We start from the raw sequence: 72,089 nt of genomic DNA on the forward strand, positions 1-72,089 counted from the left end.
TAATCTTCAGTACCCTTTACATACGTCATGATTCTTTTTATTGTCATCATATGATTTTCTTTTGGATTAGCAAAGAATCTTGCCACCATTCCAATTGCTAATGCTATATCAAGTCTTGTGTGAACCATATACTGAAGTTTTCCAATCATTGACCTATATGTAGTCTGATCTACATCCTTGGAATCATCATCTTTGGAAAGCTTATGTCCAATAGACATAGGTGTTCCAACTGGTCTAGAATCCTCCATTCCAAACTTCTTCAGTATCTCCTTGATGTACTTAGATTGAATAATGTAGATACCATATTACTTCTGTTGAATTTGCAAGCCAACAAAGAATTTGATCTCTCCAAACATTAACATTTCAAATTCCTTACTCATTTCCTCAGAAAAGGATTTGCACAAATCATCATTTCCAATAAATAATGTATCATCCACAAAGATTTTTGCCAACATAATCTTTTTATTTGGTCCTTCTTTGATGAATAGGTTGTCTTTTATTAGATCTTTGAAAACTAATCTTTATGAGATAATTATGTAGCCTTTCATACTGGGCTCTAGGGGCTTGTTTGAGACCATACAAAGCTTTGTGTAATCTGCAAACCATGTCCCTTTTGCTAGAATCAATGAAACCTTCTGGTTGCTCTATGTAGACTTCCTCTTCTAAGATTTCATTTAGAAATGTTGATTTCACATCCATCTGATATACTTTGAATCCTTTGTGTGTTGCATATGCAAGGAGTGCTCTAACACCTTCTAGTCTAGTAAGAGGGGAAAAATTTTCTCCATAGTCAATACCTTCCTCTTGAGCATAACCCTTGCAAACTAGCCTTGCTTTGTTTCTTGAAACTTCTCCATTCTCATTCAACTTATTTCTAAATACCCATTTTGTGTCAATTACATTCTTATCCTTGGGTCTAGGAACAAGAGTCCAAGTCTTATTCCTTGTCAATGTGATCAATTTCTTCATTCATTCCTCCAATCCAACTTTCATTTTCTAATGCATCTTTTAGAGATCTAGGTTCAAATTCAGTAAGTAAACACGTACCTTTTAATTTTTTCCTTCTCATTGTACCAACTGATTGATCTCCAATGATTTTCTTAGGTGCATGATGTCTTCTAACATATTCGGCAAGTGGAGGCACCTTCTTTCTGAAATCACTAATTTCACTGTGATCTTCTAGATCATGCTCGGGTCCCACTGATTGTGACTTGGTTCCTTTAGACTATGACTTGATTTCCACTTGCTGAAACTTGGGTCCTTTTTTATGACTCGGGTTGCACTGGCTACAACTCAGGGTGAATTGGGGATTTTGGGGACTCAGGTGGTGAAGACTGCTGACTTTTCTATAACATCAAAGACAATATACAATTGAACAATTGTTTTCAACAAAGGAAACTATATTTCAACTAGATATAGCCCTTAAATGCATTTGGAAAGATGCCAAATTAGTCTTTAGTAATCATAACAAGGGAAAAAGAGGAATTGATATACTAATTAGTCCTAAATGGAAGAACAAAATTATTGAATGAGGATCTTCTCCTTGCAATAGATCAGTATGGATTATCCTAAAATTTAATAACTAAGATATAGGGATTTTCTCAGTGTATGCATCCAATGACCACTATAGTAGAATCCCTTTGTGGAATTGCATGTGCCAATTAAAAGACATCCCCTGGGTGGTTGCTAGAGATTTCAACATGATTGAGAGACAACAAGATTGAAAGGAAAGGGGAAGAAAGATTTTATTAGTACAAGTTTTTTGATGAATTTAATCCATATGATCCATTGGTAGGAGGTAAGAATTACTATAATGGAATTTGATTTACATGGTCTAACTTCTAAAATGTTGCCAAGAGAATTCTTAGTAGGTTGGACATATTTTATGCCATGAAGGAAAAATTTTGGCTTTAGTAAGAGTTGGGAGGGATCAAGGGTGCTAGTGCTTCCTTAAACCCTCTCGGACCATCACCCCATCATTGCCAACACTTTCATGCCTAAGCTTGTCAACTACTCTAGAATTAGATCCTTGGGCTTCTCACTAAATACCTCTCTCCTCAAGCATTGAGATCTTAACTCTTCTACACTTTTTATTAGATGGTACAATCACAAGATTTCCAATCATCCTAATGCCATTATGAGATGGAACATTATGATTGAAAGATAGAAAAAATAGTGTCAAACTGTTGGGAAAAGGAGAGCCAAAGATGCTAGGAGGAAAGAGTGAATTGTATATCAACCTTTGTTGTCGGTAAATTCTATATTGTAGCCAATGGGTAGAATAATTTCCGAATAGGTGCATGACAGTTGAGTCACCCCTTTAGGAAAGTATATGTACATCATTCGGTTTAGACTTTGGAGAATCATTATAATGAGCATAATCATATTGTAAGAATTGAAGTACATATTTTTTATGTGAATACATTATATGTCCTATGCTATATCTTGCTATACTACATGTGATAAGTATCCTTTTACCCTGTATAGTAAATATTTGGCACCGTACTGGGTGACATGGAAAGCCAGAGGGAGAGATTGTATAACTTGAATAAACTTGATGAGCGACTATTGTAGGCACAATGGGCCACAAAGGTTACATAGAACAAGTATAAGGCACAGCATAACAAGCACTTGAAGTTGAACAGATTTCAACTAGGCTAGTTAGTTTTGAAGTATAATGGGCAGAATGAGATCAGATCAAGAAAGTTCAAAGTTAAAAGGGTCGGACCATACAAGATACAAGAAGTTGACGATAATGGGGCCATCAAGTTATGGATGCTAGACAAGAAGGAAGTACCCAACATAGTGAATGGGTTGGAGTTAAAAGTCTATCATGAAAGAAATGTTCCTTCACCGAAAAACAACTGAGAGAAAATAACAATAGTAAATAATGTATATATGTAACATAAGTAAATGTAGATAAACTATAAAACTAAGTATAATTTATGAGTACAGACCTGGAAGTATTAAAGTAATAAAGAATAGGATTAATAAATAAAAGAAGTATTAAATTTAAGGACCGTACGGCCTTGGAGATCCTTACAGTAGCAAAAAAAAAGGTGACAGATTGGGAATGGTACGATCACTAGTGGAAGGAAAAGCAACCACCATATGGTCCCAAAAGCCTAGGAAAGTGGTCATACAGACATGAGAAAGTAATAAAGTCATCACACGAACAAGTGTACAATAAATTCTGACCACATGGTCATGTGTGGAGGAAAGTAGAAGGGAATATAGTCACTATAAAACAAAGTCGTAAGACCTAGCAGGGGATAAATTACTGAAGAAATCATTGTATGGTACATGAGAATAGTATCTAGAGGAAATTCAATTTGTATGATGAGCAAGAGGGCAGTAAGGAAAGAAACAAAACATTGTACCAGCCAGTGAATTGGGTCGTACAGATGTATGGACTCAAGAAGAGTGCAAGTCAAGGATTGTATGATCTTGAGGAAGACACACAAACCATATGACCTTGCAAGGGTTGTCAATCAATCCACTATATGGTATGCCTAATCAAAGAGTGGAAAGCATGTAGACAACACACCAATATACCATACGGTAAGGGAAACAGAGAAGAAGGGATGTAAAGCAAGTATAGAAAGTAGGAATACATAAGGGGGAGATATCATACAGCACTCAAAAATGACCTAGGAGAAGAGAGTAATCATTGTATGGCACATAAGAACTGGCAAAGACACCATACAAAAACCTTGGAGAATATCGTATAGCAATGATAGAATATTGTGTGGCCCACGTAGATCATTGTATGGCCAGTTAAGGTGTTGTAATATATTAAAATCTTGTATGGCTAAGGAGAAAACTTAGTAAAGACAAGTTGGGGACCAGTCATACCTAACCTGGGAGAACATTAATTCATTCATACGGCCATAGATAGAAGATTGTAGCCATACAAAAAATAGAGCTAGCACGGAAGAAGCCATACACATAACATAGAGTAAGAGTTGTACGGTTTTGTATGGATGCCAAAGATAGGAGAACTTGAAATAAAATTGTATGGAAGGAAGTAACTAACCTAATGAATTTTGTTTTATTCGAGAAAAATGAAAAAAAAGGTGGCAACTATGCATTCAACCAACAAGAGAGCCTGGAAAAAGAAATTAGAGGACTCAATGACGACTATAGCCATGAACAGGAATCTGAAGGCATTGCCATCTATAGTCCGTGTGGTAGGAGGAACCAGTACAAGACCAAGCAAAAAGAAAGTGAACAAACCAACGACCCCCTTCGATACGTGAGTATAGGAGATTATATTCTGCGTGGCCCTGTGAGGAGCCAAGTTGCTGAATATTTCTTTGATGTTTGTCTCAGTGATGGCCATCAAAAAATTTCTTTCACAGCTCCACCAAGTATCTCCTTTTTTGCCAAAATGGAAAACTTGGGTGATCAAAGTCTTGATTCAAATCAGGATCACCTTGATGAATGGATAGAAAAAAAATGGGAGAGGAAAACTTCTTTAGGCGAAGAGCTTGAAAATAGGGTGAGAGCTCTAAGCAATGGATCTCCTATTGTCAAAATTCTTGAAAAGAGAATCAGATTTAAAAAAACAAAAGATAAAAAGCGTCTTTCAGAAGTTGATGATCCTTTACTTATTTGCAGGCCCAAATCGAATCCCAAACCTATCTTATCCTCTTCTCATTTGTCATGCAGTAAATTATTCTATTATTTGAATATAAAGAAATAAGTCTTAATTAGCGGGGAGTTCCCGTTTCAAATTAATGAAAAATTTTGCATTTATTGTGGAAGTGGAAATGAAGGATTCTTTGCTTGGCTTCCTCCATTTACTCAGGATAAAATGAGGGTGAGGGAGCTAAAAAAAAAAACACACACAATGTTACAAAGAATGTAATGTAACATACTAGAATTTATTTACTGTTATCAAATAAGGCAAAGTTAAACTCAAAATTAGATCAAACGAATAATAAGTTCGAAAGATAAAAAATAAAGAAAAGGAGATCAAAAGATGAAAATAGCAGTTTATGGAAAAGGCGGAATCGGTAAATCAACCACTAGTTGTAATATTTCAATTGCCCTAGCTAGACATGGGGAAAAAGTGTTACAGATTGGATGTGATCCCAAACATGATAGTACTTTTACTCTTACAGGATTTTTGATACCTACAATTATAGATACTTTGCAGTCCAAAGATTATCATTATGAGGATATTTGGTCCGAAGATGTCATTCATAAAGGTTATGGAGGGGTAGATTGTGTGGAAGCTGGGGGGCCGCCCGCAGGTGCTGGATGCGGGGGATATGTGGTAGGAGAGACTGTGAAATTGTTAAAAGAATTAAATGCATTTTACGAATATGATATAATATTATTTGATGTATTGGGTGACGTGGTTTGCGGAGGTTTTGCTGCTCCGTTGAACTATGCAGATTACTGTCTCATTATTACAGATAATGGATTTGATGCATTATTTGCAGCTAATCGTATTACTGCTTCTATAAGGGAAAAAGCTCATACACATCCACTCCGATTAGCAGGTTTGGTTGGAAATCGCACATCTAAAAGAGATCTTATCAATAAATATGTAGAGGCCTGTCCAATGCCCGTAATAGAAGTGTTACCTCTTATTGAAGATATTCGAATTTCGAGGGTCAAGGGGAAAACTTTATTTGAAATGGTTGGATCCGAACCATCTCTTAACTATGTATGTGAATATTATTTAAACATAGCGGATCAAATATTTTCCCAACCAGAAGGTATTGTGCCAAAGGAGATTCCAGATCGGGAATTATTCAATCTACTCTCTGACCTTTATCTCAATCCTATTGATGAGGGGAAACATCAAAATAATAAGGAAAATTTACTTGGGTTTACGACGATTTAATCCACATAGTTATAATAATTTATGTCAGTGAAAATTGATGAAACTCTCATTGTCGAATTTGAGACAGGTAATTATCATACTTTTTGTCCAATTAGCTGTGTATCTTGGTTATATCAAAAAATTGAAGATAGTTTCTTTTTAGTTGTGGGTACAAAGACATGCGGTTATTTTCTGCAGAATGCACTTGGAATAAGAAATTTGATCTGTTCTACCGAGAAGGTCTACGGTTCGAGCCCGTATAGCCCTATACAATGAAAAAACTCTTCTATGTTTTCTCGCTCATATTGTCCCTACGATCCGATGCTAGTTTGAAATGAAAAGAAAAAAAAAAGCATCCAATTTATTTGCTATTTAAAGGAACTGACGACTTATACAGAAGATCATTAAAGAAAAAGTAAAGAGGAAATACGAAAATAAAAAAATTTGGAATTATTCATAATAGAATAAATAGTCTTTCGACTGCAATCCAGAGCAGACTCTTATTCTTCAATATCTCTGTTATAAAGAAGAACAGATCGGACATCGTGTCAAACTAAATATGGGCACATCCACTTTTATTTTGTTTATGAAAGATTTTATATATTCCACGGGTGGATCGGTACCTATCGATTAGAATCAATATTCTAATCGAACTCGGTTGTCTTTTTAATTTGTTAGCACATCTCACATCGTTAGAAACAACAACCCTGAAAGCTCCCTTATTTCAATAGATAAAATTCCCTTACATCAAACCATATTAACACGTTACAACACGAACCAACATGAAGTCTGCCGAATTGCACGGGTTCGAACCATTTCCTAATTTTTTTGTATTAAATAAAAAATATTCTTTTATTCATTTCCGTGTTAAGTCACAGACGAAACATTGAATTAATATACAAAAATGATAATGAATCATTCGGGAGGGGAGAGAAGCGATTAATAAATGGACAATACAACAAATAAAAGAATTTGATTTATTTAAACAAAACAGGAATCATCTATTTATGTTTTTATTTTCTGAATATGATACTTTTTGTATATATTTATTCATATCCAGTCTTATTTCGATTCTGGCATTCTCAATTTCAAGAAGTTTGGCTCCAATAAATAAAGGGCCGGAGAAAGCCACTAGTTACGAATCAGGTATAGAACCAATGGGGGATACTTGGATCCAATTTAGAATTCGCTATTATATGTTTGCTTTAGTTTTCGTTGTTTTTGATGTGGAAACAGTCTTTCTCTATCCGTGGGCTATGAGTTTTGATATTTTGGGTCTATTTACATTTATAGAAGGGCAATTCTTCCTTTTTTTTACACCTAGTGAAAATTATATTACAAAAAATATCAATCTCTAAAATAATGTATCCTGGGCAATTGCAACAATTGGATTCATTATTATTCCCAATAAAGTAGATGCTATTACAGATATAATCATACTAACTTCGATATAATTTTTTGAGATTGAAGAAGATAATCTATAATTTTGCACGTAGGGAGTTATTTCTTTGTGGATAACCATCCGGTAAAGGCTACCATTCAAAAGGTATAGGTCGAATGGGTGATACAAATTCTTGTATTCGGTATCAAATATTATGAAGAGTTTCTATGCATCGTGATAGAAATGTATAATAGGTTCTCTCGAACCAATATGTTTGAGTACCTTGGTTGCAACTCGGTGGTATCATTCAAACTGGCCAACTTCACATGGGTATTCAAGATACCTAGATGCACAGGGGTGAAGGAAGACAGATAGCAAACCTAAAAGTTGATTCAAGAAGTAAAAACACAGTTGATACAACTCGTATGTGGGGATCTGATGCAAGTGGAATAGGAAGCTCTCACGAACACATTAAGGGGTAGAGGGTTGAAGAAATACAACATGCAGAAAGGTCACTGGCATTGTCTAATGGACGTGGTGAAGAGTTGCCTCACAAGATCTAGTCACACCTCAGACATTTCCTTTACACATGTAGTGATGATGAATGGGATTCTGCACGATAAGGTGTATGACTAGGTTGCATTTTTGGTTGAACAGATGTATGAATTCATGACATTATAGCACAAGACATTCTACATGCCACATTATGCCATCAGCCTATTCTTGGAGGCAACAATGTGAATGATCCCTAACGATGCACTGGAGGCCAAACCAAGACCACTCGTGCCAGGTGAACCCATGGTTATGAAGTGGAGACATCTGGATACATTGGGCACCAAGATCATGGTCAGACAGAAACAACTAAGACCAGATGGTTAAAATACTAATAGTGGTCGAGAGGACACTTCTTCTGAGGAAAGTGGGATCAATGACGAAGAGGAAGAGCATGAGGAAGTAGAAGTAATTACAGCTACATTTTTTAGATTCTCACGGCCTACACTTTCAACAATGGCACACTTGGCTCCTATTGGTATACATGGCATTCTGAGTTTTGGTCAGATCAGGCAGCCAGTAGTGATGATGTCAGCTTCAATTGCGATTCAGCCCACCACAGAGACATGAGTTATTCCTAAGACACTAATAGAGGCACATTCGCCCCCAACAGAGACAATTGTTTTAGAGTTAATGATAGAGCCTGCTCGTGAGACTTTATGAGAGGTTGGGGCTAATGTACTTGTACCTAATACAGAGATGGACACTGAGGTAGGAGTAATGGAGATACCAACAAGCCAGGGTTTGAGAATGTTGGGTGTCCAATTGGATGTAGTGGGTTTAGATGTAGTGGTTACGATGGATATGGCATTTTTAGCATCACCTAAGTGAGACAGAGAGCATAACCCAGAAGTTGAGCATGCACCTGAGTACACAGTTCCACCGTACCCTAGTGCCTCGAGTGGCTTACCTACATACACCTATGTGAGAAGTAATTTTGGAGGGAAACCCTTTGTAGGCACAAGTAGAGGAGCTGACACAATATGAGGGAGTATCAGATAGTGTTGTTGAGCAAATGGCGGAAGTAGTAGAAAGGGTTACAGGTGTACAACAGCATCCAGTAGCACTAGAATCAGGGATGAGAGGCATTCTTAGTTGATGTAGTAGCTCTAGTGACTCAGGCTCCCAAGGTAGTCGCTTCTGCAGAGATACAAGCTTTAGACTCAATAGTAAAGGAGCTGAAGAGAGTACTATCCTTCATGAAATTAAGATGCCCCACTGCCTTTACAGTCTATTTTGAGGAACAAGGATGATGAAGTGTGGAGACTATAGAGATGCGACAAGGTTGGACCGCGACGAGAGGTCCTAGTATGGAGAGCTGAGTAGAGGCCTTGACTTAGGTTATAGTGGAGATATACAGGGAGGCATATTACACCCTTCGGAGGAGCCAAGAAGATCAAGTAGCAGTTGAGAGGCCTCAGAAGGAGTCAACTGCTAGGCTAGCCACGAAGAGGGCAGCTTGGGAATCTGAGAGGGCAGCCTTGTTAGCCAAATAGAAGCAACTATAGAAATTGGCAGCAGAGAAGGAATAGTTAGTAGATGAGAAGGAGAAAGAGCTAGGAGAAATTTTTGGGATGATGTAGTCAGCTTTAGAGCTTCAAATGGAGGTGGAAGAAGAATTGAGAATTCGGAAGGAGCAAGTCTACAAGCTACGGGTAGAGCTGAATGAACTGAGGGCATGGACAACCACATGTCGGGCATGCATCCCTCTGCTTAGTATCTATACATTGATGTAATTAGTTGTTTATTTTTGAGTTTTTTTGTATTGTCATCCAGAGATGACTTTACTTTTTGGGGGGGATGATGTTGTCAATAAATTCTATATTGTAGCCAACATGTAGAATAATATCTGAATTGGTGCATGATGGTTGAGTCACCCCTTTGGGAAAGTATATGTAGACCATCTGGAAGGGACTTTGGAGAATCATTGTAATTAGCATAATCATATTGTAAGCATTGAAGTACATATTGTGTATATGAATAAAGTATATGTTTTGTGTTATATCTTGATATACCACATGCGATAAGTATCCTTTTACCCTATATGGTAAACAACCTTGTGTTGGTAAAGAAAACTATACAGGAGAACCCAACTAATGAACCGTCATTAGAAACCTTAGCCCTGGCAAGAGATTCATTAAGGAAGCTTCAAAATGAAAAGGTCAGAGCTAGGCTCAATTGGCTTGAGCACGGAGACAAAAGCTCCAAGTATTGTTTTTAGTTTCTTAAAAGAAGGGAAGCTAAGGAAAAGATAGAGGAAATTTTTGAAGAAGGTAAACAACTAATAGAACAAGGAGACATTCTTAATGTCTTTACCTCATTCTACTCCAAACGTTTCCCTTCAAAAGAACAAGGGTCTACAATGGAGGAAGGAAGTGATAGGATAGGGGATCTCATCCCTTCCAAGGTATCTACAGAAGATAGCCTCAAACTTGACCTACCTACTCACAAAGATGAAATCATTAAGGGCATCAACCAAATGAACAATGACAGAGCCCCTGGCCCTAATGGCATTCTAGTTGAGCTCTATAAAACACATGTAGATTGGATATGGAAAGACCTATTGGAAGTGTATGAGAATGAAATCAACATTGGCTCCTTAGGCTCATATATAAACTCAGTTATAATCAAGCTTAATCCTAAGGAAGGGGATAAATCCTTGCTAAAAAATAGGAGACCTATCACCCTAGTCAATATCTCTAATAAGATGTTAGTTAAAGTCCTAGCCCTTGAGTTGAAAGACATTCTTCCTAAAGTTATCTACCATACTCAAATAGGATTTGTAAAAGGCAGATATATCCTAGAAAACCTTGTTACCTGCTAGGAAGCAATGGAATGGGCAAGGTATTCAAGGCAACAATTGGCTATGCTCCTTATTGATTACGAGAAGGCATACGATAGGATAGAGTAGAACTCATTGGAATGATGTTGGAGAGCTTAGGCTTCCCAAAAAAATTCAATAAAATGGTGCTCTTCTTAATGATTGATGCAACAATTGCGTAGAAATCAAGGGCTCTAGATCTAAGTCATTCACACTATCTAGATCTATTAGATAAGGTTGTCCCGTAGTCCTAGCATTGTTTGTCATTACAGTTGACTATCTACATTACATCCTAAGATATCATACTCTCTCCCCTGGTGTCAAAGGCATTACTCCACCAAGTAATGAAGACATCTCTAACATACACTTTGTTGATGGAACTTCTCTACTTATAGAGCTAGTTGAAGATAATATGATCAACCTCATGTATAAGTTCGAAGTTTTCTACACCACATTAGGAAGTAAAATCTCAAATTTCCAAATCCTTAATGTTGGGGTGGGAAGATCACCCTTCGAATTGGTTCAATCGATATGGAATTACATGGGAGGCCCCAATCACTTAGTGAGGTATCTAGGTATTCCCTTCTCTATCTCCCCTAATATCAATTCTATATGGTTGTGGGTTAAGGGAAAAATAGAGGGAAAAAAACTTTCCAAGTGGAATGCAAGGTACCTATCATTAGTAGGTAGAGCACAAGAATGTCAAAAGATTATGTCTGCATACACCATATACTACTCTTTAGCATAGCTCTTCCACCAAATTCAGTTTAACTATGTCAAGAAGATCATTCAAGATTTCTTATGTTCAAATAGAAAAGGTAATAAGAAAAGACACTTAGTGAAGTAGGAATGGTGTGTGATAATGAAAGAAATTGGGGATTAGGATCTTAAGTGACAAGGTAAAGCATTGGCAGTAAAATGGGTAGCAAAAGTGACCCAAGGGGAGGAACCATGGAAAATCCTAATCAAAAATAATATCGCAAGAGGTGTTCCACAAGCAGGTAAATCTTGGAAGGGTTGCTCTCAAGTAAATGAAGAATTAAGGTGAAGGGATCCCCTATATTTAAGCAAACATGGAAAGGGTGGGGAAGCAAGTGAGACACTGGGTGTCAGGGAATGGAGTGGTGGACAAATCCTTTAATTTGTGTGGGGAGAAGTCTCTATGGTGAAATCTAGAGAGGAATTAAAATCCTTTAGCACTTCTCCAAGGATGTTCGGCTAAGCATTGGTGTAGAGCAGTTATCTCCAGTTTTAAAGAAATCAAAAGGGATAGAAACTTGATAGAATGGCATGAGATCTCCTCCTTGTTCTCCCTCCCTCCCTCACAAAAAAGGACTTTCTCCATGGTGAGAGAAGCTTGGAACCTCCTTAGAATTCCCTTGAACTGTGGTGATCTTGTTCACAAGCTCCCCTTGTTGAAATGGCATGATGGTTCTCCCCTACATTCTACCAAAGACAAGTATATTTACAACCTCTTTCAAATTCAATAGAGATTATTGATCACCTTAACTCAAGATGGCTCTCCAATCATGATCCTCAATTTTGGGCCAAAGGTCTTTCCTCATAGCACTGGCCTATGGAACCAAAGGTCTAGTGTTTTTTATGGAAAGCCCTTGTGCAAAAACTCCCTTTGAGTGGCCTGGATAAATCTCCTTACCCTTGCTCAATTTTCCAACAACCAAAGTCTATCTCTCATATCTTTATAGAAGTCCTGTTTCCAAAGGGGTTTGGGATATCTTTGGGTTGTCTACTAATGTTTCTCCTCCCTTACTTCTTGTTGTCACCGATTCCATCCCTTTTCTCCCTAAGTTCCTCAATCTTTTCTAGACTATTTTCTTCTCACAATTGCTTTGGCATATTTGGATCAGTAGGAATGAGGACATTTTCAAAGGTAGGAAGAGGTTTCTTACTAGGTCTCTATAGAGGCTCATCCATAATCATGTTTCCTTACAGGTTTCTTTGTGGTTTCAGGTTAAAGAGCACAAGTTTCTCAAAGTGGTCAGCGAGTGCACAAACATTCTTAAGTGAGAAAACATACCCTATGACATAAGTCAAAAGACATGAAGGAATTTGACTTTGACTATACTCTCAAGGACTTCCTAGAACACAGTACTAAATTGAAGAGTGCAATAGAACCACATGTTGATCCAGTAACTATTTCTCTTGAAGCATCCAAGCCAAGTGATCTTACAACCCCAGTTACCATTATTGAGACATTCTCCCAGCAACCTGTTGCAATTCAGAATAACCAATCCTTGGCTAATGCTCCAAGAAACACTACTAGTAGATAAGGGGATATAGGTAAAGGAAAAAGGATCCCAAGCAACAACTCTATGAGAGAGGCACTTGACAAAATATTTCCAAACAGTGGACTGGAAAATGGCATAGTAGTCATGCAAACATGATAGAAATCAAGGCTGGTAGACCTCCACTCATCACAATCAATGTCTTTCCTCATCCACTGACCATCCCCATGGAAGTATTCTTGAACAACCCACACAATATTATCAAAGACAATGGAATGAGATTCAGATGGGCAAATAGCCCTCTGCGATGGATGGCTTGGATGAAGGATAACTAAGTCTATGTTAGATATAGTCTTTCATTTTATTTTTTTTGAATTGCATGGCTTGATATTTAAGTTGGCTAATTTGAATAGGCCATAGATCTCTATTTAGTTTTTCTAGTTTGTCACTCAATAAACTTGCTATTGTCATGGTATAAACTTTTTGACATGTATTAGATTGCTTTACTTATAATTTATAGAAAAAATAAATGCATCCATAATTTACTAAGGGATATGTCTTGACTAACACCACCACCTCAACATGATGTGCACCTTTTATTTTTAAGCCAAATAAATTATCAATTATTATGAATCGCACCTCTTTATGATTCAATTGCACTTATACTTTGTCTAATAATAATGAGACTTTTATCACCACAAATTAATCTTACTCTTTAGTCATTTCCATCAAGTTTCAATTTTGAGCATTAATTTAATACTATTCCTTTCTCAAAGACCAATCTTTGATTACATATAATAATCATTCTCTTTTTATATTAATCTTCTTTATTCTAGTTGACTATGTTGAATTATGAAGATGTAATTGTTATCTAAATTCTCTATTTTCATCATTTTGAAAATATAGTCATCAATGTCTTCATTATCAACCACTTCTCTTTTGTTTATGCTTTGTTGTTGTATATACTAACTTCTACCAATATACTTTACCGCAACATATATTTATTTCTCTTGTATAATTATTGCTTTCATTTATCATCGTCACATATAAACTCACCATTTTTCCATTTTGTGATTGTTATTCATACTAGTTTGTAAAATGTTGTGCTTTGTTAGCATGCAGGATTTTAGCTAACCTTCAAACATTAGATCTAGCTAGAAAAGACAAAACAAACATGTATAAAAGAAGAAAAAATTGAAGAAGAATAAGAACAATAAACTCTTTCTTAATAATCTACATATTAGTAGAATTACAATATATAGACTTCCTCAAAGCAAAAAGCAAAGAAAAATAGAATAAATCTGAAAAATCAGAAATGTTCCTTAACGTAAAAATTAAGCAACATCAACTTTATCTAAATAATCAAGGATTGAACAAGTTACAAAAACAACTACCATTGAAAGTAGAGATAAATAAGCAAAGTCTATTAATTTGATTGCATTAACAATCCCCCCTTAAACATAGCTAAGGAGAAAAGGATACAATGGGTTGATATTCTACCAACAAAGCTAAATAGCATAAGTATTGTTGTATTTCATCTTGTCTCCATATATATTCATTGTGTTCATCGAGCTTTGTCAAATATAATCGTGATACTCAAAATTACTCATTTTGAGACATAGAATGATTTTATCAATTTAAGGATCATCATGTTAAGAATTTTCATTATCTGATTTCTCTCCATTAATATGTGTTGTTATCCTTGCTTTATCACTAATATACATGGATGTATTATTGTTCTTCTATATCTATATGGTTGTGTATTACAATTGGTTTTATATATATTTCTTAGTCTATCTTGAAGGCACTTCTTCACATAACTATGTTATATCTTATAGCTTAACTTTTGCCTTGACTTGTCAAAACATAATTTCTTGCACTTTGTATCATTGTTTTGTGTTTCATCCATTGTCTAGATAGATTTACTATATATGATTTTCATTCAAAACACATTAATCATTTTTTACATTAATTTTCTCTTAATTTTTTAATTTGTTCTCTCTTCTTTTGTTACTTTATATCTATTCATTTTGTCTTGTATTATTTAGCTCAATTAGCTGTCATTGCTACCTTTAATATATAAGGTTCACAAATCTTTGACATCAATTATCATTTCTTGACAAAGCCTTTCTTGAAATCAATGAGGAAATCTAACAACCCTTGACATCAATGACAATATTTCCAACATATTTTATTTATTCTAAAAGAAATACTTTATTTAATTTATCTTATCGTATTTTCCCTCCAAAAAGCAAGTTGATATTATAATTTAAAGTTGGCATTATAATAAAGTCACTTTATTAATTCAAAGTCCCTTTTTCATGATGTCGTCTTAGGTAGATGATTAGTTATGACTTTAAATGGACCCAACAAATAATTAATTATAATTAAATCACTTTAAAAAGAATTCTTCTTATATTCAAATTTCAAGTCTTCCCACCTCAAGCAATCACCAAAAGAAAATTTGATCAAGATTACGTACACCATTTAAGTTATGGATCCCAAAGAAGCCTCAATCTATCAGCTTCGAATCTCCATTGCTCTAAGCTTTGTAAACATGACAAGACCAAAACTATTAAGCATATTGCCAAAATCTCAATGTAGGATTGCCTTAAACCAAACCACACACCATAGACACCTATAAGTACTATAGTGGGCAAAGAATTTGGTCAAGAGAATAAAATCACTTTTCTATGTCAGATCATTGTTCATATACAACCCCACCAATGTCATTGAGCATACTGACTACACCAAGGTCTTATTCTAGGGGTGAATCAACTAAAGTTGTAAAATGATGATGTACTTCTTTTGCTTCCAAGTTATTTTTTGAGTGTATACCTATATCAAGTCTCATTGTCAAGCATGAAGCATCTTCTTATAATATATTATATCATCGCTAATAGCCTATATCAAAGTTGTCGTGTAGAAAGGATATGGAGATATTTTGTTGATGTCATTAATGGAATAATATGAATAATCAGCTTACAACCAATTGGTGTGTCCATTATCAAGGTAAGTTCCCATACTCTTTGCCACCACAACTTGTAGTTTAACACTTTTGGTAAGTCAACCCAATTTGTTTACCTTTGTAAGTAAACTCAAGATCTGTGTAGTTGAAATCTTAGATGTCTTGTAAGAGACTTCAACATCAGTACTCCTACAACTATTTCAGCCCCACCATACCAACATAGAATTTGACATCAAATACATCATCCTCTAATTGTATACTCAACCTTGGTAATCTTCTTGTGCAACTAATTTTGGATGTATTTGCTAAAATGGCATTGAATCCAAAAAAAATCATCTGCTTGAAGTCCTTCCCTAACTATTAAGTCCTCATTAATAAAGTTGTGCACCATCTTTGTCCACCATAGGCATAATTTGTCCCTTGGCAATCTCTTTTAACATAAGATCTCTAGAATCAATGGATAGGGAAGCAATAGTACCATGTGCTTCATCATCATGCTCACTATTTGTATTGATGTTTACATTAAGTATAAGAGATCAGTATTCATCATTGGTGACCATAATAAGTGACAAGTGAATCATCTACCTCAACTTCAAGAATTTATGCTTCTATAGTTTGTATTGGCAAAAATGTAGGACAAAAGGGTCGATTGAATCATGTGCTCGATGTCCTCATAGCATTAGAGATCATTCTACCATGATTTTCATGGCCAACATCACTTTTGTTGTGCTCACTACTTGATCTTCTCGATCTTGCATGATCCACTCTCACTTAACCCATGGTTGTAAGCATTTAATCCTATAGCATTTGTTGCTATTGTGCAAAGGTAGTCAAGAAATTATGTCATTTAGATCCCTATATGAATTTTTCTTGTCTCAATCGTCGCTACTTTAGCTGGATTAATTTTAACTCATTGATATCTTAATTGGCTTAGGTTTGTGTGGCCCTGCCTCTCTAGGGTACAAGAATCAATTCAAACTAACATGGAATGACTCACTTTCACAAACTAATCAAAAGTAACATGCAACCATCCCATCCACCAAACTAACATGCAATGTGAATCTGCTAATAACTAGGACTACTCATAAATAACATGTAATGATTAACCCCCTTCAAAAGTTGCTCCCAAACTGGCATGCAACCATTTAGATATTCACAAATGGTCATGCAATGCCATCTAACACAGGCAATTGCAAAATCTAACCTGAATAGTTATAACCCAAACATGCTGACAAGATCACCAGCTCTCGTACCACTAGAACATGTTGCAATCATCTCAAATCTGATTTTGGGTTCTCAATTTTTGACATGTAATGCTTCTCTTCATTGTAAAAAAAAAAAATGCAAAAAGGAAAGGATATCTCTCTACATTAGCTAGGTAAATTCAGCTCCTTGATATCCTAGTCGACTTTGGTTCGTATGGCCCTACTTCACTGGGGTGTATATAATCATTTCAAACTAACATACACTGGCTCACTTTCACAATCTGATAAAAAGTAACTTTAAACGATCTTGGTGTCCACCAAACTAATATGCAGCACAAATCCACTACGACTACTCATAAATACTTTATTATGGCAACCCTCTTCAGAAACTACTCCCAAATTAGTATGCGATTATCTAGGTATTCACACAATTATCACACAAAAACTTCTAACAAATACAACTGCAAAATCTAACATGCACTGCCATAACCAAAAGAGGTTGGCAAGATCACCGTTTTAAGTACACCAAGGCGACAAGATCACCGTTTTAAGTACACCAAGGCAATTGAAACGCCCGCTACTGAAATGTTGTATTATACGCTGATGCTCGTTTCAAATGATTATTTTTAAAACTTGTATTGGGATAAATCTTTTACCTTTTTCAATCTGTATTTTGGTAGTTATGCAGTTGCGAGCCAGCTGATGCTTTTCATTTAAACCACTAAGATTGCTTCGTTGGCAATGTCTCGGTATCTTGCAACGGCATTTTTAGTATTTTGGTTTTATGTTGGATCTCCTTGGCGAGCATAATTTTGAGGAATTATGTTTATTAACTATTTAATAGTGATTTTGTTCTCTATTTGGTAGTAGTTGAACAATTGTAGACGAAAGCTAATAGACATTTTAAACATGGAATACATGAAGACTGAAAATTTAAAACATTGAATTAGCAATGGAAACATGTATACTATCAACATGAAAAATACATGAATTTGCATTCTAGAAATCATATCAAGATATCATATTGAATAGTTATGTGTATATATCATCACATTAAGATGTTATTTTACACAATTATGATTTGATGGTAAGAATTGAAAGAAAAGTTATTCTTCCAATAAAGATCTTAGCATTATTTTAGCAACCATTATCACTTATTACAACAAACCACTACTCAAATGAAAAGCATCAGCTGGCTCGCAACTGCATAACTACCAAAATACAGATTCAAAAAGCTGTAATATTTATCCCAATACAAGTTTTAAAAATAATCATTTGAAACGAGCATTAGCATACACTACAGCATTTCAGTAGCGAGTGTTTTAATCGCCTTGGTGGACTTAAACGGTGGGAAGAAGGCATCATGCACCATAGTGACTTTTGCAAACAGAAAATGAATTGCATCAGATGGTTTACAAGAGCAAGTGCCATATAGATTAGAAAAGAATAGCATCAGCTGGCTTTAAGTGCATTACTGCCATAATACAGGTTGACAAAGCTATACAGGTTTATTCCAAGATAAGCTTACAAAAATTACTATAAGCATCATCATGCACTACAGCATTTCATAAAAGGCCTTTAAACCAAACAGAAAACCAAAACAAAGGTCACTAGATATACCCAGGAAGCAAATTAATGGAATGGGAAAACTGTATAGCTCATGATCTAATAATGGGGAATGCACAGACCTCCAACAGATCATGTAGACACTCAACGCTCTGTTTCAAAGTCAACCAAAAGTAAATCCCAGTTGGAAGGATATATGAAACCAAATAGAGAAGCCTGAATAAGGCCAACAACACTTAGTTTTTTTTCAATTCCATGAAAAGGGCTATATGATACAAGACATGAATTACATCTGTGTTAGCAATCTAAGATCATTTTCTTGACTTAGGTAGGTGGCTAGAAAAAATATGATATTTTACCTATTAAATTTCTAGTACAACATAACGTATCAGCCCTAATTCTTTCTGCTTAACAAATAAAGAAAATAAAAAGCAAGCTTGTAGCTCATTTACCCTGAGATGGACAAACAACTCTTACAAGCAAATAGATCGAGTCCACTAATCGGCAATGCTGAAGCTTATCCATCTTTAACTGTGTAGACAGCCAAAGAAAAAAAATTTAAATGGGGTTTGGCCAGAGCATCCTACAAACGAGATCAGATGACTTATCTTGCTTCCCTTCTTACCATTCCTCAAATGAGGAACAGGTACCTTCTTCCCTTGCTTACCATTCCTGCAGGCACCTAGTTAGATCCTCTTCCTCACATCCGTCTAACAGATCTCACAAGAAGCCATATCTCATGAGAATGAATGGAACACTTCGCACTCATTGCATCTAAGCAATGTGTGCAAGGGGAAAGCATTGGGACTTTCCCAGCATTGGCCTGCCAAGTAGTCAAGTCAGTCAAGGGATGTGAGAGAGAGTTGGGCTAAGCTCGTCAAGGATGTGGAGTTGAAATCAAGGAATTTGTGATGAACTGAGTTAGAACATTTAAGAAATTCCTGTTCCAATTTCAATCTCATCCTAGAAGATTAGGAAAGGTTGCAAGAGGTAACATTGTTGGAGGTCTGTTTTATCCTGATATTTGCAAGTCTGAAATTTCTTAGAAACTCCCAAAATCTAAAATCTGTATTATAACTCCTTTGAGCCCAAAACCTATCTCAAACATCTTGGCAGTATTTATATAAAAAATAACTCAAAGTGAAACCTTATACTTAAATGTTATATTTTAAATAAATCACTTTGCCCTCTGAGCTGAAGAAATTGACATAGAGGAAGTTAACTTGCAAAATGAAAAATCCTAACACTAGGTCAGAATCCACCAATCTCAGGATTGACAATCTCAATAACCCTCAACACCCCTAGTTTAGGCGAGCTTCAAGAGCGAAAAGATGAAAAGAGTGAGTGAAGAGTGCAAAATGATGATTTTGAGAAGTGAATTTACAAAAATAAAGTAATCCCAAGAGGTGATCGAAATTACCTCTTAGGATTCTCAATCTCAAGAGACGAGAGATTTCCGCCGCTTGTCAAGATCTGAAGGACACTAAGAATTCCACTCAAGTGTAGGAGGTGGCTTAGGCAAGATTTCAACCCTAAGGGATGTGGGAAGATCAAACTTGAAGGATGAAGAGTGAAAATCAGTTGAACCTCGAGGGGGAGATGGGCAAATTTTGGAAGTAAACATGAATGAGATCAAGCCAATCAACCAAAGTGCAGACCAGATAGAAAAAAAAGGCTTAAAATCACCCTAGGAAATCATGTTGGATTGCTAAATGAAGTTGTGAGGAGAAGAATGAAAATGAGGTCAAACTTAGTAGGAATAGATGAATCCCAACTTAGAGGTGGAATCCACCCCCTAGTCAGAATTCCTAATTCCCACACAGGTCAGATTTCCACCTCCTAGTTTAGAATAGCAAAAGAAGGGATAACTCAAATATGAGTTGAGTTGATGTTCAAGGAAACTTAATAGTTTCCATTCCATCAAAATTCAGACCAAGACCAGGTAAAAGATGGAGTTGGGAGTTTAGATTGAGCCCTATACACTCGTGATTTTAAAGGCAAAAGAACAATCCCAAGGGAGGAATGGAATCCGACCTCCTCTTGGGATTCTTAATACCAACATACATTGAAATTCTGCCCAACACTTGATGAGAGTCACAAACTCCATATTTGCTCAAAAGGGAGTGAAAATGAAGTCAAAAACTAAATAAGGCGGAAGTTTCATGAACAAAAGTGAAACCTTGATACAAATCAAATCAAACAATCAGATTGAGATGACCTAAAAAAATCTCAAATGCAGATTAAAATTGATAAAATCCAGCCAGCAAACATTGAATGTTTTGGAAAATGAAGGAGGCTGAAATGACGATTTGAGTTCAAGTATATATCAATTTATTTACCCCGACTAAGGGGCTGAATCCGCCAGCAGAAATCACCGAATGAAGTTTGGAAAATGAAGGAGGATAAAATGGCGAATTGAGTTCAAGTATATATCAATGAATTTACCCCGACTAAGGGGCTGAATCCGCCCCCTAGTCAGGATTCATAATACTGAAAGCACCTCAAATTCTGTGCAGACTTAATCAAAATCAGGTCAGTGAAAAAAAAGAGATCACCTAGCACATGACTTGGTTAAAAAAAACTCAATCCTTAAATTGAATTATGGAAAATACCTCCTACTTAGCAATGAGCTAAAGGGGCTTTTATAATGAATGGTTCATTAGGAACAACACTTGCTAAAGGTTTTGCAAATGGTGTAACATGCTAAGTGGGATTAACCTTGGGAGAAACTACATGGTTAAGCATGTTGGACTTGGCGCCTAATTAGGATGGGTGACATCTCGGGAAGGGCCTGATGCTTCACCCTCCTGAGTATCTCCTAGATGCAATGAGTGCAAGTGGTTCATTTATTTTCATCAAAGATAGGTTCTTGTGAACCACTACTCATGAAGCATGGGTCAATGAGTTTGACTTGAAAACTACACGGTTGAATCCTCATAGCAATATCACAATTTGACTCGCAGTACAAAATTCCTCCTCCTTATCGATTGATTAGCTAAAGGGGCTCTATGATGAAGAATTCATTAGGCACGACACTTGCGAAAGGCTTAGTAATTGGGGTAACAAGTTAAGTGGGCTTAACCTTGGAGGAAACTCTATGGTTAAGCGTGTTTGAGTTGGAGACATACTGGGATGGGTGACCTCCCAAGAAGGCTTCAATGCTTCACCCCTCTAAGCATCACCTACTACCCATGAAACACAAGTCAATATATTGGACTTAGAAACTACACAGTTTAGTTCTATCGCAATTTGACTTCTTGTGGAAAAATCCTCTTACTTATCAATTGATGAGCTTAAGGGGCTCTATAATAAATGGTTCCATAAGGAAAAACACTTGTTGAAAGTTTTGCAAGTGGGATAACAAGCTAAGTGGGCTTAACCTTGGAGGAAACTCTGTGGTTATGCACGCTTGAGTTGGAACCACTCTGTGATTGGTGACCTCCCAGGAAGGGCCCAATGCTTCACCCCTAGGTGCATCACCTAGATGCAATGAGTGCTAAGTGTTACATTCATTCTCATAAGAGATGGGTTCTTGTGAATCACTACTCATGAAACATGGGTGAATGAGTTTGATTGAAAACTACATAACTAAATCCTTATAGCAATTAGACTTGCCATAACCTCCTACTTATCAATTGATGAGTTGAAGAGACTCTATAATGGATGCTTCATTAGGCACAACACTTGTTGAACATTTTGCAAGACATATTGGGATGGGTGACCACTTGAGAAGGGAAGTTGATGAGTTGAAGAGATTCTATAATGGATGCTTCATTAGGCACAACACTCGTTGAACATTTTGCAAGCCATACTGGGATGGGTGAATGCTTGAGAAGGCCCCAATTGCCCGATGCTTCCCCCTTGTGAGCATCGCCTAGTTGCAATGAGTCTTAAGTATTCCACTCATTCTCATGAGAGATGGGTTCTTGTGAACCTTCATGAATCATGGGTCAATGAGTTTGACTTTAAAAAATTAAAGTTGAATCCTTATAGCAATATCACAAAAAGAAAAATCAAGCCACCCAAATTGACAAAAGCATATTACAACCTCACTTAAATGTCTAGGTCCCAAGATGCAAAGAAATTAATACACAAACATTATGATAGGCATAGAACCATGAGTTTCTTCAAACCTATGAACCTCGTCGAGCACTAAGAGTAGGCAACAATAAACATAAATGAGGCAAAAAGTTTCATACTTTGATCCACTAAGATTTAAATTGATGAAAGATCCAAATTTAGGTCCTACATGTTAACAACAAATTGGAAGTTAGGAACCTGCCCATATTTTAAAATCCTTACCTTCTTGCTCTCATCATCTCAGCATTCCTTAGGGAGAATAAGAACCCCACTTTTAACCATTCTATAGAATGCAACGAATTAATACATGGGCATTATGGTATGCACAAAAATTAGTTAAAACCTTGCCTTAAACCATTCTACATAAACTCTCAAAATACCCAATGTTTACCTACTAAAAATGGATCTAGTCATCAAAGAATCTCATAGAGAGCAAAGTTGTCTAGGTTCAAAGTAATTTCAAACAAAGAAATGCTATTCCAAATTACAGTAATTTGAAGTTAGGAACTGTTGTGAGGTTTTCACACAATCGCCCCAAAATTTTTGGTGACCCCCTTTTCGAGCAAGCGTTGACAATTTTTGCGGATTTTTCAAAAAAAATTGGTTGCCTTGGCAAATTTTTTGAAGTGGTCCAGAGGTTTTCAATTGAAAATTTTACACCTTGGACGCCTTTAGGCTAGGAGGGATTTGATTCTCGTTTTCACCCAGTGTGAAACTTGATTTTTCAGAACATGTAATTTTATCCTCAGGCCAAACAAAATTCAAAAACAACATTTTTTCAATGGTTAAAACAATATTTGGCAGGATAAAATTACAGGTTTTGGAATTGGATTGATTGTTTTTGAAAATTTGAAATAATTGTATAAGCTTGAGCATTTTCAAAATGAATTTGTTAGATTTAGTCATTTTGGAAAATCTTGAAATTTTTCGATGAAAAGAAATTTTGATAGTGAAATTGGATTTAAAGTTTGAATTTTGACTGCTAGGAAAAGGATTTATTTTGTTAAATTGCAAAATTGAAATTGAATTAAATTGCAAAATCTCATTAAATTGGTTGAAATTTAGCCTAGAAGATTTTAGAAATGTTAAATTCTAGAAATGTTAAAAAAAAATTGTAGACTGGAATTAAAATTTGATTTTGGCTTGCTAAATTCAATTTTAATGATATTTTAATTGCCAAAACATTATTAAATAAAATTTGACATTTCCTAGGTTTACCTTGTTTCTATTTTGCAAATTTTGATCAAAACTTGCAATTAAATAGGCTAATTTCACTATGGGCTAAGTAATTCTAATGTTGCATTTAAATCTAGGCCATTAATTAAGGGGCTAATTTAATTTTGCTTTTTCCTCCAAGCAGGTCGGCCCACTTGGAGAGGCCAAAAGTGTGGTATAAGAGGGGCTTCCCCTCCTCTTGTTTTCTCATTCATTTTTCCTCCTCCTTGGGTGTGCGATTTCCTTCTAAGAAAGGCGAATTTCAACTTGGGCAATTTTTGGAACAGATTTTTTTCCTTTTTTTGGTGGCATTTTTCTCCTTCTTGCTTGGGCGAATTTCACCCCTAAGGCGATTTTTTGTGCAGATCTGAATTTTTCCAGCTTGGGTGATTTTTTTTTTGAGTCTGATTTCTCCATCTTTGGCTGCGATTTTCTCCTTCCAGAATTTGGCAAGTGTGGATGATTTCTAGGAAGTCGAAATTCTGATTTTTGCTGGGACATCATTATTTGCAAGGAGGATTAAAATTTTCGAGATCTGATTTGAACTTGAAAAGGCCCGATCATTGGAAAAGGCAAATTTAAGGTAAGATTCTATTCATTTTTAGAGGTGAAGATTGGATTTAAAGGCAGATATTATTCCTTGTTCTTGCTTGGTTCGTTTCTCTTATTTTCTTTTTGCACTCATCATCCACCACTTCATCATGCCATTGATAGGTTGAAGTTGGAAGATATAAGTGTAGTTCATCCTAAGGTAATGAAGAGGTAGAAATAAGTGGTAGTCCTGTCCCTAGGAAAGGAGGTTGGAGATTGATAAGTGTAGAGATAAGACTTGGAAAGGCAAAAATAAGCTAGATTCCATTAATAGAAAGAAGGTTGGAGATTGATAAGTGTAGTCCATATCATTTAGAACAAAGGGGCAAAAATAAGTGTTTAGAATGGTAGATGTTAGTGCAAACAAGAACCAAAAAAAACAAATACCAAAAAAAAGGAAGACATGATACCTAAGACCACCTCCTTCTCGAAAGTGACACGAATAAGTGATACCAATATCGGTACAATGAACATGATACAATTGAAGGAAGGACAATCCCCCGTGGCGAAGAAGATCTACAAGAGTGGAATTGTATATGCAGCAACTTTCACTCCTACCTTGCCTTGTCCAGAATTGGTAATGGAGTGTGCATCCCAATTTGATATTGTGACTAAGTCCATCATTTTTAATGAAGGGAAGAGTGTTAGCCAACATCAACGGACAAGTGATCGAAGAAGTATTTAATATTCCCCACTATAAAGGCATGACAATGGTAATGATGGATCAGGTGGCTAAGTTATTTCAAGATAATCAAGAGGCTTCATTCGTCTAAAAAAGAATTGGTTACACGAAAGCAAGAAGGCAGTTACCAAGTCATCAAAGCTCGCCAGGTCTGATTTCAAATCAGAATATGGTGATCTTATTGTGCTTCTCAGCCGAATCATGGGTGTAGCTCAAAGTATGCAATTTGAGAACTAGATGTATTACTTTATTGATGAAATTGAAAATAGAAAGAAAAAATTTGATTGGGCTAGAATTATAAGTGAAATTTTAGAGTTGTAACTTAAATCAGTGAGAAATCAAAAGCAATTCTACATGGAATCTTATCTTTTCTATTTGATTGCGAGACTATATGAAAATTCTGGACTTAAAGCCTTAGGAGTGATTGGCAATGGGTCGAGGCAATGTTTGGTGCATGAGTGCTATCCACAGCTTCATTTGCACAACACCAAAGATTATAAGATGTTTTATGACGCCTTTGCCATGAGGACGATAAGGATATTGCAAGGGACACCTGCTAGAAGGCTCTCAACGGAAGCGGAAGTAAAAGTCAAGAAGTATGGGAGTTGGTTCATTCAATTTCCACAATTCACATACATTAGAATGGCAAGAAGTACAGTTTGTCCCAAGGGACTTCCAAGGTACCCACCCGACAAGGTAGTTTTGATGGAGTTGGCTAGCAACTTGAGCATTATGACAAAATGATGAAACTTAAAGGTGAGACAGGGATTACCTTCTCATTTGGAATAGGCAATGATAATTGCCCCAATCATGTCGCCTTTGCATCTGCAGAGAAAGAATTAGAGCAATATCATCTAGGATGGTATAGAGCAAGACAAGGATTCGATCCTAATGGTCTTATCAAGGCATCTCATGAAAACACATTCAAACATATTCCTACTATAGAAGATTTTTGGGCCAATGCACAGAATGATTTTCATGTGAGGAAGCTAACTTTTTCAAGATTGTCAATGGGCATGATGAGGGAAATCAGATGGAGTGGCCGCAATATTCCAATCAACTGAAAGATGATGAAAATGTTGCTAAGGGAAAATTATGATACAGTGGATGGAACAAAATTTGGATCAAGATTGGATGAGTTGGGGAAGGTTGCCATCAAAAAGAAGCATTTGGGCACCCTTGCCTCCCTCAATGTCTTTATCGGATATGCAAAAGAATATGAGAAGGATCATGAGAAGACACTGCAAGCAACAAGCAACATGATGAATTCGGCTGAGCTCAAGAGGAAGCACACGGTTTGCCCTCCCATGAAAGAAGTCAACAACAGGCTAGCCAAGTTCATTACTTTGGAGAAGATGAAAGAAATGGGTAGAATTATATTAGAAAATCATTTCATATAAGCCCAAGTGGCACATTTTCCTTCTTCTTGGGTAGGATAGGTGTCTGATTCTGATTGGCTACCATTTTGGTGTCTTCTCATTGGTTGCCACTTTTCCTTTTTTTCATTGGTCCATTGATGAAGTGGCATCTTCTCATTGGCCGATGGGGTGGCAACTCTAATTAGGGTTTTTAGGATCCAATCTAGATCATTGATTTTACCTCTTAATCTCTACCGTTGGTTGTAATTTTGGCCCCTATGTAAGGCCATTTACTCTCATTTGTAAAGGAGGAAGAAAATCGTTGTTTAAGATAATACCAAAATTGTCTCTCTTTATCATTGTTGCGACTTGCATGGTGATTAAGAACATTTGGTGTTATTGCATGGTTTCTACTTCCAATTGTTAAATTCCTTTGAAGTTGTTAAAGTAGATTTTATTTCAAAAAAGTTAAAGAGAAGTAGATGGATAGTTGTATGGTGATATTAGTGGATGTTTGATAGGGATCTATAAACTAGGCCACTAGCATCCTAGCGACTAGTTAGGAAGCCTTGCATGGTAAACTAGTCTTTTTCCCTTGAATCATTGCATCAATGGAGGTAGAGCCACTTGTAAGCTTTCATCAGATTAAATCCCCATCCATTTGTTAATCTTTCCATTCATAGGAGTAGGAGTAGAGCAGGAAGTAGTTTAGTAGTTAGAGTTCTGAAGAAGAAAGTTAGAAAGGAGAAGCATCATTGACAGACACACCCTCCATCATCATCACAACGAGAGTCTGACAATCCTTGAATGAACAACGTAAGGCTGCCTACGTGATTAACCAGCAAATCACATTAATATAACTGAGTTAGTATCCACAGGTGTAAGGAACATTGGAGTTTTTCTCATGTCTTCATGACTATTTACTTTTCAAGAGAGGGATTGAGTGTTTGATATTCCATATCAAGTGTTCAATCGCTATATGTTATGTAGTGGTACAAAACTAACATCAACAGGATCCTACCCATATTTTAAAATACTTGCTTTCCTGCTATTTTACTCATCTCAGCATTCCTTGGGAAGAATAAAAACCCATCTTCAACCATTCTATAGAATGCAATGAAATTTATACACAGGCATTATGGTAGGTGTGAAAGGAAATGTCACCATGCACAGGAGGGACAATGCAAGTACCTCATTCTTTTCCCCCACACAAGAATGAGAGCATCGCAATTTTACATTTGTCACAATTGTGTGTTTTAATCATGGCCTACCCTTCGTTGTGCCAAAACTGCCGCCAACATACCACGTGTCTCACACAATAGAAGACTTCTTCGTCTAATGCAAGGCTTGAGTTTTCTTTTAAAGTGACATGTGGCTTCCTCACGAGTGATTTGAGCAATAGTGGCTTTGTTTGGAAGAGGTTCCTCAAACAAATGCAACGTGTTCTTTCAGCCAGACAATCCTTTTCCTAGTGGGCCCGATGCTTTCTCAAAACCAAACATGTGCCAATCTTGCGAACCTTTCAAGGAACCTGACCTTAGTTAGATACAGCTTTCAACGTCATTACTTTGTGTGTCTTCTAAAATGCTTTTAGGGTTCCCAGGTTGCACCTTAGCTATAGATATGCTAGGCATTGTAATGTAAAAGAAGGAACTTCTAGGAAGGACTTTCACTCTCATTCAAAAGGCTATGCTAGTAGGCCTCAAGATTGTAATGAGCTATTGGATCAATAAAATGCTTCAATCGTTCTTGTAGCCCTTTGTTTTGCAAAGATTCAATTGTCTTCATAAACATCTTTTGTGCATTTTATGACACCAATAGTTACATGTCAGTTTCTACTATGTAGACTACATTATAAGCTTTTGTGCGTATAGTTATTGTTGTATGTTTCCTACTTTATGTCTCACACTTGGATAGTTACTAGAATATATGTGCCTATTTTTCATTTGAACCAGAGGGTTGCCTTGCTATCTGATTCTGTGAGATAGTCTATGCATTCTTGAAGTGTTCCAAAGACTTTGGTGGATCACTCAAGTAGAATGGCTTTTCTTCCCTTCATCCCAACATAAAACAAAGAGTCAGCTTCTGAAATCCTTCAAGTCATTTCATGAAGTGCTTGAGGTCACCCACCTAATAAACTTCCCATGAGGCTGTTACACCTAAGAGCAATTTTGGGTGTCAACAATAGGCATAGCTGATACAGTCATCAAAGAATTTCATAGAGAGCAAAGTTATCTTTGTTCAAAGTAATTTCAAACAAACAAAGGCTATTCCAAATTACATTGAATTGAACTCCACAACTTTCATAACATCATTCAGATTAATTTAGATAATAATTGTTATGCCCTATGTTTCTTAATCCATTTATTCTTTCCTTACTTGCATCAATCTTGCCTCAAATCCATTCTCCATGAATGAAATTCTCTTCCCTCTACTTCCACTCACTCTTCAAAAATAGCAGATTGTGTTCTTTGCAACTGTCTTCATTTTCATCCTTCCATACACACCAATCTTAAAACCCTAATTAATTGCTGTTTCTGAAGTCATGACAGTTGTACACACTTCTTATTATCCTGTCTTCCATAACATAGGTACGTATTTCTCCACCTTTCAACAACCTCATATAACCCTCAAACATTGTTCATCCCACTTTCACGAGAGGATTTCTAACATGAACTGAAAGTTATTTTAATCACTAAATAAATTAAATGGAAGTTAAGCAAGAAATATCAAAGTGGAACCTCACCATTCCTTTCCCTCACAAACTCCCAGTTACCTAAAGATGTTTTGTAGTGAGACAGTCCAGCAAGTACAAATTTCACAAAATCTAGACCACTATGATCAAATTTCACAAACAAGTGAAAGAGGACCATCAAATACAACCTTCATAGAACATATGAAATATAGCAGAAAGTACAACTTTACAAAATACACTTAAAAATATCTAGGGACCTTGCTATTCCTTTCCTCAAACTCCCACTAACCTTGAAAGCAGCAATTTCTCCTTTGAACCAGACTTGCACTTCACAAAACAAACTCATTGAGGACCTTAGCATTCCGTTCCGTCTCAAACAGACACTTCCAAACATGCAATTCAATCATAGCCACAAAAAACTTCCAAAATGCTATATGACGCATTAAAATAATATATCAAAAAAGACATGCATGTGACAAATAATCCAAGAAATCTACTCAAAGAAAATAAGCTAATAAGCTAGAATATTTACATGAGCAAGTTTTAATACGTGGATTGTACAAGTTGGCCAATTTTCTCTCTCACAATTTAAAAAAATCATAATGACAAAGTCGGTATACAATTTAGTAATTTACATCATTAGAACAGCCTGATTGTTGGTTTCACCTTTGAAAGCTTATATATTTAGATTTATCTAGTAATGTTAAATATTCAGAAAAAGAAATTTTTGAAATGTAAAGAAGTTTCAGGCCTCTTAGGAGGCAATCATTAGGAAAAAATGTAGCTGATATAAATTATAATAACAATAATAATAATGATTTTTTACAGTAAATGACAAGTTCAAAAAAGGAAGGAGCTAACAAGCTCCACAATGATGGTTTACAAGGCAAAATATTTTATAAAGATTTTGCAAATGTGGCGATAAGCCAACCAGGCCTAACTGTGGTAGAAGCTCTCAATGATAGCACAGTTGAGATGGACTAGTGCCTGCAAAATGTGATCGCAAGATAAGTCTTGGTACTTGACCCTTGTAAGCATAACTTGGATTTAATGAATGCCAAATAGAGCAGGAAATTGCTAGTCGTGAAAGACGGAACATTAACACAGCCAATTCCTAGAAATTGAATGCATACAGAAACACAAAATTTATAAAACATATATAATTTTGAGATTTTCATTGCACTGTTTTAACATTTAGAGCTTATCATAATCCCTTACCTATCAGATGTTTGTCCACAATAGCAACAACTAAGAATAACTGCAGTTAACTGCTGCCCAGGGTGGTGGCTGTGCCATTTTGAACTGGCTGACCAGTTTTATCAATGTCCTCGGATTTTATTTTATTCTTCAGGGAGGGGGGGAACTAAAAATAAACTACAAGTTTTTCCTGAATTTTTCTGTTACATATCATCTGCATTGCAGGTGTTTCAGAACACAAATGAATAAGTCATCATGATCAGAGTCATCAGCAAACTAGGCACACCATAAGCATTGTGGTTTTAGTTTTCCATGTTCCTTCTGACATTTAAATTGCCAAAGACAAACACTTAGCATCACATGGAATTTTTTGCCCAAGTTTAAAATGTATAACTTTCTTGGATTTGGGTTAGGGCTTAAAAGTTAAATTTTTGAGCTTGAGCTTTAATTTGACAGTTTTAAGTTTTAACACTAATGATTTGCTTTCATTCTTCAACTGCAACAATGAAATTCAGCTACTGTGGGTAACACTAGCATTGAATTGATATCAGATATACTGACAGACACAGCACAAGATGTTAGCAAGACACTTGTTGAGCATTGCAAGAAATGACCAAAGATAGATTGCAGTATAATGTCGAATAGGCGGACTATTAACAGGAACCATATATTGATCAATTTCTTTGTAACATCAGAATTTGCATGGTCTTCCTCAAATCCATTGATCCCTTTGATAGAATGGAATCAACCCACAAGATTTCCCTCTTGTTTGATGAGAAAGTGACTAAGTTTGAACCACGATAGATGATTTATTTTATCACAAAAAATACAGCTAATTATGTAAGATCAAACAAACTTCTAATTTGGAACCCATACATAACATATTGTCTAAATGTAGCCCTAGAAGAAATTGGCAAACTTCAAGTTTAATTTAGTGTAGAAACATGTTGCTAAACAGACTTCATTTTTGGATAAAATATGATGAGGTGAGTTACATTTTTGTGTTGTTTTCTAAAATTTTTACCTTCATATTTCCATTTCGTTTACATTTGTTTTAGTTTTATTTCATTTTTAAGTCTACAAAAACCTTGAAAAGTAAGGAGCCTAGCTTTTTATTTTCATTTTTGTTTCAATTTCATTTGAATGTATAGAATTTGTAGATGCTTTTTTTTTATGATATATTTTAGCAGCAGCATACTGCCTAAGCCTGGGAATAGTTCATCTAACCCTGCAGGTAACCCAAATGCATACCCTGTTAGAGTTCAAAGGGATATTTTAGCAGCAGCATACTGCTTAAGCCTGGGAATACTTCATCTGAGCCTGAGGATAACGCAAATGCAAACCCTGTTAGAGTTCAATGGGACAAGGCTTGGAAACAAGCCATCCCCAAAACAAAAAAAGGAGAAGTTATATGTTCACATTGCAGTGTTAAATATAATGGGGGAGGTATTAACCAATTAAAATATCACCCTGCATATATAACAGGGCATGATGCTAAACCATGCAACTCAGGATGTTATACATGAAATGAATGCTCGTTTAGAGGAATTGAAGAGAAAAAAGAATTGAAAAAACAAGCATATGGAAAAAGTGGCAAACTTTGGTGGAAAGACCTCTTTAAATAAACCTTCACTCTCATTCACCTCCATTTAGTAGTGGTACTGCAAGTGTGAGGATTGGACCTCAGATTCGTAAGAAGAAATCCTCATGAGATCCATTTTTGTTCCACGCATGACTTTGGGTGCCCAACCATCGCTTGAGAACATGTGTCCGAATAAGGAGAAGCATGAGGCTGCAAAAATGGCACTTTCAGATTTTTTGTTCTACAACAATCTTCCATTTAATGCAGCAAGGTACTTGTTATCATTTTAGTTTCTCTGTCTTGACTTTCTTGCTTTCAAGACTTGAGAGTATGCAACATTAGTTATTTTAATTTTCGAAGTTGAAAGTAAAAATTAATAGCACACTTATTCTATTTATTTAATTTGTTTTAGGTTACTTATTGACAAATTGTGGTAGATGTTGTTATTGTTTGTGGTCTGGAATTCAAAGACCCAAATGGTGAGGAGCTTTTAACCCAAACGTGGCTGATGTCAAAGTCACAATTACCAAGCAGTATGAGGTATGAAGGGTTGCACCATCATGACTGATGATTCGACCAATGGAGGAAATAGAACATTGTTGAATTTTCTTGTCTCCTCATTAGGCAAGTAGAACTTGTACTTACTACTTTGTAAAATATGTTCAAGAATCGATATTGATTTAGTGATTATGTTTTAAAATTTTGATTGTACTAAATTGCTTTTTTTCCTTAGGTGCCACAGTGTTCTTAAAATCAATTGATGCTTTAGGAAAAACAAAAAATGTTAAAGTATCTCTGTGAGGTATTGGAGGAAGTGTTGAAGGAGGTGAATGAGGAGAATGTGGCATAGATAGTCAAGGATAATGGGCAGATTGTGTTGTTGAACGTAAACTTCTTATGGAGAGACACCCCACCTTGTTTTGGACCCCCTTGTGTTGCTCATTCAATTGACCTTATGTTGGAAAATCTTTGCAAACTTCCCCTACATAAAAACATGTGTCGAGCATGGAAGGAGTATTTATAAATTCATATATAATAACACTTAGGTCCTCAACCTTATAAAGAATTTCATAAATAAGAAAGAGTTGGCCCGTCTAGGGGTCACCCGATTTGCAACAGTTTTTATCATGTTACAATCTTCGAGTCCAAGGCTGGTTTGGAGCGCATGTTTGTAAGTGAGGAGTGGACCGCATCATTATACGCGAAGAGCAATGCAGGGATTGAGATGGTTGATCAAGTTTTTGATGAGTGGCTTTTGGCAACCGGCCAAGAAGATTGTGTAGGTAATTCTCCTTTCTGTCCTCATTTCCATTTCATTGGCATTAGTCTTGTTTACACTTGATATGTTCATTGTTCAATTTCAAAAGTAAAACTTACAACTTTCACAATGATTGCAATTCATTAAACCTCTTATTATTCTCCTACAAATTGTTGATGAAGAGAAGCTCATAATGGGATACATTTATGAGGACATGGACAAGGTGAAAGAGGTCATTAGATCTTTTTATGTGAGGAATTGGGCTACATATAGCCATATGGGATGTCATTGCTTGCCAGTGGCACAATCTGCTTTACAAGCCTATACATACAATTGCCCACTACCTTAATTTGGCATTTCAATTTAGCCCAAGTTTCAAGGCCAAGATGATGAGGTGTGGAGTGGGCTCTATGATGTTGCCGAGAAAATGTAATCTCATTCATTAGTTGGAGCAAATGCAGTTCATGAGATAGAAATCTATAGGAATTGACAAGAAGACGTATTCTCACGAGACATATGCAAGAAAAATTGGAGACTACTAATGCTAGGTAAAAATCTATGATTCCAAGTCAAAGTTATAGAATTTATTTTTAAATTTTCTTGTTTCACATGTATTATAGGAGATGTGTGGTACTTCGATTCCAAGACTACAGAGAATTGCAATTCATATCTTGAGCCAGCCATGTAGTGCTTTGGAATGTGAGCACAACTAGAGTATGTTTCAGCATATACACTCCAAAAAAGCGCATCAAGATGGCAATGAAAAGGGTGAATGATCTTGTATTTGTTCAGTACAACCTTCACCTTCATCACAGACACATGTGAGCATTGAAAGATCTCCTATAATTTTAGAGGGGGTTGATCCACTAGAACACTAAGATTGATGATCTTGTCCTCGCCAATGAGGACTTGGAACTAGTTGATCAAATGGATCAAGAAGCAAAGGCAACAGTGATGGCAGAGGAGGCTAGAGCGCGAGGAGACCCACTGAGAGTGAGGGATCTGAGGATGATGAGGATGCCACTAAGGATGAGCCTCAAACAAAGGGAGAGAAGATAGCTGCAAAATCTTCCATGACCTATCTTAGATGTAAACATAGGAATGTTGCAAGGTCAACTGGTCCCTGGTATAGGCTACTTTGAGCCTTAGTATTCTAAGCTCTATCTTTTATTTTGATATATGTTTTCAACTTTTGATTCCATGGGTTTCATATTCCATGAATATTGAAGACATTTGACAATGACAGCACTTATATTTCTAATGTGTTATTTAGTTGAACTTATTTCCTTTGAAGATTTGCATTTATACTTATGCAATCAATATAAACTTGTGCATGTGTGCAAAGTAGCTTTTATTTTTCTCACCTATTTTGTCCTTGATTTTAATTTATTAAATGATGCATGAAAAAAGTTTTAAATCCTTTAAAATCTTTGAATTTCTTGGGGTTTTCAATTTGTAGAGTTTTTGTCAAGTCCAAATGTAGAATTTGAGTTTGAGTCAAAAACCAGCATCTTGGGTCCAAGGCAAGTCTAGGTCTTGTAACTATGGTTTGAACACACACAAAAAAAGAACTCAACAACAAATGAATAATTTGGTGGTCATTCAAGTAAGACTTCATATTCAACTTTAGAAAAATGGCGCTAATAGAAAGTTAGAAGGCAATTGAAAACAATTACTTAACGAAGTTAATTCTTGCTTTACTCTCTAATAAAAATTTATGTATTTCAAGTCTAACTAATTTGAACTTTTGGCATAAACTAATTGGGCACGATAAACTAATAGGCCTTGGACTTAAATTTTGTTAATTTCAGGTACCTTAAATGATGATCAGCATTCATTGCAACTGATTTGGAGGCATCATTTAATAATAATAATGAGAATCTGGCCCATCTTCATATAGGCATTTGATGATTACAATCATTGTTGTAAGGAGGTGAAACACGATTACAGAAAATAGGTTCTACACCCAATAGTCTAGGAGTCTTACAAGCTAATTGTAATCTTACGACTTATGTTGTAAGGATTTGACAGTAGCTAGGAACATGGAATAGATTTTTTATTGTAATATTTCAATTTATCCAACTATATTTGGCATGAATAAATGAACTGTTTTATTTATTTTCATAGACATTTCAGCAATTTTTAACTTGCTGCGATTTCTGTAATGTCCCTTGTTAACTTGTCCTACAATTACACAAGATTGGGATTAGAGTTTATAGGGTTTTTATCAATTGTGTTACCACTAATTTGAAATCCTGCAATATTGTTAGTATTCAATCATAATCATAATGCCATACATAAATTTATTTAAGTAGAAATAAACTTATATGAGAAATGTAAATTGAATCAATATATTACTAGAGTTGACTTCAACAGGATTCAACCACTAAGATGACAATGTAAGAGGGTTTAATGACATGTCTCAAAAACCTCCTACCCTAGGCCCAACAGGGGATACATTGCTCCCCATTGGCCTCATGTGGCCCTTGCCATGCATATGAGGTAGGCTACCTAGTGTGGGGTCCTATAGTATTGTTTCACTCCATCTAGTCACCCCTTGACTCCCCTGATTGAAGGTCCACTTCCCATGATAGGGATCCTGAGGGTTCTTTACGGCAAGGTGTCCCAAAGTCTACCCCTCCTAAGCCCAAAGGAAGTCCAACTGGACCCCCTTTGGCCCGATGGGACTCCTCAATCTACATGGGAAGAATTGCTTAGAAAGTGACCTCGTCACCATTTCCTTTGATTGGAAACCCTCATTTTTCCAATCATGCTTTGACAGTTAGAAATTAAGATATATATAATATTTTATCAACCCACTTATCTAACATGTTTGTATATTAACTAAATCATATGTAATGAACCAATAAAGATCCAATGTAACATAAGGACTCGCACCCCCCTCGCAAAACTAGAAGTACATGTTCCTAAGACCCCCGAACCGAGTACTTGAGTAATGAAGTACCCTGACCTCCACCATTCTGCAACCATGCCACTGCTGGAATGAGTACTTGAATTTCTATTTGAATTTTGATTTTTGAATGTTATTATTGGGTATGTAATATGTTGCTATGTTGAATGTTCAATGATTCTAGTTCATGTTGCAATTTTGGTATATTTAAGTATTTAATTTGGTATGTTTTGCTGAAATGTCGTTTCATAACTAGCATTTCAAGTTCTATATGTATAGTATACAACACTTCTACCTACCCCATCCACCACTTGCCACCATCTGAAAAATGAGGCCCATTTTCCCCCCCATCCCGAAAATGCATCCCAGCGTACCCCTAGCCCGACATACCCCAATACTGGTGTTACACTGCAAAGATCTACTGTGACATAATTACAAAAAACATATTTAACTTCAGAAATATATCACTGCATATATATGTCATTGATGTAGCCAATTGTAATTAAAATGTATGCACAAACTTCAATAGTAAGAAAACACGTATAAACTCATGATGCTGTGTATACATATTGAATTGCAGATACCAGATATATTTTAGAATACTGATATAGATTTCTGGACATCTGAATGCAATGATCTAAGCTCTAACAATGCTTGTTTTTCTTATTCCCTACTGCAGGGAGAATGGAGTTGATTCCCCATTAATATCTTGTTACAAGATTCAAAAAGAGTTGGCAGATTAACGGATTTCCGGATGATTGATTGATAAACAAAGGAACAAATGTGTTCCTTATAAAGAATTATAAGGACATTGTTTCTAAAAGAAACAACGAAGACTAAAGACGGAATTAGAAAGAAAACTAGAGACAGGATAGGAAACATTCCTATCTGGACTGAAGAAAAAAGAGACAGGATAGGAAACATTCCTATCTAGACTGAAAGACAAACTATAGACAAGTAGTTGACTATTATAGAAAGTATAAAATATTATCTTAATACCCTCCCTTAATGGTCAACGTACGGATGTTGGAACATTCTGTGATAACTGAGACCCTCCCTGGATCTACAAAATGCTGAAACCAAGAAGCTTTGCCAGAAGAGTGCTATGACTCAAATAGGTTGCAATTACAAAACTTCGTTTTTGTGGAAAAAACGGTAAAACCCAGAATCTCACACAACCTTGCATATTACAGACAACTTGAAATGATTTTTGCGGAGAAAATCAACAAACCCAAAAAAAACAGAAACAGATTCAAAAGGCGAAAAATGCAACTTCGCCTTGATTAGGACCTGGAGAAGTCGGACACTACGTAACACCCAGAACAAGTTGATCGGTGTTTCGATATTCCAAGATTGCGATGATGTGCTGCTTCCAGGTTCCATAATTGCGACCATTGAATTTGGAATTATGTTCGAGCAAAATATTTGTCAGAGATGCCATGGCACGTTTTTCAATGAAAAACTGTGAAAATCTGTGAAGGCACGTTCTTCGAAGCAAAAATACGAAAGACCCAGAAGAATCAGAGAATGACCCAAAAGAGAGCTCGAAAAACCCAAAAGGAATCTGCAAACAAAATATTTTTTCGACCCCAAAAATTAGGGTTTCGAAAAAAACGGCCCTAGCTGAAAAAAGCTTGAAAAAACTTCAGATTTCTTGATAAAAAATGGCAGATTTTTTTTCAAGGATTGATGTGCATGGACGAATGGGGCTAGAGTGTGCTGAACAAACACAAGCAGACCCGAGTTCGGGAATTTCTCTAGGCCGAAAACCCTAAGCGGGTTTCAGAGAAATTCAACAGAAATAATTTTGAAAAAATTTAAACAAATAATTTCACGAAGAAATTATAAATTTTTTCGAAAAAATTTAAGTAATAGCTCTGATACCATGTTACAAGATTCAAGAAGAGTTGGCAGATTAACGGATTTCCGGATGATTGATTGATAAACAGAGGAACAAATGTGTTCCTTATAAAGAATTACAAGGACATTGTTTCTAAAAGAAACAACGTAGACTGAAGATGGAATTAGAAAGAAAACTAGAGACAGGATAGGAAACATTCCTATCTGGACTGAAGAAAAAAGAGATGAGATAGGAAACATTCCTATCTAGACTGTAGACGGACTATAGACAAGCAGTTGACTATTATAGGAAGTATAAGATATTATCTTAATATATCTTGGGCAGACCAAACAGTTGCATCCCTTAAAGGTTAAGGGATGTGTCTTCTCATTTAATCGCTCCCCTTCTTGACTAATGAAAACTGGTTTTAGGCCACCCTTTTTTAATAATTATTTTATGGTCTTTACTTCCCAAACTATATAGAAATGTATTACCCTATCCTGTCCTTACGAATTCCTTAATTGTTGAGGAATGGAATTGTTGTTTCTTATTGTATCTTTTCTTGCTAGTGTGCAAGATTGATAGACATTTCAGAAATAATATTGGGCTTGATTCAATTAATAGCTTGGTCGTGTAGTTTCCCCTTCAAGGCTCAAGCCTCAATCTATTAGCGGTGACCAACATCCGCTCCATTTATCACTTAGCAATTAAACACGGACTTGTAGATATGGGACAATAGTCAATCTTTGTCCTAATTCGTCTTTCAGAATAGTGGACATGATTGACAACTCACCACTTCCTTACATGCTCTTAGTATCCATATTGTGATAACCAATTTTAGGCCACCCTCTTTTAATAATTATTTTAGGGCCTTTACTTGCCAAACTATATAGCAATGTATTATCCTTGTCCTGTGCTTGTGTTAATTCCTTAATCGCTAAGGAAAGGATTTGCAAATTCCTTATTGTAACTTTTGATAGACATTTCAGAAATAACAATGGATTTGATTCAATTAACAGCTTGATAGTGTAGTTTCCCCATGAACGTTCAATCTATTAGTGGTAACCAACATACGCTCTTTATCGCCTAGCAATTAACCACAGACTTATAGACGTAGTAAAAAGATTGACTATTGTTCTAAATGATCTTTCAGGATAGCAGACATAATTGACGAATCGTCACTTCCTTACACGATTGCCATAATTGATAATGCAGTTCATTTTAAAGCTTGTAGTATCCATATTGTTTGATTAAACTACTACTGAACCACATATTGCCGTGGTCTAACGATAATAGTCGCTACTTGGTCAATATTTATTTTATCATATCACACCACTCTCCATAATAACCCTTATCATCATAAGTGCATACGTGGCATTGTGCCATCTCACAGCTGTTACCTTAAAACATGATATCGATTATCTAGTCTATTTGAATCAATTGTTTGATATGATTATCTTAATCCATATTGCAATCGACATTAACATTCACTGCCCATATTCTTAGTATCAATGTTATTCATACTGTTGTCTGTAAGTTGAGTGAATGGTCTTTGGGATTTAATCACTTTCATCCAGCATTAGTCTTACTAGAAACTCGTTTCTCCCCTGTTTCTTTTCTTACATCATGATATGCACTATGATTCTGCTTGAGTCAATAAATAAGATTAGTCATTGTTACATTAGAGCCAATTCCCAACTCCCCTTGGTTAATATATCTTGATCTTTTGCAATTTTGTCCCTTTTAGAGACTTAACAAAATTGAGCTACCAGTCATTCAATTAAGGTTTCAACAAGGGACATGACAATTTCCCTGTGTTTTCCCATTTTAAACTTGTGTTATTGAATTCTACTCACTTCGAATTTGCAATGACTGTGCAGATTTCTTCCATCTTTCAGTTTCAACCCTTTGACAAGGGCAATGTTAAATCAACCTTATTAACTGATAAGTAGGAGATATTTTCCACAGCAAGTAGGAGTTATTAACATCCAGGACAGAACTTTACAAGGGTCAAGCATCTTCACTAGTGAATTCTAGCCACGTCAAAATTTAACTCCCAGTCAAACAATCTCATGTCTCAAATTTTATGGAGACGTGTACCCAAATCATGTGAGTTCGTCCTGGGTAACAAGCTGTCCAGATCACATAAAACAAATTTGGTGATCGACTAAACAGTATAACTAGAATTTAAATCCCAGTGCAATTGTGGTTAAACTTACCAGCTAACAGGGCAAATGACAATTGTTATAAATATAATTTGCCAAATTTGTCTCAATTTCTGTAAACCCTATTACTGAATTTTTGTGTTAAATGTTCAGGTGGAAGGGATAATGGCAATCCTTTAATGAAGTCTGATGGTGGGATGTTGGAGGAAGGGAAAATAAAGGAGTTCGCAACAGTGCCTCATAACACTGCACAACAGAATCCAAAAGTATTTATTTTCAATGCCAAAAAAAAAAGAAAGAGAAGGCTCCGATCCAAAAAGGTTGAGAAGGAGATAGAAACTGATCCCCAATCTTTAGAAGCCTCTGATAGTATTGTCAGGAAGAAAAGAGGCAGACCTGCTGGTTCTGCATCCAATAATAGAGAGCCTAAACATCCAAGAAAACAACTTCCTAGATGCTCCAAAGCTCTCCCATGGATACAGACTCTTGATGGTTGCCATGAACATAAACTGTGCTTTTTATAGTGTCAGAGAGCTGGAATCCCCTGACAGAAAATATGTCATAAAAAGATTTCTCATGATGAATAAGATATTGACATCCTCCTACTGCAAAAAATTAAAGCCATTGGCTTCACACTGGAGTCTTAAAGCATAGTTTAAAAAAACCTGCATTAATCAAAAAATCGCAATATATCACGAGTCACATTTCCACTGATATAAATGTCCCATTATTCAACAGCAATATTCCCCTAAAGATCCTGGCGGTAAATGACAAAACAAATCACAATATTGTGCGGGTAAGAGGAGGAAAAAAACGCTCAATTAGTCAATGGCAACAACTTAAAACCTAAAATATTTTTTTTTTAAATCTGCAGGCCCAGGTTACGCATTTAGGTTTGCAAATACACTTATTTTCCTTTTGTTGTGTAACATCAGCAAACACACTATACAGACAGCGGCAGATTTTGAAGTTTGAAGACTTCGAACAGACAGTGGCCAGTGTGAACATCCATTTACCAGACTACGGGTGCAAACATCTGTCTGAAACCGACAGGTTATCCAGGTAAGTTCGGCTCTGTTGAGATCCATGATTCCATATTTTATAAGTTTTAATATATATGATTATAATGTTTTATAGTTATATATTAAAAAATAAATATTTTCTTTTTAAGTTTTAAACCATCATTTTATTTAAATTTATAGGAATACAGTATAATGTTTTATTTGTAACGAATGATTTTATTTTTTATATATAAGTATACAGTATTATATAATTATATGTAATGATTTTATTTTACACCAGTATTATACAATTACAGTAAACAATTACACAGTTCCAGTATTTATAATTATTATTTTTTTATAAATTTATTGGTAACTGGGTAACTAAAAGAAATAAAAAATAAGTTTGGGATATAATATATAATAATAAATATTATATATTATATAATATTGTATATAATATTTACAGACTTTACATTAAATGATAAATATCAGGAATATATTATGAATTATGAATAAATATAGATTCAATTCATTAATTTTTATAGGTTAATGACTCTACTGAATTGTTACTTATTATACGCATTCTAATTATAAATCTTTTTTTTTTGCTAGGTTCTCAAAGTCTTAACTCTACCTATTTCTTTACAAGATGCCCGGTGGCAAAGAGAAGGATCGTTTATGAAATTATGGGATCCCAAGAGAAGTCAAATGACATGTCAAATGTATCTTTTGCCATAAGCATATGACTTGAGGCATATGCCAATAGAAATACCCTCTTGCAAAGGTTCCATGCAATGATATTACACTGTGTGATAAATGTCCGGAAGAGGCTACAAGAGAGGCTTTGACAAGCCTTCAAAAATATGCACAAAATAAGACAGCAAAAAGAGGACATTTGAGGCCATGGCAGCCCCAATGGGGAGTTTTAGTTCTACAAGATCACAAATAGGTGGACAGGCTTCTTCTTCTATTGGGCCTCGGATACAAATATCGAGAAGCAGGGGTGGGTCTTTCTCAAACTTTTGCTCTCCATGTAACACTCCTGGTGCTCAACCTGGCTTGCTAGGCACTACATGGAACAAAGAGATGCATGAGAAAAAAAAGATGGCAATTACAAGATTTTGGATCCGCAATGACATTTCTTTCAATGCTTTATGTAGTCCTTATTGATCAAGTAGTAACTTCAATTTCTTTGTCTGGTAAGGGGTTCAAGCTCCCAACTCCCTATGAGGTGAGTGGGCCCTTGTTAGATGATGAGGGACGAAACATTCATCAACTTGTGGAATAGCAAAGGAAAGTTTGGGAACAAAAAGGCTGCACTATTATATCCAATGGGTGGATAGATGACAGGAATAGGACACTCATCAACTTTATAGTTGCTTCAGGGGGACAATTGGTATTTCTAAACTCAATTGATGCATCTGATCAAGTAAAAAATGTAGAAAATATGTGCAATATGTTGGACGAGGTGGTAATGGAAACAGGAGTGGCTAATGTCATCCAGATTGTGACTGATAATGCAGTTGCATATGTGGCAACCAGTAGACTTTTGATGGAGAGGCATCCCACATTATTTTGGAGTCCTTGTGCTGCCCATTGTCTTGACTTGCCCCTTGAAGACCTAGAGAAACCGAGGTGGGTGGAGAAGGTGGTTGAAGAGGGAAGGAATATTGTGAAGTACATCTACAATCATACATGGGTCTTGAGTCTTATGAGAGGGCACATTGGCGATGAGGGTCATGTACGAGCAAATGTCACATGGTTTGCTACTAATTTTCTAAACTTGCAAAGCATATCTAAGACATTGTTAGACCTGAGGCGCATGTTTCTAGATAAGAAATGGTTTAAAAGTCCTTACGAAGCCTAAAGCAGAGAAGATTGTGAGGATCGTGTTTGAAGCTAGCTTTGAAAAGCAAATGGAGGAGATCCTCAAAGTAAGTTTCCAAGTCTCCAAGTCTCCATTAATGATTTAGTATTTAATTTTGAAATATTTTCATTGGCTGATTTTTGTATAATTTTCATGTTTAGGTGTCAGAACCGTTGGTGAAGGTTCTACGAATTGTGGATGGGGATAAAAACCCTATGGGGTTTTTATATGAGGCTATAAATAGGGCCAAAGAGGCCATTCAGCACTTATATAGGTCAAATGAGACCAAATATAGACCCATATGGAACATAATTGATCGTAGGTGGAACGATTACTCCACCAACATATTCATGCAGCTGCCTACTACTTGAGCCCCAAGTTCTATTTCTCCAACACTTCTAGACCAAATGCAGAGGTTCAAATTGGCTTGGACACATGTATTTGAAGATTGGTTGTCGATACAAACCTCTGAGACATCATACTTGACGAGTTGCAGAGCTACAAGAGGGAAGAGGGACCACTGTTTTCTTCTCCTTATTGCAAACGTAGGAGATACACTTTGCGGCCAGGTAAAAAAGAACATGTGTTTAATTTGATCATACCATTTATTTCACTCATGAAATTTATTGAAAGTTTTACCACATCATAAATGGTTCTCTTTTATCCTTGCGGATCTCTAGAGGGAAGATTAGAGTGCTACAACACCTAATCTTCAACAGCTTGCCATCTGAATTTCATCGCAACCTTGTAGTGCTTCTTGCTGCACAAGAAATTGGAGTACTTTTCAAAACATACACACGAAGAAACATAATAGGTTGACTCAAAAGCGCTTGATTAACTTGGTTTATGTGAAGTACAACCTTTTCTTGCACGAGAAGAAGGTGAAAGGGAAAGCTTCATATGAACCACTACACTTGGATGACACTAATCCTAATTCAGCAGATTGGATTGCTCCTCCTGATGGTGAGGATGCAAATGTGGATGTAGGCGATCCTTTATTGACAGATGAGCAACTAGTTGAGTTTGAGATAGAGGCATATGACTGGGATGCGGATGTAGCAACACGTGAGGAGGAACATGAGCTTGGTCATCCATCAGAGGCTTTTGACGAGTGTTGAAGATGTTGCCACATCAACTACTTCAACACCACCCACCCAGCAACAGCAATCTCTTTTAAGTCATGGACACAATTTATGATTGCTACTTTTAGTTTTCATTGATAATGAAACTTGAACTTTATATGTATTCAGAAGTTGTAGTTTCATGGAGTTTGACTTCTATATGTATTGAACTTATTTATATTCAGATGTTCTACTTGTTTTTTGGTATATGATTCTAACACTATGTTAATCTACTAAGTTTTAGTTGTTATGAATTACTATTTAACTCAAAACGTTGATTGATATATGATGGATATCTCAAATCATTATATGTTCTACAAATTTAGTGTGTATGTATGCGTTTTTAAGAATATTTTAAGAAATTATATATTTTCAAATGTTCAATAAAAGTGCCCTGATTTATTTCCAAATTTTTTGCCGAGTTTTTGCCGATTCTGAGATTTTCAAAAATTTTGGGTTGACTAAGATATTGTCGAAACCGAATTTTAAAACTATGCCTTAAAGTGTATATGGAGAGATGCCACATGATTCACTACAAAACATCAGCGAGCGAATGGTGGGGCTGTTATCCTTGTAACTCCTAAATGGAGTAAATATATAACAGGATGGGGTTGCTCACCTTGCCATAGATTGGTCTAGATTACTATTAAGCTTAATGGTGATGAGTAGGTATTTGCACAGTATATGCAGCCAATGATCATAGAGAGGGAATTGACTGTGGAGATGGATGTACCAAATGGAGAACATTCCATGGATTGTTGGTGGAGACTTTAACATGATTAAAAGTCCTCAAGACAAGGCAGGAAGTTGTAAATTTGAAAGGAAGGGCTATGAAAAGTACTTCTGGTTCAGAATGACCAGCAAAAATAAGTTGTTTGACCCACTTGCAGAGAACAAAGCCTCTTCCAAAAGCAGGTGGCACACATGGTCAAACTTCCAAGGATTTACAGTAGACTTGACAGATTCTATGTAAACAAAGATGGATTTGCTCTCAACATCAGCCTTTTAAAAGATGAGGATGTGTAAACTGCAGTGAATGTTATTAAATGGTAGAACAGTGGAATTGTGAAACATAGTAGTGCAATTGAAAGATGGTCCCAAAATATCAATAGTTGGAAGGCCCTATTCCAGGGGGTGGGGAAGAAGAGAGCAAAGGATGATAGGAGGTAGGAGGCTCAGTTAAATCAGCCACCTTTGTGAGGCAGAAGAATGTCTCCAAGAAAACCCTGCTAGTATTGCTGCTATGGAATCTTTGGCTCATTCCAAAGACTTTCTTAGGAAGTTGCAGAATCCCACGATACGGAGGCCCAAAACCAGAGCTAGGCTCAGCTGGATTAGTCATTGTGACAAAGGTTCTAGATACTTCTTCCAAATCCTTAAACAAAAAAACAAAAAGAAGCCAAAGAAATAATTGAGTGCCTCTGGGAGGATGGTAGAGAACTCAATTCCAGTGAGGACATTCTTCAGGCATTTGCTGCCTATTACAGTAGCTCTTCACTTCTGAGGATGTTGCTCATGGATGGAATATGCTAGAGACAAGATCAATAGCATTATTCCTAGTAAAGTATCTTTAGAGGAGGCAGAACTCTTAGATAGACCTATCTCAGCAGCAAAAAATTAATATTCTATTCAAAATATGGACAAAGAAAAGGCCCCCTGGGCTAGATGGCATACCTGTTGAGTTCTACAAGGATAACATGGATTGGATTGGGAATCAACTTATACAGGTGTACACTGAAGCCATTGATAAGGTGACCCTTGGTACAGATATTACCTCTCTTCTTATCAAACTCATCCCTAAAGTGAAAGCTAAGACATTAACTAAGAATTGGCGGCCAATAACACACCTAAATGTGTCCTACAAAATTTTCGCTAAGATACTCGCTCTTAGGTTGGAAAATATTTTACTTCACGTGATTAATCCATCTTAGACTGGATTTGTTAAGTGTTGGTGCATCTTAGAGAATCTGATTACTTGCTGCAAAGCCTTGGACTAGGCCAAGATTCTAATCAGTAGATTGTATGATGCTTTTGGACTACGAGAAGGCTAGCCTTGGATTCCCTAAATTTTTCTGTCAGATGGCCCACACTCTGATGAATTGAACCAGGGCTTGGGTGGAACTATATGGAGTTGGATCCTATCCTTTTGAACTCTCAAGATCTATAAGACAAGGATGTCCCTTGGCACCTGCATTGTTTGCCATTGCTGTCGATGCATTGTATTACCTATTGAGAGACAACACACTATCTCCTTAAGTCAAAGGTAATTTTTTACCCAGCGAGGAAGAGTTATCTAATATCCAGTTTTTTGATGACACAATAATCAGGATAGAAATGTTAGAAGACAATATCTGGAAACTCATGAATAAGCTCGACTTATTTTGTGCGGCTGCTAGGAATAAATTTTCCCTCACCAAATCAATTATGTTGGGATGGAGTGACCTTCCTCCAAGTTAGCGACACAGATTTTCCCTTCCCTGGGGTGGCCCCAGTTGTCAAGTTAGTTACTTGGGAATCCCTTTCTTTGTCAATCGCAACCTAGAGGAGATGTGGGGCTGGATTCAGGACAAGACTAACAGAAAGATGAGTAAGTGCAATACACAGTACCTCTCACAAGCGAGAAGGTTCCAAAGTTTCCAGAAGGTGTTGTCCTCCTACTACATTTATGTTGTCTCTGCTTGGCTGTTTTCCAGGCTCAATTCAATTATGTACAAAAAAGGATCAGTGAATTTTTGTGGTCCGATGGTAAAGGGCACAGGAAGAAGCATGCAATCAGATGGAAGTGGTGTACTATGAGCAAGAAACTAGGTGGTTTAGGACCGAAAGACCTAAGGATTCAAGGAATCACAATGGCAATCAAATGGATTGCAAAGGCCACACAGGGTGAAGAACTGTGGAAGGTACTTATCAAAAATAATATCGATAGGTCGACCCCTACTAAAGCCTCAACCTAGAAGGGACTACAAATCAAATACTTATTGGCAGGAAGGCTTGAAATAAAGTCTTAGGCTCTAATGTGTTTAAGGCTATCTGGAAAAGTTGGGTAAGCATTAGACATGATCTCTAACAACAATAGCATTGATGAGAGCGATATGATCTGTGGTGAAAAATCTATGTGGTGGAACCTCAAGCATGATGATAAACCCCTTGCTCTCATTCAGGGATGTCCTTCCCGAAGGTGTGTTAATAAGGGAATACGACACTTTGTTGATATTATTCAGTAAGTAAGGCTAATTAGTTGGCAGAATTTATGAAAAAAAATTGACATTCCACGTTCTCAATAGAGACATACTCCATGCTGAGAGATTCGTGCAGCAAGTTGAATCTTCCTAAACAGTGTGAGGTCAAAGCAGATATATAGGACCTCTCTCCTGATGGTACCTTATTTCCTAATACCAAAGCGAAACTTATATAAAGGCATGCAGCTCGCTGATTGCCATGAGATTGTTTACCATCTTAACTCCTGCTGGAATCTTAATCTGGAACCCTCTATCTGGAACAAGTATTTGATGGATTTGGAAATTTCTCGCCTGATAGTACCTTATTTCCTAATACCAAAGCGAAACTCATATAAAGGCAGGCAGCTCGCTGATTGCCATGAGATTGTTTACCATCTTAACTCCTGCTGGAATCTTAATCTGGAACCCTCTATCTGGAACAAGTATTTGATGGATTTGGAAATTTCTCATTCATAGATTACCATTGAGGAATTTAACATTTGCTCTTTCTGTAGATGCTTTAAATCCATTCATCATATATTTTTCTGACTATTTTTTGGCTAAAGAAGTATGGGCACTTTTCAATTTACATTTGCATGACAACTTCAATTTGATCCATGCATCATCTGGGAACTTTTTGAGCCTTAAAGAAAGCAGTAATCTCTTTTGGTCTATATTATCTGTTGATATATTATGTTCTATTTGGAAATTGATAAATAGTGATATATTTAATGGCAGACCGAGGCACCTCACTGAGTCTCTGTAGAGACTAGTTTTTCACAAGGTTGCAATGCAGGTCACATTTGTATTGAAGATTGCAGAGAAAAATTTCTAGGACCTGATGAATTACGGCGCAGCAAGGAAGCTTAAGAAGAAAGTTTCTAATGGCTACACCTCTCCCCGGCCCCTGAAAGAAAGGATCCCATTTGAGCGGTCAATAAACAAATTCACGAAGGAGCTGAACGCGCACATAGAGAAGGGAAAAAAGGAAAGAGAAGTACCAGTACCGGCTATACCAACTGCGGTCATTCCTCCAGCAGCTTCTCCCCAGCCAAGAGCAGCAGACATTGTACACCCATGCAGCATATTTGTACAGAATGAAAAAATCTTGAAATGAGTGGGAGGCCCAGGTGGCTCGACTGCATGGGTAGATAGGGGAGTAAATGACCTATGAGCATAGTTACTTCCCTTTGATGATAAGATGAAATTTTCAGACTGTCTATCCGTAGACTCTTCTCCTCATCAGGAGACCCTATGTTTTGTATAGGTGTAATCTCGTAAACTGCTACAGATATACCTTTGGATATTGCATATATTATAATCAATAGAATAAAAAGAAGTGCTAAACATTATTAAACCGGTGGTGAAAATTTTCAATGCCTAAAATCTTATACTTCACATTGGAAAACGGTTCACTGTAAGCTCTGAATTTCTGTAGACAGAGATTTGCTTCTTGTAATCAACTGTACACTAAAAAGGCCCAAATTACTTAGAAATATTACACAGACGCTACAATTTCTCAGACCCTGTAAGGGATTTAAACCTTTGAAACCCTTAAGTATATAACTCGCCACTTGGTAAATACTAAAGTGCTACAACTTGTAAGAAATGAACAACTACTACAGTATAACTTGAATGCATTACCGTTAAAAAAAGGAACGCCCTTCAGTCGTTTTTTAATTTTTTTGGTATGGGGTCAAAACCCAGATAAATGCCCAGATCCATGTTAGTTGATAATACTAACGGTTCATCGTAATTACAGTGAGACTCAGCTCTAAGATTCAGAGTCTGACGGAGACGAAGTGTCGAAAAGCACCAGATGGCAGACAACCTTGGCATTCTCCTTATCCTCAAAATCACTACCATTCTCCTCCTCTTCCTCTTCCTCTTCCTCATCCTCGTCGTCGACATTTTCTTGAGGGGTCTGCGTCGGTAATAATTGCTGGGGTCGTGGCACTTCTGGCATCCAGAAGGAGGAGCCTGGTCGGAAAGGGAGCCAATCGGGAGCAGCCGTTCGGATACGCTGAACCTCTGCAAATTCGTCGAGTTCCCTCTGCAGACGAGCCATGAAACCCTTGCTCACAATGGAAATTCGTCTTCTAGAGAAATATGAAGTCGGGAAATTCATTTGCCGCACACCCCATTTCAATTGCCGTCCCATGGCTGTATAAAACATCTTTCCAGCAACGCAAAATCCCAAAATCCCTGCTTTCTGAATTGATTGTACGAACGAGACCGCTAGGTATTCAAGACGAGGATTAAGAAGGAACTGGCAAAGATGAAATGAAGAAACTGGAAGACTGGAGATAAGTAATTCTCTGAGGCGGTGTTTCCAGACTCATTCTCATCCACGCAAACGAAGGTTTTCTTCTTTTCAAATTGAAGAAAAGAAAGCCATGCCCGACACATGGACGCACTGGTTTCTTTAAAATTGTAGCATTGTTTTATCGTGGGTCCCTTGAACCTTTCCCTTCAAAGCCCTTGCAATCAAATGAGGTTCAAGATATGCCTGTAAGAAATGCCAAATTAGGTACATTTTAATCAACTTAAACAAATGATTACTTATGAGGAAATTACTTATTTTAAAACAAAAACATAAGCAAATTATTTTGCCAGAATTAAAAGAAATGAATTTTTTTAGAATGTAAAGGAGGTGTTGCCATAAATCCTTTTAATTGTAATAAATTTAATTAATATGTAATTTGTATGTAAATAGATTGTGTTCTTTAAATTAAACATGAAAATATTAGGATCATAAAGAAGATGAGATAAATATAGTTGAATAAACGATAATATTTATAGAATCTTACATTTTTTCTTACTTTTATATATAAAGTCTTTTTCAAAATCTATGTGGTCAATGTGTTTGACTCTTCGTTCTTGTATAAATCAAAATTTTCATTTGATTGTCTTGTTTTTAAAGTAATATGATCATTAGTAATAATATAAATGTATTATAATATAATCTTCAAAAATAATATACTATAATTTAAATCATGTAATTGGCTCATTCAAAGCTTGGTAGGGGATAATCCCTCGCCAAATAAGGAGTTCTCAGTTGAAATGAACTCTATCAAAGCAAGGTTGGGTCAAAAGGTTACATGAGTAGAGATTGGATAGGTAACACTTTGTTTGTAGGATCCAAGAGATTGGCTTAGAGGACAAACAATGAAATTGAAGTTCATAGGACCCTCCTATTATTCCAGAAGGCAAAGCAAATTAATGTAAGGAAACCTCATTTGGAAGGGGATTTAGTTATCATTATTATGGCAATCACCAAAAGGGTCTCTCAAGTATAGTACCTCGACAAAAAATTTAATAAAATTAGTTCTACTTTGGATGAATTTGAGGATGTAATGCCCTGCTTGGGAATGCTTGGAAATAAGGATTAATCATAAACTAGCATATATATTTTTTACTAAATAAAGCTATAGACATACATACATCACACATAAACAATTGCAAGCAGAAGACTCAAACAACAATCTAAAGATTCCAAGTCTACCATTACGCTTATACATATATTTTTTCTAGGGCAACTAATGTGTACGATTCAATATCGCAATGTCTCCTAACCACGTAGAACCTATAGATCCTCTCCATCATACTCATGGAGATAATGACGTGACCATAATCACAAAAGCCAATAGCATCCAAGGCTTATAGACACACATACAATAGTACATGACACAAGTACACAATGTTCATGAATGCAATGCATTACATCAAGTCACTACTCTTCTATAATGTCCTCTTTTCAGGTCCATCATGATTGATGTCTTTAAATTGATTGTAACATTCATAATTGTCATTTAAGTTATCAAATGATTATTATTATTTAGATGTATGACTGAAGGATACAAATGCTAGCCAAGTTGCCTAGATACCATTTATGGACTCCCTCAAAGTTTATAGGTCCAAGCACGTTTCACGAAGATTTACGAGATGTTGACCCCTACCATCTATTGAAAAAGATCCATTAGATTGGATTTATACAAGCTCCTCCTTGGTAACATACTCTCCCACATAAATTATATGATAATAATATTAGAAACTTAACTTTAATTTTTTTCAATAATTTTTTATAATAATATTATAAAAAATATAATGACATTTCTAATAGAAAAATATAAAGAGAAAATAAAAACATCTTAATTATAATTCAGAAAAATAAGAAGTATCTATTTTATTTTTTAATTTCTTTACTAAATCAACCTGTATACACTTTTCTAACTATTTGTATTCTTCTCTAACTTTTAGAAAAAGAAAATCTAAAAAAAGTAAATTTAAAAATATATATTAATAATGATATATCTAATTGGGAAATTACATCTCCCAAATGGGTATCCAAAACACCAATTTGTAGTCTCTAAAAAGGTATAAAAGTACTCATTGTCCAAGATCTGATGAACTTTAATAAATATCGCATGATGAAAATTTCTACTAAGTGTGATAATCTAGTGTGATGAAATGCTCCAAACTGGCAAGACAAAATACCAGAAGGAGTGTGATGAAATGCTTCCATCATACAATGAAAAATTCAACTGTGTGTAATGAAATGCCAATATAGTACAATGAAATGCTCCATTGCATAATAAAAACACCTATTGGTTGTGGAGAGAAGAATAAAGGCTAAAGAAGGAAGGAAACCTCCACAAATAGGTAGTAATATATATGCACAAATCAAGGAGATAAGCACTCAATCACACCTTAAATAACAATGCATCAATTACTCATCTAAAACATCTAACTAAGAAGATATATGATCAACTTGATACAAGAAGAATATGCACCAAGAATGCAAGTACAAAGAGGTCAAGAGAAGGAGGGATAAGTCAACATAATCATGCATCTCAAAGATAGTCATCTTTGTTCTCCAATCCCCAATAATGTTATAGGTGGCAATGTTGTAATGTCCCCTCTTTAGGAATTGTTAGCTATGTTGCCATTAGCCTAGTTTTGCATGGTCCCAAGGGCTCGTGAAGAGTTCAAAGAGATCTTGGAGTGATTTGGCCTAGTCATTCCTAGTTTGAGGCCAATTGCAATTTGTTTGTGGGGTCTTTGGATGGAATTACTATTTATAGTAAGTTGATTGGACATCAAAGTTGGCATATTTCTAATGATTGGAGTTGAAGCTTTGCGATGAGAGCTTTTCGACAAGCTATCACTTGCTTTTTTTCGAGCTCGATTAAGATATTATTTTAATATCTGAAGTTTATTAAAGTAGCATTTAAATTAAATGTTAAAACGATTAAATTTTACTTTAATTTTATTTATGTTGGATTGTGTGTTTGACAGGGGATGCTCAAGGGAGACATAAGATGTTATTTTATATTATTTTATTTTAAAACACTTTATCCCACATTGTAACGCCCTGCTCGGGAGCCCAAGATAAATAAACCTAACATGTTACAATGTTTACTGAACTTTTTTTGCATAATAAATTTAGACAACATCAAAGTAACAATAATGCGGAAGCATTATATACATACACATCAAGTACACATAAGGAAATTACAAATACAGTTTTCATTCCTCAAGGGTTCCTCCACATTGAGTCACGTTTAAAAAATTGTATTAATTAATTTAAGTCTCCAATACAAGGTCTCATGATCACAAAGAAATAACAAATACATTATCTCGTAAGCAAGAGCATAAGTACAATAACCAACAGATAACAATTGTCATCAATAAAAGTAAACCCAATCACTAACTCCAACAATAGAAACACTACCAATGAATAATTGATCATTCATTAATAAAAGTCAACTGCTAATAATAAATGACATCCAATCAATGAGTAACAACTCACAATAAATACACCATCAAAATTAATATGCAACAAGTACACCACTAGCGGCAAATATTTAAAAAAATTATGAAGGAGACTCGAGCTACATACTATGGAGTTTCATCACATGAGCCAACTCTAAGGTTTCCCTAGCAACCTCTTAGGACCTCGGCCCCCTAGTGATTTTATGCGAAACTAGAATACCCTCTCGTGAAGACAAGGCAACTAGTCATACCTCTCAAGTTATCATCTCATTCTCATCCTTAGTCTATACAAGCACTCAAGGCATGGACGAGGAAAAATTTATAACTTATCTTTTTAATTTATCTCAAGGCCAATATTTTAATTACTATGTTATCACTTGTTACACAACTTGCAATGAGTTACTTTGGTAGCCACTTTAGGCCCTGACCCTTGTTACAAGCCACTCCCATAGACACGCACCTAAACTACTTTTCCAAAACTCACACTATTGTGTCTCATACCACAAAAGTAATATTGATTGATTTTGGTTCCTTAACAAGCAACCTAAAAAATAACATTGGTTCTCAAAATTCAAGTTCTCATAAATGTTCAATAACATAAAGCTCATAAAACAAAAATCTCAATTCAAATCATAAACTTCATCATGACATCCAGTCAAATAATTAGAAAAGAAATCTCAAAAACACCTCTAGTGCACATCCTAACTTGGCCAACTAGACAACCCACAAAGAAAAACCATCATGAAAATAAACATCACAGGACTATAAATAGAATATTAGAAAACATGTAGTTTTCAACCACATGATTTAATTCCATCAATTTCTCTTGTTTAGTTTGGGTCATAAGGATGTGTTTAGAAATAAAGTAAGAATATACATGTTAATATAATGTGTTATGCTAATATATTTATTTAGATCAATAAGTAATTAAATGTCAAATCTCTTTGAGCATATAAAATATCAAGCAATATTATCATGCTATTAATTTAAATAATCTTAAATCATGAATGATTTAATTAATAACATAATTGTATATTATTATATTAAATATCAATATCAATTTCATTTCTAAAATATTAATTTGACTTCTATTTAAGTCTGTAAGAATTTGGTATAGCTCTGATACCATGTAAGAATTTGCCTTAGAGCAAAATGATGCCAAGATCAAGAAGCTCAAGTACTTAGCACAATATGGACCAATAATGTATGATCATAATAACAATATGAAAATGAATAACTTATGTGAATACACACTAGAAGTACCTGTATATAAAGGCATCTAGAATGACTAGGAGTTAGCAAAGTGATAAGCCTCACAACTAAGCACATGTCCACCAAGAGTGGATTATCCTCCATTGAGCACAAGAGTTTGTGCGATGATGAGAGGATGAGCTTACATAGGTGTATCTCATAAAGAGATGTTGTAGACACCATGTGTGCTCAATTGGAGTACAAACAAATATGTTGTCCACATGATAACTCAGTTGAATATGCAAACTTGTATGTTGTCAACAAGACAACTCATATGACTACGCATACTCCTAGGTGTCTACATGGCAACTAATATAATAATGCATTAACCTAAGTAAACTTAATTAAAGTGTAATAATAATTAATTATTTACACTAACACCCCCCTTAAGTGCAACTTAGGGGAATGCACTTAAGCTCGCAAAAGCTATGATGAAAATGCACGATGGGTCCCGGCTACAAGGCCATATTAGGTACCCATGTACAAATGCAAAGCTCTACCTATAATGTGATGCAATGCAATCTCTCTAAAAATGAAGAAAGAGGGAAAACCTCATGGGAAAAATCCTCCCCCAAAAAGAGAGATAAGTACAATAAAGAAGAGAAGAGTCATGTGACCCCCCCCCCCCCCGGTGAAATATCCTGCACCCCCAAGAGATATCGCAAATGAAGATACTTGACCTCAGTGAAGGGCTTGGTGAAGATATCTGCAATCTACTTTTCTATAGGACAATACTACAATGCAATGACCTGCTCATGAATAAGCTCTCTGATGTAGTGCATATGAACCTCAATATGTTTGGTTCGTTGATGTTGAACTGGATGTTTTGAGATTTCAATAGCACTCTAATTATCACAATGTATGACTGTGGGTTGAGGTATGTCAAAATCAAACTCCTTCAAAATATGCTATAACGAAATGGCTTTTGTAGCTACAATGATAGCTCCTCAATACTCAACCTCAGTAGATGAAAGAGCAATAGTGTTATGCTTTTTACTCTGCCAACAAATGGGGCCGAAACCAAGATGAAACATGTATCCTGAAGTGCATTTGCAAGAATCAAGATCGTTTGCATAGTCTGAGTCGGTATAACCCACTAACTATAGTCCAGTAGTAGCTGCATAGCATATCCCATATGTATATGTACCCTAGATATAATGTAAGATGCATTTGGCTGCCTTCCAGTGAAGTTCATGTGGCTCTTGCATGAAGCAAGAAACCATGCCAACTACAAATGATATGTCAAGGTGTGTATGTGTCAAGTGGATGAGACTTCCAACCAACTATCTATACAAAGTAGAATCAACAAGTGGAGTGGAACACTTTGCTTCTAACTTAACACCTAAAAGAAATGGAGCAGATGCAGCTTTGCAGTCACTCATTTTAAATAGAGCAAGTAGATCAAGACCATACTTGGGTTGTGATAATGTGATCCTTGATGAGGACTATTGCATCTCAATACCAAGGAAGTAATGAAGTAGACCCAAGTTGGTCATGGAAAATCTGTCCTGCAAAGTAGACTTGACACTACCAATGATGGATGTTGTACTCCATGTAATGATTAAGTCATCAACATAAAGCACAAGTATCAAGTGAGAATCGTCCCGATGAAGAATGTAGACATTGGAATCTGAATGACATCTGGTGAACCCTATTAAGAGAAGGAAAGAAACCATCTTGGCATACCAAGCTCTTAGAGCTTGTTTTAGTCCATAGATAGACTTTTTCGGCTTGCAAACCAAAGTAGAGTCTTGAATGAATCCTTGTGGTTGCTCCATATAAATCTCCTCATGAAGATCACCATTCAAGAATGCACTCCTCACATCCATCTGATGAACAACCCATCTCTGAGCTGCAACTGTAACTAGTGTCAAATGAATGGAGTTCATTTTTGCAACTAGGGCAAAGATCTCAATGTAGTCAATACCAGGCACCTAAGAGAAACCTTTTGCAAAAAGTCACACCTTATACTTATCAACACTTCCATTGGCTGCAAACTTGGTCTGATAGATCCACTTACACCAAACCAATTTTCTTCCCTTAGGAAGAGAGACTAAGTCCCACGTGTTGTTTCTCATAAGAGAATTATATTCTTCCTCCATTGCTTTATCCCATTCTGAAATTCCTAAAGCTTCTTTGAATGATTGAGGATTGGAAGCAATTGCAATATAAGCATAAGGGAGTGAGTTGTATTGTCATCTTGTCCTCCTAGTATTTGAAGGATTCCCTACCAATGGTCTTGCCACATCCAATGTCCGTTGAGCCCATTTAGGTCTAGTGGAAGAAGATTCAAAAGTAGAAGGAATTTACTCAACCTCATCTGTCTACTGCCTCTATTTGGGTTGAGGATGAACATATTCCAAGTCACTATCATCATTGTAACTCACTTCAATGAAGGAGGAAGAAGGAGGAGTTGAAGAAGTAAAGCTTGGACAACTTTCTTCAAAGTGTACACTCCTCTCATAGAAAATTTCACATGTATTTGGATCCATCAACTTGTAGGCTTTATGAGAGTCTGCATAACCAACAAAGATGCAAGGTTTACTTTGAGGTTCCAATGCCTTGCATTTATATGGAGGTATTTGTGCCCATGCTGGACAATTAAAGACTCTAAAGTGCTTTACATAAGGTTTCCTTCTAGTCCAAGCTTCAAAAGGATTTACACCATCCAAATCTTTATGAGGACTCCTATTCTGGATGTAGTTTGCACAATTCATTGCTTTAGCCCAAAAAACTCGATCAAGAGACTTATGTAGTAGCATGCAAGTGGTCATCTCTTTGGGGGTTCTCTTCTTCCTTTTAGCAACACCATTTTGCTGTAGGGTGTATGGTACTAAATGCTGAAGGTCAATTCCCTCTTTAGTACAAAAGTCTGTAAGTCTTGAGTTCACATACTCCCTTCCATTATCTGTTCGAAGAACTTTTATAGCTTTCTTTGACTGCTTTTCTACTTAAGCCTTGAAGATGAGAAATCGTTCAAACACTTCACTCTTATGAGCCATGAAGAATACCCAAGTATAGTGAGAGTAGTCATTAATGAAGGTGAATGCATAGCAAGACTTTCCAAATGATGGCACTAGAAATGGGCCCACCACATCACTATGAACTAGTTCATGAACACATTGTGCTCTCCAAGACTTCCCCTTGTCAAACATTTTTTCTAGATGCTTCCCAAGTGTGAAACCTGAACAAACACCATCTGAAAACTGGACTTGAGGTAGACCATGAACCATGTTCTTGCTGCTAAGCTATTGAAGATACCTATAGTTGAGATGTCCAAATATCTCATGCCACAGTTTGCTTTTTGTATTTGAATGCATTAACAAAGGAAGAGAAAGTGTAAAGCCTTGAATCACATTTAGCTTCACCTATTGCAACCATAGAATCATCTTTGATGCTTTTCACAACAACTAAATTTGGAAGAAATTCAATCTTGTTTCCACCTCCATAGTGAGTGATTTGGTAGACTGAAAGAACGTTAGAGGTAAGATTAGGAACATAGAGAACATCCTTCAATGCTCCATTTTCCATCTCAACTTCACCTTTTCTTTCAAATTCCACTTTAGTATCATCCCCTACAAAGATGTGTGGTACCTTTGAAGGTGTCAATGAAGAAAAATCTCCCTTTGAAGCACCCATGTGATGTGTGGCACCTGAGTCAATAATCCATTCTCCCTAACTGACAGTGTTTGTGAGTAAAGGTTGCCCTTTGCTCTTAGAATATGAAGATGAAGAACCCTTTTCCTTATAAGCATTAGGCAATGAAACATTGTGCTTCTTCATGATATTTTTCAATTCATCAATCTACTTGTGATAACACTGATGTTCATCATGACCAATTTTTTTGCAATAGGTACACTTCTTCTTTTCCTGATTATTGTCCCCCTTTTTATTGGTGTAGGAAAAGACTTGTCTTGTTGTTGAATTGATTTAGGTGGTGACTTTTCTGCATCCCCTTGTTTGTTATCTTTCCACTTCTTCTTTTTGCCCTTGCCTTTGTTTGAACTTTTACTAGTTGGATTTTTGGATCTCTCACTATTAGCCACCAATGCCTTAGACTTTGAAGACTTCAAAATCCCCATTATTATCAACTTAGCTTGTTCATCCTCTAACTACTGAGCATAGTCATCAAAAGTGATTTTTTGAAAAGAAGACCCTAGGGTAGCCTTTGTGGTGTTGAAAGAAGAGACAAATGTGGAGTATTCAGATGGCAGCTTATTATGAATTAGATAAATCAACCTGTCATCTTTAATGGGACTACCACAATCATTAAGTTTTGTTCTAAACTCATTCACCTTAATGATAAAATCCTGGATAGAATCAAAGCTCTTAGGATCTAGGGAGATAAGCTCATATTCAATCTTGTAGACATCCTCCTTAGTCACTTTCCCATATAGGTTTTTAAGGACATCCCAAGTTTCCTTAGATGTATTATATGTTATGATCGGATAGAGGATCTTCTCATCAACCCTAACCTAACGAGTCCTAGGGCTTTCCTATTTGTTGTTTCCCAAACATGAATTAGTTTTGGAAAAGATCCATCTACATATTGAGAAAATTCTTCATTCATTAATTCATACCATTTTTTAACTGACCATGTGGCATAGTTATGTGGTGTTAATTTTGGAACCTTAATGTTTCCCATAATGCAAGGAAGAAAGATAACAACAAGAAAAGAGGAACACAACACCAAGAGACAACCCCCCCCCCACCCCCCCCAACAAAAAAGAAGAAGAATTCTTTAGGCACTTTATATTCAATGTGATTAGAATAGGCCACTTGTCAAAATGGGCAAAAGTGGACTTCTAATTTTGCTATTTATAACCTCCTCTTGGAGTTCAAATCTAGTACTTAGCAATGTAGCTCATATTTACAACAATTCTGAAGTTTGATCAAAGCAATATAATGCAAAAAAGGACCTATTTTTTAAAGTGGTATTTCTATCCACACAAGCCTATAATCTAATTACAAATTTGGAAAGTAGATAAAAAATTATGCACTTTCAAAACACAAAAAAGGAACCTGACTATGTGTCCAGATGAGCCCGTACAAAGTATTTGAAGTTGCAAAATGTAAGATTGGATAGGTACAGTCACGAAAAATTATTTTTTTCTGACTAATCCATGACCAAAACCAGAAATTAATAACATAACTAAAAAATTCAGGAAATTCTAGCCCAAATCAAAAAACATTGCACCTAATTTGGAGTTTGGATGACTGAGATATGGCCTCTTGAAGTTGGACTGTCAAATCAAAACTACATATGGTGAGGGGTCTGCCCTGATGATGTTAAGAAAATGCTAGGTTAAGTTTGACATTCAAACGACTGTCACACAATTTGGCTTGCTAGTGACGATCAAATGGCTGTCAAATTTAGGATCATAAATATGATGACATCAGCAAAAAAGGCATGCCTAGCTTATGTGGTAATCCGTACAGATGACGTGGTGGATGATTGTGCTATATGAATTTTTGCGTGGTAGCTAACTATTCACTGCATGGTAGATGATGGTGTTGCTAATGTGACACTACATTAGATGTTGATGTGGCATCAGAGGTCAGTGCATAGCAGGTTATGTGGTTGCCAGAGGTCACAGCAGAGAAAGTTGCATAGCAGACGTGTAGGTTGAGTTGGAGCCAACATGACAGAGAATGATGGGCACAACAGTAGTGTTGGCAGCACCGGGAGCAACAGTGTTGGGCTGGTGGTGCAGTGGTGTGGGATTTTAATCCCACATGTACTGTATTACAGGTGGGCAAGATGTTTAAAATTGTAAAGCCGTAGGTAGTTGAAACAACTTAGAAGTCGCCACGATGTGATCAGCCGATCCGGTTTGGAGGAAGATGTTGCCAGATTGATTGGTGGTTTATATGCCAATTTTTTGTTTTTGAAGTCCACTGGGTACTGTGGAATATTTTGGCCGTAGGCTACCGGGGTTTGATTGCTTAGTTTGCCTACAATAAAGATTGCTCTCTTGTAGGCCTGATGGCCAAAAAAAATTTGAAAAAAAAAATGTAGATTCAAAAAAATTACAGATACACAAAATTAAAAATGTAGACATGAAAATTAATGGCACAGATATGAAGAGATCATACCAATTTCGTAAATCGGGCCTTAGGGTTCCGGTTTGCAAAAAAAAATTGCCTCATATTTGACTATGGCCTAGGGTAAGCAAATTTACAGTCAAAATCCACCGAATCGAAGCTCTAGACGCAATGGTGAGGTCTACTTTCTCTCTAAACGCCCCCAATAACTGCAAATACTTTGGATCTAAATCATGCCCCTTCGAGAGGTGAAGCAAAAATGGTCTCCAATGGCTATGAAATGAAGCTCCCTTAGCTTTGATAGCATGTAAGAATTTGGTATAGCTCCGATACCATGTAAGAATTTGCCTTAGGAAAAAATGACGCTAAGATCAAGAAGCTCAAGTACTTACCACAATATGAACCAATAATGTATGATCATAATAACAATATGAAAATGAATAACTTATGTGAATATACACTAGAAGTGCCTATATATAAAGGCATCTAGAATGACTAGGAGTTAGCAAAGTGATAAGCCTCATAACTAAGCACATGTTCACCAAGAATGGATTATCCTCCATTGAGCACAAGAGTTTGTGCGATGATGAGAGGATAAGCTTACATAGGTGTATCTCGTAAAGAGATGTTGTAAACACCATGTGCTCAATTGGAGTACAAACAACTGTGTTGTCTTTATGACAACTCAGTTGAATATGTAAACTCCTATGTTGTCAACAAGACAACTCATATGATTACGCATACTCCTAGGTGTCTACATGACAACTAATATAATAATGCATTAACCTAAGTAAACTTAAGTAAAGTGTAATAATAATTAATTAATTACACTAACAAAGTCTAATATTAATATTTACTTTTCCTTTAATTCATAATGCATCTAGAGATAAAATAATAAATTTAATTGAATTATTTATAATTTCTCTCAGAAAATCAAATACTTATTAACTAGATGATTACAAAGTGAACTCCACCACAACTTCTCTTAAAATATAATAAAATTATAAATATTTATTTATTAACTCCTCTCTTGCATTAATAAATATAAAATCATTTATATGCAACTAAGAGTTTAACTATACTTAAAGATTATTTAATACCAACATCCACTTTGTAACTAAATGAGTAGTATTAATTTTTTTTTTGAAATTAATAAATAATTTCTATTTTAATTTTTTATTTTCAAAATTAATAAATAATCCTAAAAAAATTAAAAGTAAAAATAATAAATTTGAAAATTGAATTATCGAAATTAATAAATAATCATAAAAAAAGTTATAAAATATATATATATATATATATATATATATATATATATATATATATATATATATATATATATATATATATATATATATATATATATATATATATATATATATATATATATATATATATATATATATATATATATATCTAAAAATTGAATTATATTTTTATAAAATAAAAATAAACATGCAACCACTATTTTGCATTCCTTTGATCTCTCAAATCATGCAACCATAATATACTTAGTTTTTTATCTTTAGTATATTTGTTTTCACATGCATGCATCAGTTTAGCTACAACATGTTTTCCTCTCAATTAATCTTTTGGTTTTACCAATAAATTTTATAATTAAATTATTTTAGATATAAGAAGAATATTTATCTTTATTTAGAAAATTTATGATAATTATATGGTTCTAATGACAAATCTAAAGTTGAAACCCTAGTTGTTTAATTTATTGTGTTCTTCAAGGCAAGAGCCTATAACACAATGATAACTTGTGAGCCTCTTTCTTCCAATTTTCTAGAATTGATTTTTTTCTTATATTATAAAGGGTCTCAAAAGAATATAGTCATAATAATTTTCTACAATTTTTTTGTAGTCATATTTTCTTAATCAATAAGTTTTTTCTTTTCAAAATCTACAACATAATTCTTTATCCAAAAAGAAATATAATAAATTAATAAGCATTATGCAAGCACTGAGGAAGACACAAAGTAGACAGATCTTTCAATAAAATTCTATAATGGGTTTTCAAACCCTACCTCAAAACAAAAGCTAAAATCCAAGACAACCTGTGAATGTATGCAAATCCAAACCTTTCGAAAATTTCAACAATTCTTTTTCTCAAATTTCAAATTTCAATCCCCAAAATCTGTGTGTAGAAATGAGCTCAAATCTCCTAATAAAGAGTTTAACTCTACCTAGGGTTTCTGGTTTTCAAACATGCAAAGGCCTCTCCTTAAAATAAACTTTTATTATTTAATCCTTTCATGCACACTTAAACAACTTTTTAATTAAAATATTCTTTTATATTTTCTTTTACCACTTCATTAATTAGTACAAGCACTATTTAAAGTGTAGTCTATTATTTAAATTAATAATAATAATTAAAGCTCATTATTTAAATACAACTCTGATTTAATTATTATAAATTAAATAATTATAGTAAAATAATATTAAATCTTTAATCTTTTAATATTCTAATCCTCATTTTATCCAACTTCTTAAATTAGACTTTTAAATTAAATCTTTTAAACTGAAGCACATATTTAATTAATCTCTAATTAATTAAATATCATCATATTCTAATTTCTCTTTAACCAGTTATTCAAATTAGACTTCCAAATTAAGTCTTTTAAATTAAAACATATATTTAATTAATTAAATATTTTCATATTTTCTTTTTAATCAAATAATATTTAATAATTCTCAATATTATATGATTAACCCAAATATTATAATTAAATAATTTAACAAATAAATCACATAGCCAAATCCACATAAAAGTAACATTACCAAAATTGACACAAACTATTAAAAAAAACAACACGGACAAATATAAACACATGGATTTAAAAAGGGTGGAAAGTCAAATACATGTCCTCTTTCTCAGGATAAGTAATTAGGCTATGGTTGGGATTGGACATGAACATTATCTCCTCATTCTTACCATTGAGTTATTGTAATATGGCACACTCATCCTAGCAATTTAGAGAAGTTGATGCCCGATACTTGCAATCTACATAAAAGATTACCATGTATGTATACATATATGTCTAAGCTAAACAAGTAATAGTAGGGAGTGGTACATCATGTAGATCCCGACTAGCAAGTAACTATGACTCCCTTCCTTAACTACATCAAACACATCAAATAGAAAAGTAAAACAAACACACACCATACACATGTAAGAATGGGGTAAACACTATAATAAGTCTTGAGTACAAATCATCGCATATTCAAATATGAAAACTCATCATTTTGAATATAAAATAATCATCATTTGATATCATTGTAAAAATAACCATATTTATTAACTAAGAATCATTAAAGCATCATTAATGTGTTAGTAATCATAATCATCAAGCAACACATGAGATATAATCAACTAAGTAATTCTTTATTGATATACATGTAATCCAAGTCATGAAATAATATCAATTATACATCCAATATCCTTGAAACTAACACATGCATGAAATAGGCATTAAAGAGTTTGACAAATATAACAAAAAAACAAACTATGGGTGGGCATTACACATATTGCTTGTGAAAAGTGGGTCAACCCTATGAAGTAAAATAAAAGGAGAGTTGGTGGCCATTGTTCGACAGGCTGAATATGAGAGAAAATTGATGTGTGAGTTGTAGATCCGTTGTTGGGAATAGAGGACATTTATCCTCTCTTATGACATTCCAGACATCATTCACTTGGGGTTTGGCCTTTGGAATCCATTATCGTCAACTTCATTATCAGGTAGATTGAGCACATTTCTAGCTACAGGTAGATTTGATGTTTTGCTCATATCTTCTTCATTACTCATTCGATGCTTATGCTACATTGAGGGAATGATTTTATAAAGATATTAGACTATTTGAAGACAAAAATATTCTAGCAACACTGTTCATGCTGGTACTATTCATGTCACTATAGCAACAGTTTAAATAACATTTGTTGGAGCATTACGTCAATAATATTGGAGCAATTAGTGAGTTGATAATCTGCCATGTACTTGACTTTATTAAATTTTGAAAATAACATCTTATCAACAATAATACAATTTCCAATCTGCATATCATTGTACTTTCTTTTTGTTCATGTTGTGTAATTTTCAATTCCATGCAAAAATAATATAAACATCCCATTTCTGAAGTCATAAGGGGTTAAATTAGTAAATGGAGGAATAAGGAGTTGATGCAAATTGTCTGACAAAATTCATATTAGTAGTTGTTTTAGTTTTTGGGCATTTAAGGGTGCCCATTACAAATTTCTCCTAACCACATAGAACTTGTAGATCCACTCGTCGCACTCATCAAGATAATGATGTGACCATAATCACGAAAGACAAAGGCATCCAGGGCTCTCTCACACACAATAGTACATGACACAAGTACACAATTATCACAAATGTAATGCATTACATCAAGTCACTAGTCTTGTGTAATGTCCCCTTTTTGGGTCCATCATGATTGATGTCTTTAAATTGATTATAACGTTCATAATAGTCATTTAAGTTATCAAATGATGGTTATTATTTAGATTTATGATCAAAGGATACAAATGTTAGCCAAGTTGCCTAGATGTCATCTATGGACTCCCTCAAAGTTTATAGGTCTAAGCTCATTTCACGAAGATTTACAAGACATTGACCCCCACCCTTTATTGAAAAATGATCCATTAGATTGGATTTATATAAGCTCCTCCTTTGTAACATACTCTCCCACATAAATTATATGATAATAATATTAGAAACTAAACTCTCTTTTTTTATAATAATATTATGAAAAAACATAATGATGTTTCTAATAGAAAAATATAAAGAGAATATATAAACATCTTAATTATAATTTAGAAAAAATAAGAGGTGTCTATTTTCTTATTTTGTTTTTTTTACTAAATCAACATATATACACTTTTGTGACTATTTGTATTCTTCTCTAACTTCTAGAAAAAGAAAATATGAAAAAGGTAAATTTAAAAATAAATAAATTAAAAAGGCAAATTTGAAAAAGCAAAATGCCAGTGGGCATATTTAATATTGATTTTTATCTATTTTATATTTGAGAATATCATTTGGCAATTTATTTTAAGTTTGTATTTTTAAAAAATTGTGAATGTCATTTGGCATTTTCTATTTCTATTTTTTGGTAATTATGATTCCCAAATAGGCAAAAGCCTACAACGCAATAGTAACAGTAACAGTAATTATGATTCTTTGGGTCTTCTTTTCTGGTTGGGTTCCTATTCAAGTCCTTTTTGCTGGTTGTTACATCTGGTTCCTGTGTTTGGTCCTATTTTCTGATTTTTAGTTTTAAACCATATTGGAGGTTCTAGGTCCTTGTAAAACTTGGGTACTTTATTTGGACTATGTAAGTGGTTTCAGGTCCCTATAAAACCTGATTTTGGTGCTGCTTCTAGTAGGTTTAAGGACTCTTTTCCTGATGGCTATCTTGCTTTTTCCTTTTTGAGGATGTGAAAGGGTTTTGTGGTCCCTTCAAAACCTGTTTTTACCGTAATCTAAAATAGTAACTTGTGAGCCTCTCATGTGGGAGGTCTTGGGTTCAAATCTACCTTCACTTAACATATAATAATAATTAATTCTAACAAATAATAATAATTAATCAAGGCTTCTGATCTTTAAAAAAATTAAAAATATTATGATTCCCAAATGACATTACATATTTTAATTTATTTTTTAAAGCCTCTTGAATGCCAAATGACATTATCTATTTTAAATTGATTTTTTTTTTTTTTAAATGTTTGGAACCCCCATCAAATTTATTTTCTATTTATAATTCTTTATAGTCATGATTGCCAAATGACATTACATATTTTTATTTAGTTTTAAAAGTTTTTGTGAATGCCAAATGACATTTGCTATTTTAAATTGATATTTAAAAATAAATTTCGTTTGTAACTCCCATTAAATTTCTTTTCTATTTCTATTTGTTAATAATTATAATTGTCAAATGACATTACATATTTGATTTTTAACAGTTCTGTGAATGCCAAATGACATTTGCTATTAAAAAATTATTTTTAGAAATAAATTTTGTTTGCAACTCGCATCAAATATTTTCTCCTTACATGGATTAATCCTAAATCTTTTTCATCAAAATAGAACTAATAATTGCAGTCTGAACCCTACTAGCTTGTGTGTGTGTGTGTGTGTGTGTGTGTGTGTGTGTGTGTGTGTGTAAGCTAGTAGTAGTCGTCGCACACCATGGAAGACATTGTTGAAGAAATTTAGATGATAATAATTTTTTATTTATTTATAGAGAGGTAAACGCTTTGACCTGGAGCTATGAACCAGTGAGGCCACAAACGGGGGACCTCATCCCCATGAGATTTGAACCTTGATGGTAAGGATAACAACACAACAACTTAACCATCACAACATGCCACTATTGGCCTAGATGATAATAATTTTATTTAAATTTTTTATTTTGATTTTTTTAAAACTATGTTATAGATATGGTTGTAGTTAGGGTCGGGGTTTAGATTATAATTATAGTATCAAGAAATTCTTTTACTTATTTAAAAAACATTCTATATGTAGAGTTTTAGTTGCATAACTTGAACTTGTAATTGATGTTCTTTAATTTAGTATAGGATTACAGTTAGGACCATGATCACTCATTTAATCATGTTAAGATTAGAGGGAAGGTTAGGATATTATACACATTTTAATCTACAATTATATAGGAATAGATGTTAGTGTTACAAGTAATGTTAGTATTACAACTAAGAATAGTGTTAGAATAATAGTTAAGGTTAGTCTTAAGGTTAGTGTAGGGAGAGAAAAAGGGTTAGGATTAGAGTTAACCTTAGCATTTCACACAGGGCCAATGGTAGGACTATGGTTATGATTAGGGTGATGGTTTAAAGTTAGTAGTATTATGTTAGTAGTTACAATTAAAGTCAAGGTTAGGATTAGGGTTAGGGTTAGAGGTCTAGGGTGAGATTAAAATTAAGTGATGATTAGTATTATTGTGTTACCAATCACAATTTAAGTTATGGTTAGGTTTAGGGTTATAATAATGATTAGGGGTTAGGATTAGAGCTAGTGTTTGGATTATCATTTATTTGGATTCATATTATATTACATGGATAAGGTTAAGATTAGAAGGAAAGTTAGGATAAAGTATATAGTTAGAATTTAAGGTTGATCTTAGAGTTAGTGTTAAGACTTGGGTTTTTCACTTATGGTTAAAATTATGATCAATTTTGGAATGATCTCTCTTGCCTCCCCTATTCCTTCTCACCCTCTCTAAATATTTCCCCTAATCTCTCTCTCTCTCTCTCTCTCTCTCTCACACACACACACACACACACACACACACACACACACACACACACCTCCTTCCTCCCCAATATCTTCCTGATCTCTCTAGATATGCCACCTAACAGTACTCTCTCTCACTTTCTCCCCATATCTCACCATCATATCCCTCTCTCTACCCCCTCCCTCTCTCATATCCCTATCTCCCTCCTCCCCATCATCTTCTTGATGTCTCTAGATATGCCCCCTAATAATCCTCTCTCTCACTCTCTCCCCCTATCTCACCATCATATCCCTCTATCTACCCCTCCCCCCCCCTCTCTCTCTCTAGCCCTTATTTGTAAAATCTCTCTCCCTCTCTCCCCCCTCTCTCTGAAAAATATCTTGTTATGGATTCAAGGTAGGGTATGTAGATGAGGTTAATGTTAGATGGAAGGTTAGGAAAAAATTACAATTAGAGTTTAAGGTTGAGGTTAGGATTAGGGTTAGTGTTAATACCTAGTTTATAGATTAAAGTTGTGGTTAGAATTATGGTTAGTTTTAGAAATCTCTCTCTCTCTCTCTCTATATATATATATATGTGTGTGTGTGTGTGTGTGTGTGTGTGTGTGTGTGTGTGTGTGTGTGTGTGTGTGTGTGTGTGTTAGAGTAAAGGGTTAACTTAATTTCATTTATTAAATTAATTATTAATTATTAATTATTAAATGTCATTTACCTCTTAGGGTTTCCCTTTTAGGTTTTAAGATCTCCTTCTTTAAGTATTGATCAATTGTAAATTTCATTCATTCATTTCAATCTGATAATATATTCTTCCACATTTTCATAGACAAACCCTTGCCATCTCTTTGTCTTTTCTTCTCTATTACAGGTTCTTGCATGTAGGTGTTCTTCAAGTTTCATGGATTTGTGTTGCTTAAATCCTTCATGGTATCAGAGCTAGATCTATTATAGCTTGTTCAATTTTTTGAAGAAAGCGGAAACGAGGATTTGTTGGATTAGATTTGGATATTTTCAATTTTTTTTTTGTGAAGATAGGGGTTCTCTGAATTTCAAAGCACTTTGAGGCCAAACAGACCTTACAGTTGGATTTAGAAGAGGTCAAACCCCTTATTTTCATATAAAATACGTCTATTTATGTCTATTTTAGCCAACATTGCATTTTGAAGCAAAGCATTTTTTCCTACCAAGGTCATATGAGCCTTGGCACACATTCGATGTGATTTATTTCAAAAATAAAATTCTTCATTTTTTTAAAAAGTGCGTTATAAAAAATGTGTACAATTTAATAAAAACCTCACCACCCTCCCACCATCTTTGTAGGCGGAGCGACCATTACAGTGCATCCTGCACTCCCCCACGTGGCCCCTACGCCACCAATGTACTGCTTGTCAATGTCACTGCTTCCTCTGTTGGTGCTAGCTATCGCTGCCTAGCCCAACCATTGACTCCACCAACTGCATCGCCCTTGCTCCACGCACAAGCCACCACTGCCTAGCCCCTTCCAACCTGTAGTCACGTGGGGGGTTGAGGACCTTTTTTCTAGCCCCTTTTCAATTTTTGGGTGGTTTGCAATGTTTTTTTGCTTTCTAGAGACCCTCTCAATTTTTTGGCTCTAACTTGAGCATACAGTATCATTTTAAAAAAAATATCATTGAAAAGATGATTCTGAGATGGACATGATGGTGAAGGTATTTTTTGGAAAAATTTCAAATTTTGTACCTATTTTTTGTTCAAAGTTAGATGATGCTTTCCACCTTCCAGGGGGCATAACTTGCTCATTTTAGCTCCAGTTTCTAATCCGAAAGAGTGTCGAAAAGATCTTCTCAAGAATTTTCCAGATTCTTTGTTCAATTTTTTTTATTGTGGGGGGTGTTTTTCAATTATTTTTTGTTATAATATCAGTATATCAAAAAAATTCAAACACTTTCTTAAAATAATGGCCGAGACCTCTTCTTGTTTAGAACTTCACACCCCTCATAACTATCACACATGGAAGTCCCTGATGACATGGTTTCTCCAGTCAAAAGGGTTGTGGTCTTGTTTAGATGCAGTGCAACATGTTTTACAAAGGCCTTTTAAGGTCATGCAACATGGGAACAAGATGGACGAGGCAATGGGGTTGATTTCTTTATGGGTATATGACAATTTACAGTTTCATCTTAATGGGTGCAATACCCCTCTAGCTATGTGGACCAAGCTTGATAGCTTGTTTGGTATAGTGATTGAGTTCAAGGCACTTTAGATTGAGGCAAAACTTACCTCTCTTGTACCAGATTCTTTTCCTTCCATTGAGGACTTCTTGATGAAGTTCAAGCAATAGAGATCTTTATTGCAAGGTTGTGGAAAAACCAAGACTAATACTGAGTGCATTTACCTGATTATTTCTAAGCTTCATGGACACTTTTAGATTTTTGCTTCTACCTTCCATTTCACCATGGATGCTTTGGCTACTAGATTTACCATGCCATCCTTTGAGGTTTTTTGTGATCATTTGACTCGAGAGCAAGCTAAGCTCTCTCAGTTAGATTCTTTCACAGGCTCACAGACTTATGCATTGGTAGCTCAGACATCTTCTGGAAAGAAGGAGAAGAATCATAAGTCACATCCTATAGATTCTTAGATTGATTCTATCCCTCACATCTCATCAGACCCACCTCCTCCTAAGGGGGATAAACCAAAGCCAAATAGACTGAAGTGTTCTTATCATAATAAGCCAAATCATGATGAGTCACATTACTATGAGATGAAGTTAGATGGCTATGCCAAACAGGTTTCAAATTTGGCAACTCTCCTTCAGAAGAGCAACATTGATATTCCTTCTACTTCTCATAGATCTTCTTCATCATCATTTTAGTCAAATGGTAAAGACATAGGAAAGGGTCATGCACTATGTGCAACTACTACTTCATACTCTTCTAGATGGTTATTGGATTCAGGTGCTTCATACCATATGACATCTTCTCAGGATTTGCTCTCTTCTTTTGAGGCTTCTCCTACTCCGCACATTTTGATGGGGAATGACATTGTTATGACTGTATGTGGGAAAGGTTCTATTGACATTAATGATGGTACATTTCATGATGTACTATGTGTTCCATCTTTGTCCTCTAACCTTCTCTCTATTTATTAGACTACACACAGTGGGATAGGGAAGACAATTGAGTCTGCACAAGATTCAATACACATCAAAGATAGTGAGACAGGAAATATTGTTGCTACAAGGATTGTTGATCATTCTTCTTGCTTATACTCTTTCTCTCATTTTGGTCCACCATCTCCACTATCAGAGACTCACTCTCCTTCTTCACGAGAGACTATTAAGGTGAATTCAGGTCACTTGAACTCATGTGTTGTTCCTAAGACCAATGTTGTGACTTCTACACCTCCACCTCTTGTTTAGATTCCATCTATTGCACAAGATTACTCTTCAACATTGCCTAACATTGCAGCTCCAGTCATTGAGCCACCTAGTATAGTTGTTGAGGATATAGCAGGGGATATACTTCTCCTCTCAGATGACAAATTCAAAACACCTACTATCCCACCTCCATTGGAGATTCTATTTCATAATTCTCATGCATTCTCCTTTGATCATCAACAAGGACTTCCAACTTCACCTTACATTTAGGGGTTTCATCCTCCTTGTCTAGTGCCTTTGTTTCTTTCAGATTAGAGCCGCATTGGTCTATTCATCAACATAGGAGATCTACCATTCTGGAGGGGCTATGGACTCTCGACTATCTATCATGGGGGGTTTCATTGTACTTATGATTTTGAGAGAGTCTCTTGAGACATATCATTTGTACTTTTTCTTTCTATCTCTTTTTGAAGTAGGGTTTTTTCCCATCAAGTTTTCTCTATTTCTTCATTTCTTAGAGATTTGGTTGTGATTGGGTACCTCATCAGGCCTTGTTGTCAGGACCCAAGTTTACTTTCAATATTGTAGTTTCCTTGCTTTTTCATCCATTGTTTGTAGCTGCATTATTACTCATCTTAAGGGGGGGTCTTAGAGTAAAGAGTTCATTTAATTTAATTTAGTAAATTACCTTTACTCCCTTCTTAAAGTTTCAATTTACCCACATGCATTTCCATTTAATAATTAAATATTAATTATTAAATGTCATTTACCTCTTAGGGATTCCCTTTTAGGTTGTATGATATCCTTCTATAAGGATTGATCAATTGTAAATTTCATTCATTCTTTTCAGTTCGATAATATATTCTTCCATATTTTCAAAACCAGACCCTTGCCTTCTCTTTGTCTTTTCTTCTCTATGACAGGTTCTTGCATGTAGGTGTTCTTCGAGTTTTTTGGATTTGTATTGTTCAAATCTTTATATGTGTGTGTGTGTGAGTGTGTGTGAGCCCCTTAATCACTCTCTCTCACT

The 72,089-nt window shown here is 35.4% G+C and overlaps 1 protein-coding gene across 4 annotated transcripts; it reads right to left on the reverse strand.

The window, feature by feature from the left end:
• Positions 1 to 29,964: 29,964 nt before the first annotated feature.
• Positions 29,965 to 49,827, reverse strand: LOC149552997 (uncharacterized). 4 transcript variants are annotated; one of them, XR_016353003.1, is made up of 2 exons: positions 48,367 to 49,827; positions 29,965 to 30,183 (listed from the first exon to the last, which is right to left on the reverse strand). XR_016353003.1 is itself a non-coding variant. In XM_089788517.1 (2 exons), the coding sequence occupies exon 1, from the start codon at positions 49,533 to 49,535 to the stop codon at positions 49,134 to 49,136; it is 402 nt and encodes a 133-aa protein (XP_089644643.1). In that variant the 5' UTR covers positions 49,536 to 49,807; the 3' UTR covers positions 29,965 to 30,183; positions 49,120 to 49,133. The 4 variants fall into 4 exon arrangements, 1 of the variants encoding a protein (XP_089644643.1); XR_016353004.1 differs by having other exon boundaries at positions 49,004 to 49,804; XR_016353002.1 differs by having other exon boundaries at positions 48,361 to 49,795.
• Between the last annotated feature and the right edge of the window lie 22,262 nt (positions 49,828 to 72,089).

This window comes from Cupressus sempervirens, chromosome 6, assembly GCF_028749045.1.
Source record: "Cupressus sempervirens isolate cs-2001-9-10 chromosome 6, ASM2874904v1, whole genome shotgun sequence".
In the NCBI taxonomy this organism is placed as follows: domain Eukaryota; kingdom Viridiplantae; phylum Streptophyta; class Pinopsida; order Cupressales; family Cupressaceae; genus Cupressus; species Cupressus sempervirens.

Bases quoted from the DNA above. Each gene is read 5' to 3' on its own strand.
- LOC149552997 (XM_089788517.1), bottom strand. From the start codon at position 49,535: ATGTTTTATACAGCCATGGGACGGCAATTGAAATGGGGTGTGCGGCAA.